At 38.5% G+C, this 72089-nt stretch overlaps 1 protein-coding gene across 1 annotated transcript; it reads right to left on the bottom strand.

The window, feature by feature from the left end:
• Window positions 1-16972: 16972 nt before the first annotated feature.
• On the bottom strand, window positions 16973-42988 carry Bpnt2 (3'(2'), 5'-bisphosphate nucleotidase 2). The gene is made up of 5 exons (XM_090338844.1): window positions 42575-42988; window positions 31082-31244; window positions 28303-28398; window positions 20974-21135; window positions 16973-19251 (listed from the first exon to the last, which is right to left on the bottom strand). Exons 1-5 carry the CDS (start codon window positions 42950-42952, stop codon window positions 18971-18973), a joined length of 1080 nt encoding a protein of 359 aa, XP_090194970.1. The 5' UTR covers window positions 42953-42988; the 3' UTR covers window positions 16973-18970.
• Window positions 42989-72089: the final 29101 nt, after the last annotated feature.

Genomic DNA, 72089 nt, shown 5'->3' on the forward strand with positions numbered 1-72089 from the left:
AAGTTACAAAAGAGGAACCAAGAGTTTGGCCTTGTGGTAGAATGCTTGCCTAGCATGCACAAAGCCCTGGGTTCAATTCCTCAGTATCACATACATACAAAAAAGCCCAGACGTGGAGCTGTGGCTTAAGTGGTAGAGGTCTAGCTTTGAGAACGTCCAAAGACAATGCTTACACCTTCAGTTCAAGGTCCTGGACTAGCCAAAAAAACTTAAAATGTTACAGAAGACCTAAGAAAAAAATCAGGTATAATCTTTGGGTTTCCAGATAGTACTTGGCATTTAGGTAAAACTTGAAGTCCTTTTGGAAATTCTAAAATATTTCTGAAAAAACATATTATAGTATGAAAAGAGGAATAACTGTAATCCTAGCTACTCAGGGGGCTGAGATTTGAGAGTCGAGGTTCAATGCCAGCCTGGGCACTTAAAGTCTGTGAGACTCTTATCTCCCATAAACCACCAGAAAATTGAAGTGGTGCTGTGGCTCAAGGGATAGGGTGGCAGCCTTGAGCTGAAGAGCTCAGGGACAATCCCAGAGTTCAAGTCCCACACTGAACAAAAAAAAAAAAGAGAGAGAGAGAAATAAAATAGTTTTGAAATGTTTTTTTTTTAAGGCAAAATCAGTGTGAAGATTTTTCTGTGCTTTCAAAATACTAAAGTTTTCAAAAGAATTTTAAAAAACTCTTCCTCTTTTACTAGAATATAGAATATTCTATTTGTATAAAAATAATGAACAATTTTTAGAAACCAATTATGAGCTCTAAGTTAATATCCTTAATAATTATGTTTAATTCCTAAGATCATAAAAATCTACACAGAGTTTCATGTCCACCTCTAAGTTCCAAGAGGCATTCATCATATCATTTATTATAAATAAATAAATACTTGGCCTGGTTGAAGAAAGACATATTGTGACGGCTTCCCTCTTAATCTCAACCTATAATGACATGCCTGACTCTACATGACTCCCTATAGTAGCTCTGCTATTGTGTTATGAAGGCTGCCAAACACCTGACATCTCCCTATAATGTATTTGTCTTTATTCAGAATTCCCTTGATACAGGTCCTAGGAAGGGGACACACCAAGTCACAGAGGGCTACTAGGGTTGGTCAGGAGGCAGAGGGAGAGGAGAAATTGTGGGTGAGGGCCTGTATGTGGTCTCCACGGTAAGGAATAAGCAGGGAAAGATTCCCCTGTGAACTGGCTACTTTGAATCATTTAAGGTGAGTTTACATCTAAAGGATATCTCTAGTCATCTAGAGTCTCAGTTAGATCAAGAGGACAATGTCCTAGAGTGTGACAGTTGGAGTGATTAGTTTGCTTTTGAAAAGTATACTCATGAGTGTGGTATATCTCTCTTTCTCTGGGAACTACTGGCTTGACCCCAGGGTCAATAGATCCTTCAGATTCAGCAAGGTTCCAGAAGTCAAAGCATCAGATTCCAGAAAACATATGATGATATTCTCACGTAAGTGTTCTCACTTATCATGTGGCTTTTTTCCCTTTTCATTATTTTAATTTTGCTATTATTTTAAATGTTTATTGTTATTGTAAAGGTAATGTACAGAAGGGTTACAGTTACAATAAGTCAGGTAAAAATTACATTCATTTTTGGACAGTGTCACTCATTCCTTTGCTTTCTCCAAGCTTTTCCCTTTCATCCCACCAACAAGTTGTAGAGTTCATTCTCAGTGTGTACTACTGCTACATTTGTTCATCTTTTGTCTCTCTATTTCTGTGCCCTGCTTAGCTTCCTGAAGACAGAATATGAACAAAGGACAAAAAGGAAAGAAAACAAAAACCACAAGGGAAAAAAAAAACTCTGTTTCCATTTCCTAGAGTTCATTTTGACAGATATTTTGTACGATCAGATGCACATAGGCATTCTGCCTTTGTATTCTTCTCCTAAGATCCTTTTCATTTTTATGTTTTTTTAAATTTTTTTGATGCTGGTATTGAGGCTTAAACTCAGATCCTGTACTCTTGTTTAGCTTTTTCAGTCAGTCATGGCACTCTACTACTTGAGTTTCACCACCATTTCCAGCATTTAATAAGGTAATTGGAAATGAAGGGTTTTCAAATTTGTCTTCCAGGGTTGGCTTCAAGCCATAATCCTCAGATCTTGGCCTCCTGAGTAGTTAGGATTATGGATGTGTGCCACTGGCACACAAATAAGGCTAACTTTGTACTATTGTTGATGCACTCTGGCTGGCAATCATTCTTCCTTCGTTTCGGTTCTCTTTTTCACATCAATTGGGGTCCCTTTGTTAACTTTCCTGGATCTGCCCAACCTCTAAGGACTGAAACATCCCTAAATGTTCTTGTCTGTCTGCAAAGGCAACTCACAAATGTGATGTATGCCTCCGTTAAGACCTATGCAGGTCCCTCTCAGACATGCCCCAAGATTAAAACTATATCCATCCTTTCACTCTGTAGATATTTGCATTTAATATTAAGAAACAAAGATGGGCAGACATGTAAGTCACTTAGGACAGAGTAGCAGCAAATTATGGCAGTAGTCAGTGATTTCCTGATTGCCAAACCCATACACCTACAGAGCAATTTCATTTAATCAGTGCCTCTCCTAGTGTATCAAGAAGTTCTTTTATGAAATCTGAATCCATGAATAGCTGTTATTTTGACATTCTGGTCATCACAAAGGATGTGTGCCTAAGACGCATCTGCTACACACTGTGAACAAATGACATACTGAGGAATGGTGTTGTGTGGTTGTGACATAATAATTCATTGGAACTGGATCTTTAGCACATTTTGTTCCAAAAACGGTCTGAACTCATTTCTTCTTGGAAAATAATCAAGAATATTTCTTTCTTATGATAAAAATTCTGGACCTCTAACAGAACACTAGAGCTTTGGAAAACATCAGCATCTTGAATTTGATGGCTTCCTCTGACACAGTGGTGATCTTAAGAAATGTGATTTTTTTTTGATAATGTATAAGGAAATGTGTCAATGTGTGGAAGCTTTGTATAATTAAGTTAATTAATACCTCCCACATGACCAAACATGCAGTATCATAACACCTCAAATGAGTTTTAACTATCCATTCTATGGAGAAGAGAGGTGAATGGATTTTAATGTAACAGAATATGAAATGTTTAAGAAACAACTAAAATCTTGAGTTCCTACTCGCCAAGGTTGGGTGCAATATCAATGCAGAAGACCTTTGCGTGTTTGTAAGTATTACTACAAAAGCAACTATATATCTCTGAAAGACCTGTCTTTCTCAGAGCATTCAATCAGAAAAAAAAAAAATGAAGAACATATCACAACAGTGCTGCTGTCTCGAGCCTAGCTTCTCAGGAAGCTAAGACCTGCAGAATCACCAGGTGCGCTGGCTCATGCCTGTTAATCCTAGCTACTCAGGAGCCTGAGATCTGAGGATTGAGGTTCAAAGCCAGCCTGGAAACTAAAGACTCTTATCTTCCATTAACCACCAAAAAACTGGAAGTGGTGCTGTGGCTCAAGGGGTAGAGTGGCAGCCTTGAGCTGAAGAGCTCAGGGACAGTGCCTGGCCCAAAGTTCAAGCCCACGACCTGCAAAAGAAAAGTCTGTGACTACATCTCCAGTAAACCAGAAAAAAAGCTGGACTAGTGGTTTTGCTAAAGTGGTAGACAATCAGCCGGGGACAAGTAAGCCAAGCAGCAGAAAGAAAGTCCTAAAATCCTGGTACTGAAAATTTATCTTTCTGATTGATTGATTGATACAGATAAATAGATAGATGAGTATGAAGATCTGTTTGTTTCATTAAACTAAACTTTTAATTAAAAGTAGTTGTAAAAATAAGCAATGACACTTTCTAATGTTATTTCCTTGCAAAGTCATTCTTATATTAAAATTATTAATATGCAATAGAATTGTGATTTTTATTTATTTAGAATTGTAATTATTTTAAGGTGAGTATTATTAGAAATACATGTTTGAGATTAAACACAGGCATTCACAAATTATAACATTTGGAAATTTAGGATTTTTATTTTATGCAAAAATATGAAGTAAATATGATCTGCATGATAGAGTCCCTGATAATATTTTGCAAAAGAAATATATAGCATTTTGCATTTGTACTTGGATTTTTGAGCTTGAATCTTTTTTTCAGATTAATGGTGCAGTAAAGTCAGAAACAAGCCAGAAACACCATCCACTACGATAAGAAGAACAAGGAACACACAAAAACTTCCTATGTTGAACAGCTGTGGTAGCTGGTGTGATTCTGACTGACAATCTCTTCAATGTAGTCTAGTTCTTAAGTTTCTCAGATTTGATTTCTAACAGAAATTAAATTATTTTACAATAGATTTCTAACTATCATAGCTACCATGGACAGATAGCCAAGCTTTTGGTGGTCTCTTTGTATGTGTATATATGCCAATACTGGGGCTTAAACTCAGGGCCTCATGCTCTTGCTTATTTCATCTGCCTAAGGCTGGAATTCTACCATTTGAGCCAGACCGCCACTTCTGGTCTTTTGCTGGTTTATTGAAGATAAGGTCTCATGGATTGATCTGCCTAGTGCTGCTTTGGATCTTTAGATCTCAGCTTCCTTGTAACTACGATTGGAGGTGTGAGCTACCACTGTGTGGCATCTTTGGTGGTCTTCATTAATTTTTAAGAAAAAGCCAAACAAGAGGGTGAGGCATCGAGTTCAAACCCCAGTATTCCCTGGCAGAAGAAAGAAAGAGAGAAAGAAAGAGAGAGAGAGAGAGAGAGAGAGAGAGAGAGAGAGAGAGAAGGAAGGAAGGGCTGGGAGGGAGAGAGAGAAAGCAATACAAAGAGCTCTCGAGCCCCAAAGGTTTGAGAGCTGCTGATCCTGCACGCTATCAATCCCATTTGTAATCTTCCGTGTGTATCCACAGCCATCGGGCCAGTGAGATATGGAAAGGTGGGAGGAATCTCCAGCACACTGCCCAGGACACCTTCAGAGGTGGAGTGGGTGCTCAATAGCTTTGAAATCAAGCTCAAAAAGACCCTCCCTCACTGCTATGTTCACACTCAACATTGTAAAGTGGGAGATGTTCATCTGCTAAGCCAACAAGTACCTTGGTAAGAAGTTCAGAAATGTAGCTGGCAAAAAATTCTGAGAAAAAGAGATATGGCCTTGAATATAATGACTAAAATTGCTCATTCTTCCTGCTTCCATTCCTACCTGGAGCTACGTACCAAAACTTGTTTCCACTTTCCGGTATTGATAAGCAATAGTTGTTCAGAGGAGGTAGACCTTTGGATTCCCCTCCTTCTTGAGTTCATCTGTGTGTAAGTGTATTTTAGATATAGCTTTCACATGTAAAAGAAAATATACACCATTTGTTTCTCTAAGGCTGGCTTACTTCACTTCACATGGTTTTGCCAATGACGTGTTATTTTTTCCACACTTTTTTTTTCTGCCAATGACATGTTTTTTGATAAATAAATAAAAATTCCATCACCTACATGGCTTATGTTTTCTTGATTCATTTTTCCTCTTCTGGGAATCTGAGCTATTGCGGTAACTTGGTTATTGTGAATAGTGCAGCAATGAACATGAGTGTGAAAATGTGTTTATCATGATTTGTTTGCTCTCGTAGATGCTCAAGTGTGGTATGACTAGGTCAATAGAGAAATTCTGTTTAATTTTGTGAGGATCCCTCAAACTTCTCTCTAGATTGGTTGTACTAGTTTATATTCCTATAGACATTGGAATAGGATTAATCTTAGCTCTTTGTCATACCTTTTATTACCATCCTGCCATGGGGATGAAATGTTTGGCTCCTGAGTGTACATGCGCTAGACACTTGGTCCTCAGTGAGCCAGCAGCTAGACATGAGCAATGGAAAACTAAAATGGAAGCTAAAATGGTTCTGAGCATTCATGCTGACAGCCTGTTTTTACTTTCTCAAGGCCTGCTTCCTTGCAGGTAACAAGCTAACTTGTCCACATCTATGCTTCTGGCTCCACATCATTTTAAATGGACCCATAAATAGGAAACATGGAGGAAACTGAAGGCCTGACAATAGATCGTGCTCAAAATGAACTCTGCTCTGAATGTTACTCAGTATCCTCCTGCACCTGATTTAATCAGGTCAAGGCAGACTACTTTGGCCCAGAGCTGTCTTTTGCCCATTACCTTGCATAAACCTCATTCTTCTATGCTCCTGGTCTCATGGGTTTTTTCCTAAGATACATTGGTTGGCTTGTGGGCAGTGATTCCTGAGTGTCTTCATTTGTTCATAGTATCTCTGTCAATCATTTGTCTAAGGCTTGTTTTAGGGAGAAACTTGGTATTACAAGTCCCTACAACTTCCATGAAAGCCTGTGCCCAGAAGGATGTAATGGTCATGTTCACTGAGGTGATCGCCCAGAGATCCTATTTAAAAAAATATGGAGTTGATATACACAGGGGCAAATCAGGTAAAGAGGGCATTTCTTTTTGGACAATGTTACCCCTTCTTTTGCTCTCTCCCAGTTTTTCCCTCTATCCAACTTGCAAGTTATATAGCTCATATTGTGTCCAGTGAGTACATTGCTGCCTTTGTTCTATTGTTCTTCCATTTCTGTGCTTCCCCTTATACTCCCAGACAGATAAAAAATCATACAGAACAAAAAGGAAAGGAAAAAAAACAGCAAAAAAGAATATCATTTTGATAAACAAGTTCTGAGTGGTCAGATGCACCACAGGCGCTGTACCTTTCTGTTCCCAGAGTAGCCTCCTCCTTTGGTCTCATGGTGCGGGGGTGCCTGGAGACTTGTATTTTAGATCTAGGTTCTGCATATAAGAGAAAACCTGTGCCATTCATCTCTTTGAGCTTGGTTTACCTCACTTAACATGATTTGTTCCAGGTTCATCCATTTCCCTGAGGTAGTATTCTTCTTCCTAATGGCTGTGTAAAATGCCATCATGTATAGGTATTTTTCAGATCTGGTTTTTCTATTCTTACCAACTGCAATGATCAGTTTTGCTTCTAGCCTGCCAATCTAGGCAGACAAAGGATTGTTTATAAAAGTGTGATTGGGAAGTGAGATCTGCTTAACCGGGGGTTCCTGGATTAAGGAAGCTCTTAGGAATAGTTGTTTATAAGCTCAGCCCTGACTTGAATCACTCTGGCTTCCATCTTGCAATGGAATTTCAGGTTTCTACACAGTCCCATCGTGAATCTCTCACCAGAGTGCAGCAGAAGTGGTGCTGTGCCCTTGAACCTCCAGATTAAGCTAAATAGTCAAAGGTATCTACCTCTCAGGTGTTTGTCCAGTAATAAGACCAAAACACTTTCCTTCTTCTTTTTTCTTTTTATTGGTCAGTCAGTCATGAGACTTGAACTCTGGGCCTGGGCTGGTAGGGCTACTACTGCCCTACCCCTTGAGCCATAATGGCACTTCCCCTTTCCTTCTTTTGTACTTCAAACCCTCCATCTTTTACAGAGCTTGACAAAGGACTTGGATTTTTGTCATTTGTCATGGAAATCCATGATAATTTTATGTGGTGAGAGGAGACAGAGAATTCCTTAAAATTAAGAGTTCAGTATTCATACATTTATCTATTATTTGAGACAGGAGCCAGAGGTATACATTGGAAAAAGAGAGCCACTTCAACAACTGATGCTGGGAAAACAGGACATCCATTTGCAGAAAACTAAAAATGGATCCCTGTTTGTTACCATGCACAAATATCACCTACAGTGGATCAGATCTGAAAATTAGAAGGGTAGGAGAAACATAAGTTACTAAATAGGCAATAACTTAAAGAATCCCAGGCTTGGTTCAGTGGCTCATGCCTGTAATTATAACTACTCAGGGGGCTTAAGATCTGAGGATGGAGGTTCAAAGCCAGTCCGGGCACTAAAGAACCTGAGACTCTTACCTCCAATTAATCACTAGAAAATGCAAAGTGGCACTGTTTCTCAAGAGGTAGGGCGGTAGCCTTGAGGTGAAGAGCTCAGGGACAGTGCCCAGGCCCAGAGTCAACCTTCGGGACCCACCCCACCCCCCCAAAAAAGAAAAGAATCCCAGGAGCACAGCAGATAAGAGACATGACAAATGGGATTACATCAAAATAAAATTTCTGCACAGCAAAGAACAGTTACTTAGTGGGAAGACAGCCAACAGACTGGGAGATCACCAGCAATACATTTGACAGAGGCCTAATATCCACAAACTATAAGGAGCTCAAGAAAGTAAACCCTCCCTACTCCCATCCACCAAGCAATCACTAAATGGACAAAGGAGCTGAGAGACTTGTCAAAAGAATGGCAAAAACAAAACAAAAAACACATGAGGAAATGCTCATCATCCCTGGCCATAAAGAGAAGGTGAATCAAAACAACTCTGAGATTCTATCTCACCCTAGTTAGACTGGCTAACAACGTGAATTTAAACAAATGTCGGTAGAGATCTGGTAAAATCCTACTGTACTTTCGGTGGCGATGTAAATTAATATACAACTACTTTGCACAGTAATCTGGATGTTCCTCAAAAAAACTAAATATAAGGGCAAAAAAAAAGAAGAGAAATAACATAGTACATTAAGAACTGTCTCATGTTGTTACTGTATCTGACTTTGTCAGATACAAATATACATTTGTTCATTTGAAATAGGCAAGGGAGTGGGGGAAACAAGATGATTGGGAGAGGGTGGAAGGAGGGAAATGGGGACAAATACATAAGAAGGGGTATGAATGTGTGAGAAGTAATGTACCTACTACCTGACAAATGTAACCGTAACCCCTCTATACATTATCTCTGAAAATAAAATTAAAAAAAAAAAACAACCTAGATCTTCCCTACAACTTGGCCATACCACTATGCATCTACCCCTACCCAGAACATTACAAGCCAGCATACCATAAAGACACTTGCACATCCATACTCACTGCTGCACTGTTCACAATAGCCAAGCTATGGAAATAGCTACAATACATGAGTGGATCCAGAAAACATGTGGTAACTATACATAATGCAATGTTATATAGCCACTAGAAAGAATCAAATTGTGTCACTTGCAGGGAAACAGGTGGACTTAGAAGAAATCATGCTGTGAGGTAAGCCAACCTCAGTACAAATGGTGCCCATTATCTCTCACATGTGAGGGCTGGATCTAAAATACACTGGGACATGATACATTATACTGGATTCTATAGGCACATCCAGTGAAGCCAAAGGAAGACTCTTAGGAGAGGAACAGAAAGATGTGATGCCACATCTACTCATATAAAATAATATTCATCAAAATGAACTCCAAGAACTGAAACAAGAGTTGTCGTTGTTGTTTTACTTTGTTGTTGCTACTTTTGCTTTCTTTCCTCTTGTTTATCTGTCTTTGGGAGGATAAGAGGAAGCAAAGAAATGGAGGCTCCAAGGGTGAACAAATGCAGCAGCAGTGACACTGAAAATGAACTGCACAGCTTGTTGGTAGGATGGGAGGAGAAAATTACAAGAGTGATAGGAAAAGGGTGTTGTTCAAAAAGAAATGTACTTTATCTAAATATAACTAAAATTACTTTGTAATTACCTCCCATTATTTTTTAAAAACTGGTATGTTCACAGACAAAAAAGCAGGATGTAGTTGGCTAGGGGTTGGTAGGATAAGGGTGAGAATGAAGCCACTGTTTAGCCGGTAGTGTCTGTGTGGAAATGTGAAATAGGTTCTGTACATGGACAGTGGTAAGGATTGTACAACTGCATACCAGATGTTCTGAAGGCTAATAAAACTAGTTTGTCCTACCAACTCCTTTGGGACACAGCAAAGGCAGTACTCAGAGGAAAATTTATAGCGCTGAGTGCCTACAACAACAAGTTGGAAAAATTGCAAACCAACAAGTTAATGTCTCACCTTAAGCTCCTGGAAAAAGAGCAACAAACCAACCCTAATCCCAGTAGAAGAAAGCAAATAATTAAAATCAAAGCAGAATTAAATGATTTGGAATCCAAAAAAACTATAGAAAGAATCAACAAAACAAGGAGTTGGTTCTTTGAAAGAATTAACAAAATTGACAAGCCCTTAGCAAATCTTACCAAAAAAAGAAGAGAGCATATCGAAATAAACAAAATCGCAGATGAAAATGGCAATATCACGACAGAAATTACCAAGATCCAGAATATCATGAGGGAATACTTCTCAAACCTTTATGCCAACAAATTTGAGAATCTAGATGAAATGGATGAATTCCTAGCCAATATTAACATACCCACACTGAACCAAGAAGAACTAAGCCAACTCAACAGGCCTATTTCAAGCTCTGAAATAGAAATGGCACTTAGAGAACTTCCACCTAAGAAAAGCCCAGGGCCAGATGGATTCACAGCTGAATTCTATAAGGTCTTCAAAGCAGAGCTCACACCAATACTCCTCAAGCTCTTCAACGAAATTGAAAATGAGGGTTCCTTACCAAACTCATTCTATGAAGCCAGTATAACCCTGATCCCCAAACCAGACAGAGATTCATCAAAGAAAGAGAACTATAGACCTATATCTTTGATGAACATCGAAGCAAAACTTCTCAACAAAATACTGGCCAACCGTCTACAACAACTCATCAAAAAAATTATACACTATGATCAAACTGGATTCATTACAGGGAGGCAAAGCTGGTTCAACATACGCAAATCAATTAATATAATTCAACACATCAACAGGAGCAAGGACAAAAATCACATGATTGTCTCAATAGACACGGAAAAGGCATTTGACAAGATCCAACACCCCTTTATGTTAAAAGCTCTGGAGAAACTAGGAATCCATGGAACATTCCTCAATGTAATAAAGGCTGTGTATGAGAAACCTACTGCTAGTATTACACTTAATGGTGAAAATCTAAAGCCATTCCCTCTAAAATCAGGAACGAGACAAGGATGCCCACTCTCTCCACTACTCTTTAACATAGTACTAGAATTCCTAGCCAGTGCAATAAGGCAAGAAGCAAGCATAAAGGGGATCCAAGTAGGGAAAGAGGAAATAAAACTATCCCTCTTTGCAGATGACATGATTCTGTATTTAAAGAATCCTATAGACTCTACTCCCAAGCTCCTTGAGCTGATTCAAAGCTTTGGAAGAGTAGCAGGCTATAAAATCAACCCTCAAAAATCAACTGCCTTCCTTTATGCCAACAGTGAGAGGAACGAGGCAATAATCAGGAAAGAAACTCCTTTCACAATAGCCTCAAAGAAAATAAAGTACCTAGGAATTAGCTTAACTAAGAATGTAAAGGACCTTTTTGATGAAAACTTTAAAACCCTAAAAAAAGGAAATTAAAGCAGAAGTAAGGAAATGGAAAAACCTCCCATGCTCCTGGATTGGAAGAATCAACATTGTGAAAATGACAATCTTGCCAAGAGCTATCTACAAATTCAATGCAATACCCATCAACATCCCAATGTCATTCTTTAAAGAAATAGAAGAGGCAATCCAAAATTTCATATGGAATAATAAAAGACCCCGTATAGCAAAAACACTTCTTAGCAGAAAGAAGAGCGCTGGAGGAATTTCAATTCCAAACTTTAGACTCTATTACAGAGCTATAATTCTCAAAACAGCTTGGTACTGGCACAGGAACAGGCCTGAAGACCAATGGAATAGAACTGAGGACCCAGATATTAAACCACAGACCTATGGCCACCTAATCTTTGACAAGGGAGCCAAAAAAATAGAATGGAAGAAAGACAGCCTCTTCAACAAGTTGTGCTGGCAGAACTGGTTAAGCACCTGCAGAAAACTAAAGCTGGATCCTTCTTTGTCACCTTGCACTAGAATTAACTCCAAATGGATCAAAGACCTCGAGGTAAAAGCTGACACACTGAAAACTCTACAGGAAGGAATAGGAGATACACTAGGCCTCCTTGGCACAGGTCGAAACTTTCTTAATAAAGACCAAGAATCACAACAAATCAGAGAAAGGCTGGATAAGTGGTACTGCATTAAACTGCAGAGCTTTTGTATGGCAAAGGACATAGCTAGTAAACTAATCAGGAAGCCTACAGAGTGGGAGAAGATCTTCACCAACCAAACAACGGACAAAGGCCTCATATCTAAAATATATCAACAACTCAAAAAATTGAATCACTCCAAAACTAACCTCCAAAGTAACAACCATCCCATTAAAAAATGGGCCAAAGACTTAAAGAGAGTCTTCTCTGAAGAAGAAACAAAAATGGCCTATAGACACATGAAGAAATGCTCAACATCTCTGGTCATAAAAGAAATGCAAATCAAAACAACTCTAAGATTCCACCTCACTCCAGCTAGAATGGCCAAGATCAGGAAAACGAATGACAACAGATGCTGGAGGGGATGTGGCCAGGAGGTATCACTACTACACTGTTGGTGGGAGTGCAAACTCGTTCAACCACTATGGAAAGCAGTGTGGCAGTGCCTCAAAAGGCTAAACATAGAACTCCCCTATGACCCAGCAATTCCACTACTTGGCATTTACCCAACCACCCAGAAACAAGGACATACTAAACCCACTAGCACAACAATGTTCATTGCAGCACTATTCACCATAGCAAAGATATGGAACCAACCTAGATGTCCCTCAGTTGATGAGTGGATCAACAAGTTGTGGTATTTGTACACAATGGAATTCTATGCTGCTGTCAGAATGACATCGCCCCATTTGTTAGGAAATGGAAAGACTTAGAAAAAATCATATTAAGTGAAGTAAGCCAGACTCAAAGGAACTTAGGCTCAATGGTTTCCCTCATTCGTCATAATCAGTAGAAACCTTGGGCTCTACTAGCAGAGATTTGCAATAGAGCAAAATCTTGATACATAAGGACATATAATGTGAAGCTAATTGAAAGGACCTCTAGGATATTGAAACAAAAGCCATATAATGAATGATTGTTGTCCTTAATGTACTATGTTGTCTCTCATCTCCTTTGCTGTCCCTTGGTTATCTCATATTGTTATAGTATCTCACTTTGTTATCTGATATATTGAATTTATTTGTATTTGGATATTTGAAATTTGATAGGGAAGGGGGGAAAACCAAGACGGGTAGGGGGTGTGGGGGGGAGGGAAACGGGTACCAAGACATGTGAAAGGGTATCAATGTATGTGAATTAACGCACCGTCTATCTGGCAAATATCATGTAACCCTTTTACTAATTACAATAAAAAAATAAAACTAGTTTGTCATAACGTTGTGCATAATCACAGTATTTATTTTATAGGATTATTGTGAATGTGTAGACTTATGTTTACTGCTAAGGGAACAATTATTTATAAAATAATATTAAATCCAGTATTAGCTGCCTATTTCAGACACTTAATACTCACAGAGATCCATGTTACATTTACCACACTGGTTTGTTTTTAAAGAATCACCCTCATTGTTGAAAGTAAATGTACTCTTAGGGTGTGACTATTAGTGTTCCAATAAGCATGTGATTATATTGAGGCAGTGGTAGCGGGAAGGTAATCTTGATTCCATTGGGAATCTTAGGTTTTCGTAAATTTATTGGGAAAATAGTTTTTCCTGTACTGCTGAAGTTTCTTTTTGGTAAACAGTATCTTTCTAAAAGAAAAAGCATGAAGGAGAACTTGAGGTGTGTATACATTTCCTCAATGACCAGCATTGTATTCATGAATACTGTGTATCTTTGCGCGTGAATACTGTGTATCTTTGCGATGAACAGTGTGGACACTGTTCAGTTTTCAATCAGAAGTAAAATACTTTCAAGAAAAAAACAAAAACAAAAACAAAAACAAAAAAAGCTGCATACCTAAGGAAGTTGACATCGTTATTTTATTATAACATAAAAGAAAGGAAAAAGATCAGACACATCATCTCTTTAGACATGACCGGTTTATTTTGAGAATTCAAATTTCTTTTGGCAAAGTATGTCCAGAGGCATAGTTATCAGAAAGTATAAATTTAAAAAGCAAAAAGCTTGAAGAGGAGGAAACACAATATCGTAACTTCAGAGAATACCCTGGGGCTGGGTGTACATATGCATATGCATATATGTAGTTTCTCAGGGCCGCCTTGTCAGAAAGGAGAAAGCAGTGCTTCCCATCTCACTGCAAAACATGGTCTCTGTGAGATTACCTATTGAGCTGTGTGCACTGACCATAGCCAGTTAATGTCGTCTGTCTACCACTGCACAAATGAAGGTTGTTTTTTGATCTGGGACAAGAGAAAAGCTTTTGTAAGTTAATTCATGTCATGACTTAATATGCCTTCTTTGCTGTACCAAAAAGGAAAAAAGGAAAAGAAAAACTACAGGAGCAAGTCACTTCTGAAGAAAAATGCACTATTTGTATAGCTTAAAAGGAATTTTAATGGGACACACTATTAATAAAACATCACAGTTTTGCTTTTGTAATTTACACCAATTACATTAATTCTAATACTGTAGAGAAGAACTCTTACAAACACAGTATATAACAACTTGTTTTAATTTTACCATCATCCTTAACTTCAAATTTGGTTTAAACTATTTCAAAGAAAACCATTTAAATGTGTTTTCCACAAAATTCATCAATTTAAAAAGAAAAAAAAAAGTTTGCCTATGAAAAGCTGGAATCCATGTACTTCCCAGCCTCCAAAGACATGAAATTAATTTAACCAGCACCTTGTAAAAACAAAGCCTCCTTCCAAAGTACAGACTGGTTCTTCCTGCACTCACAGCCAATCTGGATCTTCTTCTTATAAACTGTTTTGCTATGGGACATGTACTCACATACACACGTACATACATACGTGTACACACACACACACACATTACTTTTTGAACGTCAATAAACTGACATGTTACATGAGCTTCTTTAATCAAAGTGAGGCCACAAGACTAGGGGAGACAGAAATTAGCACACCGAATGATTTACTTGAAAGTAAAATTTGTAAAAATGTCATCCATCCTGGTTTCATATTAAATTGACAATCAAAAGATGAGTATCATTTCAGACATATATATCAAGATGCCAGTTCTTATAAAAATGTTTAACTGTAAATGCTAGATTATGCAAAAATAATTTCTTATCGATTTCAATTTAAATGAATCCCCCACAATTCTAATATTAAAAACATTAAAGGAACTTAAAATTTTAATGGTAAAAGTTCCTATTTTCCCATCTAATAAAAAAAGGTTTTGTTTTCCCTTATTAACATACAATGCCCTATTATTAAGGCACAACATTTTTTAAAGTGAAATCACAGATTAGGTTTATTTTACACAGTTCTTTTTGTAGATTATAATTAAATATATCATAAACCCAATCTACAAAACAAAAATGACTATACTGAGAAGCAAATGATACACCGCCACAGTAGGCCAAGTGTAGCTAGTCTTCCCCAAAGACCCTGCTTTACAGTCAGGCTGCCTCAGAAAGGCAGTCATCAAGGTGTCAACCAGGAAAACTGAATACTTTCTCTGGAATGGCATGGGACTGTATGAATTGAAGCCGGGATAAGAAGCAGCTGTTGCCCCCTAGTCTGAGTGAAATCCCCCATCAGCTTGCCTCCCCCTGACACCACCTCTTCCCTCCCTCCACCTTCCTTTCCACTGTCTTCCCAGCCACGGCCTCATCCCATGTCCTCTGGTATGATCTACAAAATGCTTAGAGAATATCCAGCAATCAAGAAGAATTTGTACAAACTGTTACTTAAAACATAAAAATCATTGTTATTTCATTATATATTACATACAATTCATATCAAGTTAACCTAAAATTTGAAAAAAAATATTACAATTGGGGGAAGAAGACAATCACAAAGATAATTATGATCACCTGGTAGGATCTTGTAAACTCAACTGAAATGGGGGTTACAAGTATGAAAACAAACAGGAAACAGGATATTTATCCAAACTTACATTTTCTACATTTACATTCTCAAGATGGCTGGGAAGAAATGCTCTGTACAGACTTACTAGACTTGTCATTGTAAAGGTTTGTGTAGTTAAATGTCATTTTCCTATCTTTCTATGGAGTTTGAACCATATGGCCAAGAAGGCACCAGGACTTCTCTTCCTCATGGAAACTGCAGCAGAGGCTCAGTATTATAACAGCATTTCCCAAGGCAATCTTGAGAGAAATGGGTACTTTTTTTTTTTTTTAAATGAGGGTGAACTGAGCATTGGTGGCTCATGCCCATAATCCTAGCAAAAGTCATCATGAATAGAGAAATCCTTGAGACTATAACCAGCAAAAGCCACACCAGAGGTGTGGTTCAAGTAGTATAGTGCCAGCCAGCCAGCCTAGCAAGCAAGCAAGCCGAACAGGCACAAGGCCTTGAGTTCAAACTTGGGTACCAGCAACTCCCCTCAAAATAAAAATTGGGGGGGGGTTAGTACTATGCTGCATCCTGGCGAATTAAGAGAAGCAGAAATAACGAAAAATAGGCAAAAGAGGTATATAAAAGGCAGAGATGAAGAGGGTAAAGATGACAACACTATTGATGTCTCTGCTTCTATTAAATGTAATACACAAAGCTCAGTTTTAAGGAAAATTATCTCCCAAATAAGGGCAAAGATGAAGGAAAAGGAAGGCAGAAGCTGGGTTAGGGATGTCACTAAAAGTAAATTGGATTTATAAAAGTAAATTGGACTTATCTTGCTATGTTTTAGAAATCCTTTTCTGCAATTCTAGAAGATATTACATGCCTTACTCATGAAAATGTTTTACAGGTAAGTGTTGGTACTATAATGTCTTATAAATAAGTATAAATACTGTTTCTTGTAATGTATCAATGGCTCTTAGAAATAAAAGTTTTAAAAATGAGCTTTCTACAAAAGTACTTAAAATCTTAGTAACTAGACTATATTTCCAAAATTATAAAAATAATGTATTCAACTCTTAGCCAATCTTAATTTTTATACACAGCACATCTCTTACTGTGCACATCCTTGGCTATACACATTACTGAACTAAAGTTAAAGTAAAGCAATCATGCTTGCTAATATGAACTACTTTTATTTCAATTAAATCATAAATGAAAGATTCCATGTAATATTTTTTAAACTCGTTATACTTTTTTGTTTTTTTTTTTTTTTGTCAGTTGTGAGGCTTGAACTCTGTCCTTGAGCTCTTCAGCTCAAGGCTATCATTCTACCACTTGAGTCACAGCACCACTTCCGGTTTTCATGAGATGAGACTCTCATGAACTTTAGTTCCCTGACTGGCTTTGAAACATGATCTCTAGATTTCAGCCTCCTGAGTAGCTAGGATTACAGGCTTGAGAAACTGGTGCCCAGCTATATTCCACTTCTTGCCAGTTTTATTTCCCCAAACTCTGAGAATAGCATCTGCCTTTGCCATTTCTAAAGAAAAAAAATATTTCCTATTGTATTAAGAAAATCATGAATTCTCTGACATTCATTTCAAAAGTCTCAAGTCCTATATAAGTTATCAAATGTTCCACCCATTAAACTTTGAACAAATTTTCACTGAACAAAGGCTTACCTAATGCATTTGTTACTAGTGCAAGATAGAATGGAAACCTTTGTATCATCTTAGATTGAGTTCACTAATGAGGAACTAAGGGCTTTTAACCATGTAACATGCAAAACTAAGTATGCACACTCTACCAGGCTAGGATGTACATTCTTTGGTCAATTTTACCTTCAGCATGGGAAAATATGACAGCAAGCTGATTTCAATTTGAGGGAGAAAAAAAGCAAGTATGAGAAATCCCTTGCATAATCTGTGTTATGGTCTATAAGGCATTGAAGATATACGAAATAGCAGTATCAACTGTTTTCATTAGTTTTCTAGGTTCATAGTAAGAGAAGCATACTTTCAAATAAAAGAAAATTCAAAGGCAAACTTTCAGATTTTTGCTAACCAATATGAAAAACTGAACAGAAAAAAATGGAAAAAAACCTTTTTCATTTCACTAATTTGAAGGTTATCTCAAAAGTCACTACTGTTGAGAATTTATTGAGGCTAGGTATATCTACTAGTTATTTATAGTGCCACTTCCAGTTTTCTAGTGGTTAATTGGAGAGAAGAGTCTCACAGACTTTAACACTCGGGCTGGCTTTGAAATGTGATTCTCAGTTCTCAGCCTTTTGAGTAGCTAGCAATGCCAGGCTTGGAAAAGTTTTTAAACATTATACTAAAATAAAACTTCTGAAAAATGAATGAGAACTTTTTCAATTCATATAATGTCAAGTAATTTTCAATTATAACAGAATGGTTTACATTCTTGCAATGCCTTATAGGATTATTTTATTCCTAAATGTAGTGTTCAATATGAAACCTAAAACTGAAGACTAAATGCTAGTCAGAGAGAATAAGGAAAATAGAGGGAAGCATGCATATTCCACAGGGAAACGAAAATCCACAATAAGATGACAGAATAGTTGAACCCACAAGTAAAACAATGTCCTTTATCAGAACAGAATACGTACACACACACACACACACACCACATACACACATCAATTATAATGCAAACCATCACGTGTATATATTTTCTACTGGCTGGTGAACCTGCTAAATTTCAAAGGAAAAAAAAAGTCAATTTGAACTTTTTCTATTTTAATCCATAGAAAGAGTGGATAAATAAAGCATATGTTGTCTATGAAAGAATGTGAAGCTTCTTGTGCTTTCCACCAGAAAATCCTGTTACTTTATTTTTAGTGAGCAAAATTACATCAAACACCAACACAAAATCAATCCTTCCTTCAACTCAATTGCATATGAAAGTAGTAACAGATAATGATGATCCATGATGTGTGAAAGTGGTGGCTCATAATGTAGACTCGGCTATAGATTTTAATTCACAAATATATATGCGCCTTGTGTATGACAACTGTACGAAAATAGTCTCAAAAATAAAGACAATACTTGAGACACGAAGCAACCCACTTTCCCTGACTTTGTATCTTATTACAGGGAAAATAAGTCTCCGATGCTTCATAAATACTTAAAAAAGTTCAGGGTGGCCTTAATTCACCATGCATTGTCTCTACCAACCCTCTGACACTTTGAGCGGTTCGGGACGACCATTTCAGCTCTGGGAACACTGGCCTCGGAAGTCAGTGATGCTTATTGATGTCCTTCTTTACTAGATCTGGAAGTTTTCGGACCAGAGCCTGATGGTTCAATCTGATGCTGGCGAGGAGTCCCCCTTCAATGCCGTCAGATCCTATGTAACTGATTTCTTCCCCATTCAAGGTAGTCATCTGTCCTCCAAGGGCTTTTAAGATGGCATTGCCAGCACATATATCCCACTTTTTAATGTATGTCATATGGATATATAGGTCAGCTTTTTCTTGACTTTTATCAGGCACATCCAAGAGTGCTAAAACTTTATAACCTAAAAAAGACAAAACAGAATTTAAGTGGTTATTCAAAAGATATGAAGAAAAGAGAACGTATTTTTCATTTAGTACACTACTGAAAAGAACGGAGGGAATGCAGAACCATTATGTACTCTCTTTGTAACTGCTAAGTCTAAAATTACATCCAAATGAAAATACTTTTACATATTAAGAGAACAGAAATAAACTCAACAAAAAAAGCTTATTAAACTAGTCTTAAGTGTAACTAAATATGTCTATGGTTTTTAAATTTTAAACCTTTGTGGTTCTTTATGGAAAGACAAATATAGTACATGCTATTCTCTGAAATGATATACTGAAGGCAAACATACATATTACTTAAAACATCTAAGTAGGCCTGAGAAAAAGAGGCCAAGAACTGATATTACCACCTTCCAGTCCTTTCTGTAATTAGGTAGTACATAAATAATTAACATAAAAAATAAGGGTAGACAAAAGTGAGTGTAAAGGGGCCAGGAGTTTGGCCTAGTGTAGAGTGCTTGCCTAGCATGCATGAAGACTCGGGTTCAAGTCCTCCAAACCACATACATGAAAAAAAGCTGGAAGTGGTGCTGTGGCTCAAGTGGTAGAGCTCTAGCCTTGAGAAAGCCCAAGGACAGTGCTCAGGCCCTGAGCTCAAGCCCCTCAACTGGCAAAAAAAAAAAAAAAAAAAAAAAGTGAGCATAAAATCTAGTTTATCTTACCTTTACTGGGCATTTTGAATCCAGTTAATAAAGTTAGCAAACATCACTTAATTATAAAGATATTCCAACAGTGTTTTCTGACCATAATGTGTTCTTTACGTAAATTAAGTAAGCTAACAGTTGACTTCACCACATAAATCGCAGTCATGATAAAAGTCATCAAATTGCCCTTTGAGCGAAATCTACCTTATGGTCTGTTTTTGCACACATCTATGTATTTTTAACATTTTCATAAAAATATTTTTAAAAATTAAAAACACCCTAGAGACTGCTTATGACAGAAGCTGACCTCTGATCTATCATCAAGAAATATAAGAATATAGAATACAGAGTAAACTGGGCAAATATTTGACTCTGGCTCATCTCACAGGTGTGAGATAAAGATTGCAGAGCTCTTAGAAGTGACTCAGAATAGCTATTCTAATAACAGACAGATAACTCTGAGCATCCTTCTGCCTTACAAAGCACTGTTGATCTTTCTTCCTCTTCCTGGCATCCTCAATTAACAGAACAATTCTTTTGAGGTTAGAGCACATAAAAAGCAACAACTGAATACTGATGGGAATTTACTTTGTAGCATTTGAGGAAGAGAAGTACTGATGTATTAGTTTCTCTCTAGCAAGACCAATGCCAATAAAACTCTACCCTGGAGAAAGGAGGAAATTGAGCCTCTACATTGCTCATTCCTTTTGCCTTCTTTTTGTTGTTGTTGTTTTTGTGGGTCCTAAGACCTGGGCACTGTCCCTGAGCTCTTCAGCTCAAGGCTATCTCCCTACCCTTGAGGCAAGCCCCACTTCCCATTTTCTAGAGGTTAATTAGAGATAAGAGTCTTAGGTTCTTTTTTGCCCAGGTTGGCTTTAAACCTTGATCCTCAGATCTCAGACTCCTGATTAGCTAGGATTACAGGCATGAACCCCTGAGCACCTGGCTTTCCTTTTGCCTTCTATCAGTCTCCTGACACAGACTTGTGGAGTCTGGAAACCTTCTCTGGATCTCAAAGAACAAAAAGCATACCAGCACCACCAGCTGAGATGATTGTAGTCTGGTTTCCAAATGTCTGAAGAATAACCTGTTTGACCATCCCAGAATGGGAACGGGATATGATGATTCGTGGAATTTTCTCACTGTAGGAAGAGAGTGCTTTCACATTTGAACCACCATCTACCATCGCCCAGGCTGAAAAGTGAATAGGAACAAAAAGCAAATATTCACATTAACACCACTGAAGCTTTTAACTTTCAATCCATTAGCCTCAATCTACTTACATAGTATACATATTACTCTATACACTGTATTCATTTACTCTATACACTATATTCTTGGATGGGACTGAAAAAAAAAGTCATGTTCTATACACTTTTTTTTTCTAAAGAGAATCTTTTATATTTTGCAAGCACGAAAGTTACTTATTTACGTATTTATGTTTGTGGTAGTCTTAGGGCTTGAATTCAGGGCTTAGACACTGTACTTAAGGGTAGTGTTCTACCACTTGAGCCACAGGTTTATTCTAGCTTTTCTTCTGGTTAACTGGAGATAAGAGTTTCATCCAGCTCAGGGCTGTCTTTGAATCACAATCTTCAGCTTGAGTAGCAAGGATAAAGTAATAAAAGTTTATTTATTTTTAACAGCAAAACAGTATGGGCTTCAATCGGGAGAGGACTGAAGTTTGAAGCCAGTCTGGACTGCCGGGGCCAACCGGCAGCAAACCAGGGTTCGCAGATTGGGGTTCCTGAAATCGGGGGCAAGGACTAGGAAGAAATAGAAGAGAGACAGACACACCGGGTCCCGGATGTCCGCAGTCCAGGTAAAGACTGCCGCGTTTATTTTTCATTCCTGCTTCTTCCCTCCTCCAGACCCAGGGAACCTCCAGGTGTTACATTCATATGGTAATTCTCAGGTCATTTACATAGAATAGGGCCAGAAAACAATAAGACAATAAAGCCATTGTCTTATGCAAGTCAAGGTACAGTTTGATTCCACTCTGGCTCCCAACATATCTCAACCAATAATTTGGATGTAGAGTAGACATATTTTATCCAACTATATAAAAATATAAGCAGAAGGATCTCAGCTTAGTCAAGGCAAAAGCACAAGACCCTACCCAATTAGTAACTGAAACAACAATGGGTGGGGAGGTGCTCAAATAGAGAGAATACCTGGCCTGGCAAACTCAAGGACCTAAGGTCAAATCTCAGTAACACCCATCCATGTTCCAAAAAAGGCCAGTCATTTGTTAAGACAAAGCTTTAAAAACAAGGGAGAGTATACTTGGGCACCGTCAGAGAAAGGGGCTACTATTTGTGTGAACAACTGTCAAGTTTCAGAGTTCCACTAGAGTACTAGCTAAGCCACCAGAACTCAACTTCTCCCTGTATCTATGGAGCTTCCTTTCTTCCTTTACAAACTTGATCCTAACCAATTCCTGCAAAATAGCCTGCGTGCTAATCTGCCTCAAAGTCTTATTCTAGAAAGGCCTTACCTATACTGGTATAAGCATAACTTTCTTGAGTACTTCAAATTTTAAAATACATTTTTCTTTTTTCTTTGTTTTTTGTCAGTCCTGGGGCTTAAACTCGGCCTGGGCACTGTCCTTGGGCTTCATCAAGTCTAGAGCTCTATCACTTAAGCCATAGCACCACTTCTGGCTTTTTCTATGTATGTGGCACCAAAGAATTGAATCTGGATCTTCATGTGTACCAGGTAAGCCCTCTACCACTAGGCCACACTCCCGGCCATAAAATATATTTTTCTCCTTCAAATATCTCCACTTCTGATATAGTCATGATTTTTCATTTATTTACATATTAATTCAATTTCCTAAGTGGCTTAATAAACAGAAAATAGTTAAATAAGTATGCTAGTTGGGTTCACCTGTCAGTTCTATCAAGAAGTTAGATTTCAGACCAGAACAGAATTTTAAAGGGAGGAGTATGGGGACCACAGAGATGGCTTGATGAGCTTTTCTTGTTTTGGAAATGTTTCTAGCTGACTATCAAACTATGGAAGAGAACAAACTTACCGATCATTATCCTAGCATTCCTCACTGTAAGATAAAATATAGTCCACCATGGCTAGCAACAAAAGGAGCTACATCATCAACTTACTCCTGGCTGCAGAAAAAACATCAAACACATTAAGAGTCTTCGTTTCTAAATTCTTTAAGGATGATAGCAGCCGCTTAGCTCTTTTCATGCCACCTTCTAAAAACCATATGCAGCCACAAAGAAAGCAAATATAAATACCCATAATCTGTACCTATTTAGTAAGGAGACAACACCGAGATGGAGGAGTCAGCAGAGTGCTAGATTATGACCATACTATGGGAATTACAGCAGCAGCTTCACAGATATGCCAAGAGGCTGTAGACTTGCAGTGGCAGAATTCAGAAAATAAGAGCTAGGATTCATTTTGAGAAGAAAAGGTCCATTTTAAAAATGTAAACTACTCAGCCAGGAGTTTGGCCTAGAGGCAGAGTGCTTGCCTAGCATTCACGAAGACCCAGGTTTGATTCCTTGGTACCACATATATAGAAAAAGCTGGAAGTGGTGCTGTGGCTCAAGAGTAGAGCTCTAGCCTTGAGACAACAAGGACAGTGGTTAGGCCCTGAGTACAAGTCCCAGGACTGGCAAGAAAAAAAATAAAAGGAAACTACTGAAAGCAGGCCTATGATTTGACCTAACAAAGCAATGTGAAGAAAAGGCCTGGAGAAGACACAGAGCCAGAAGATAATCCCAAGAACACTGTAGGGAAGGGGAGGAATGACTGTAAAAGACATCTTTGGTGATGCAATTATTGCTAAAGAAAGGCTTAAAGACTTCCTGAAATAACAGAAAACAAACAAAATGTGATAATAAAGCCTTCCCTATACTAACAGAAAAACAAGTTCCTAATCTGAGAATTATCAAACTCCTAATTTGCCACTATTCGGTCATCAGTCACAAAATTTGAACAAGAGATATAAAACTGCACACACGCGCGCGCACACGCACACACGCGCGCGCACACGCACACACACACACTCACACACACACACACACACACACACACACACACAATGAAGATAATAAACTTTTCAGGCTTCTTGAAAATTTTCCCAAAGTAGAGGAAAAGTATTCAATAAGCAAGCAACAGAAGGAAATACAAAAAAAAAAAAAAAAGCAGCAATGACTCAGAAAACTTGGGCAAAGAATAAGAAAATGCGAAATGGTGTAATACAATATAGGAAAAAAAACCCAAGAAACAAAAAAGGAAGACAAAATCACTGTAGACCTAGAAGTAAATCACAAAATATACAGACGACAAAACTGTTAAAAATATAGTAGAAAACTAGATAAAAGGCAAGTTAGAGTAGATAAAAATGAAATCCAGGGAGAGGTAGAGATAGGATGATGGTAAAAGTCAATGAGGGCTGAGAGTGTGGCCTAGTGGCAGAGTGCTTGTCTAGCATACACAAAGCCCTGGGTCAGAAAAAAGCTGGAAGTGGTGTTGTGGCTCAAGTGGCAGAGCACTAGTCTTGAGTAAAATGTGTCCGAGCCCTGAGATCAAGCCTCAGGACTACCCCCCTCCCCCCCCAAAAAATCAAATCAACAGAGTATCTGAAGAAGGATAAATTAATAGAAGAAATTTGTCTAAATGATTTAAGAAAATGTATTTGAAATAACTAAGGGCCTAAAAACTCTATTGATAAATACACTGAGTGGCTAAGATTCTGCACAGAATGCTGATTCTGAAACATCAGTTATATCTTACTAGATTTTTAGAAATAAATTTATTTTGTACATAGTCCAAGCAAAAAGATTAAGCTCTTATAAAGAAAAGAAAATCGGGGTGAGATGAGCCATTTAGTTAGTAAGATTCATCTCATACTGATCCACATTCAGTTCAAGAGCTTCTACAAGTTTAGTCAAGGATTGAATAATCCAGGGCAATCTGGGGCTGTCAGAATGTGATCTCATAAGGATACAGGGCCCTTGCAAATGTAATGGTTTAAGGTGATACTGAATTAGGATTGGCCCTAAATCTAATGGTTGATGTATGAAGAATATATGAAGACAGGCAGAGTCAAATGGTGCAGCTTGTTCCAAACCCAGGCATGGCAAGACTACCCATAGCCACCAAAAGCAGGATGAAAAAGAAGGCTGGTATTCCTCCTAAGCCTCTGAGAAAGTATGGTTCTGTTGCCTCCTTTGATTCAATTGTTGGCCTCCAGAATATCCAGAGTAAGTTTTAATTGTTTTAAACCACTGCAACTCCTAGCTGCTACTGTAATTAGTCAAACTTTCAAACAGTAATGCTATGGAAAATGTTTTTAAAGTATACTCAATATTATACTCATGGGCCAGTTCTTCTTAAGTAATCTGTGAAAGAACAGCTAACCAAGGTGATTTCAGAGCATTGTAAAATGCTCTGAAAACACACTGTTAGCTAGCCTAGCATGAATATGATCTAGGAGTACATCACAGAATAAAGGAATGAAAAGAAAGGTGTGAAAATGTCCTCTCAGGGCCTAATGGTAGAGTACTTGCCTAGTATACATGAAGACACAAGTTCGATTCCTCAATACGACATACATAGAAAAAGCTGGAAGTGGTACTATGGCTCAAGTGGTAGAGCTCTAGCCTTGAGCATAAAGTGTCTATGGACAGTGCCCAGGCCCTGAGAGTTCAAGCCCTATAACTGGCAAAAAAAAAAAAAAGCAAGCAAGCAAACAAGAAATGATATGTCCTCTCATAGCTGACTAGAGCACTGAAAAAGCAGAGTTTAAAATAACTATCCAAACACACACGAGAAAGAGAAAAGTAAAAAAATTCTCAATTCCTTCACAAATGTTTAACCATTTTTTACAAAGAGTGAACTTACAATGCTCTCCCTCTAGAGGTCAGCATTGTATAAAAGGATAAAAACATCTGCTGACACTGGAGATAAGAATTTAGGTAAAAATTTCAAATTCAGTATTTTAAATGTATACTTGACATTTAATTCTATATAAATTGCTTGTAACATTTATTGGGAGAGTTCTTTTTAAAGAATGGTAGGGGCTTAGATAAATATAAATGGCTGTGAGAAGGGAACGGGGGATGGTTAGAATTTGTTTATGAGCAAGATAAGCTAAAAAAAAAAAAGCGGAAAATAAAAATGGTTGGTATTTTTATCCAGATTTTCAGGTGATAAGAATATTTTTTCTGTCAGTCCACAGCACCCCTTCCAGCTTTTTTCTATGTATGTGGTACTGAGGAACCAATCTTGGGTCTTTGTACATGCTAGGCAATCAGGTAAGAATATTTTTGTGGAGGTGTACATGAAGCCCAGAGTTCCATAAACACTAGGAAAGGTCTTATTAGCCAATAAGCTATATTCCAAACTAAGTGATAAGAATCGTAATCAGTTTTATTATAACTGCTGTTAGCAAGTTGCAGTTCTCATTATAGACAAGAATGGCTAAATAAAGCCTGTAATCCTAGCTACTCAGGAGGCTGAGATCTGAGGATCAAGGTTCAAAGCTAGCCCTGGCACATAAAGACCTGAGACTGTTATCTCCAATTAACCTCTAGAAAACAGGGCTCGGCTCAAGGGTAGCCTTGAGCAGAGGAGCTCAGGGATAACGCCCAGGCCAAGGGGTAGGGTGGTAGCCTTGAGCTGAAGAGCTCAGGGACAGCGCCCAGGCGGAGATCAAGCCCCAAGACCCACACACACACACACACACAAAAAATGCGGTTAAATACTGGTAAACACTCAATACTTAAATACAGGCACATTCCCAAGGAAGGCCATAGAGTAAACCATCTATCTAGGAGCAGGAGGTCAACCCATAGGTACCTAGGAAGCTTAGGTTCTTATAGCAACACCGATGACTGGCATGCTTTTATGCTTCAACACACTCCATTTGTCAGCTGTCTCACAGAACAAGGAGGCCCTGACTGAGTTCAAGCCCCAGGATTGACCAAAACAAAACAAAACAAATTTTGTTGGCCTCCTATATTTTTCTGTATTTCACTACAGCCTAAATTAATAAACTGTATCCTGACAAATTCAATAACCATTACAGGAAATGTGTACAAATAATCCATAACCCATAAAGCAACTATATAACCAATCTTAAGGAATATCAGAATAATAATGGCATAAACCATAAGATAGGACAAAGTAGATATGATTCTGAAATACAGAACCAACACTCAAATATATGGTTAGCCTGTCTCAGGGCAGCTAGAATTTGGACCCTGGTTATATGGCAAATTGAATAAACATCGCCAGTAAAGATTAACTGTTTCTTATCACTTGACAGGATTTTGTGCAATCAATTACATACTCTTGAGAGTGACAGTAGTATGAGATGACCAGTGAATTTGCTTTCTAGGACTACTATTACAGGTTAGCATAAACTCAGTAGCTTACAACAAAAGAAGTTCACTTTTCACATTTCAGAAAGAAATCTGAAACCAAGGAGTAAATAAATAGGGGTGATTCCTCTCTGCGTAGAGGCTCTGAGGGTGAGTCTGTTCCTCTTCCTACTGCTGGCTTTCCTCTTCCTACTGCTGGCTGCTGGGAATCTTGACTTAATCAAGGCTTCACTCTGATCTTTGTCTTTTAAGTTCATATGATGCTAGCCAGTGTGTGTGTGTGTGTGTGTGTGTGTGTGTGTGTGTGTGTGTACATTCTATTTCTTATACAGACACTGTCATTGGTTTAACATCCTACTCTTAAGTATGATCTCATGATACCTAAGTTTCTAGGTTATTATGGGTTGAAAATTGTGTCCTCCTAAAAAATATAATTCTAACCTCTAGTACCTCAGAAGCTGGAATTACTTGGAAATAGAATCACTGACACCTAATTAGTTAGATGAGGCCACACTGACAATATTCCCTTAACATGACTGGAGAAGAGAAGAGACACAGACACAAAGAAGCTACATGATGATGGAAACACAAATTGGAGTTATGAATTTACAAGGGAAGAATTCTATGGCTAGAGTAACTGCACAATGACCCTCATAGTGTAAAAGCCTTGGGCTCCCCCTTCATAAATCCCATGAGGGAAACAGAATACCTCATTTGCTGAGGATAGTCTGTGCTTAGTGGTATTCTTCAATATACTATGAATCCCTTGTTTCCATTCAATAATGTCCATACCCAAAAAACTTGTTTAGGAAGCAATGTTTTGTCAAGTATTATCAGTACCAACCACAGATATTTACTGTATACAAGGAAGCAGTATGAAAGAGTAGGGGACAATCTCCAATAATTACTGAGTTAGCTATAGATGAGATTCTAAAATAATAGCAAATACTACAGAACAACATTCAGTAACATTAAGTCTTGAAAATTTTCACATACATCATACCTGTATATTCAGAAAATGGCTTATGAATAACTCCAAGCACAGGTTTACCATTTACAGCCACACACACCATAGTAGTGACATACTTTCGAAGATCCTCTATAAGAAAAAAACACACACTATGTTATTTCTTGTCTCTTTTTTTGCTCTATGGTTGATCTCATATTGTTACTGTATCTGACTTTGTTACCTGGTATATTGTATATATGTTTATTTGAAATAGTAAAGGAAAAGGGGGGAAATAAGATGACTGGGAGGGAGTGGGGTGAGGGAAATGGGGACAAAAACATGAGAAGGGGTATCAATGTATGAGAAATAATGCACCTACTACCTGGTGAATGTTAACTGTAACCCCTCTATACATTACTCAGACAATAAAAAAAGAAAAAACACAGACAACTGTCTAAGTACTGTACATAAATTCAAGATATAACATTATATGTCATCTTATTATAAATTTATAAATAAGAAATACTTTTCAAAGACAACAACCTTCCTCAGGCAAACAAGATTCCAGAGGTGAGAGCCAAATACAGGGACTAGAGTTGTTTCTAGTAAGCCAGATCCAAAGGAACATAGGCTCAATGGTTTCCCTCATTTGTAATAATTAATAAAAACATTGGATTACAATAGCTCAAAACCTAGATACATAAAGCCATACAGAATGAGGCTAAATAAAAGGACCTCCAAGATATGGAAACAAGAACTATATAATGTGTGATTGCTGTTCTTAATGTTCTGTTATTTCTCATCTCTTTTGTTATCCCTTGGTTATTCTCATATTGTTACAGTATCTTACCTTGTTATCTGGTATATTGTATATATGTTTACTTGAAATAGGAAAGGGAAGGGGGGAAAATAAGATAATGGGAAGGGGTGAGGGGAGGGAAAAGGGGACAAAACCATGAGAAGGGGTAGCAACATGTGTGAAGTAATGTACCTTCTATCTGGCGAATATAACTGTAACCCTTCTATTAATTATAATAAAAATAATTTTAAAAAAGAGTCCTGCTTCTAAAAGGAGATTATTTGGGTTTAATTCTTAACCCATAGTTTTATTAGTTATATGTCTTTAGTCAAATTACTTAAATTCAGTTTCCACATCTACACAATACAGACAATAAAATAAATTATTTCTGTTTATTTACCAAAATAACTTTTAACTTTTATGATTTAACTTAAAAATCAAGTTAGGTAGTTACTATAGTCATTATATAGAGATGCACTCATCTCTGTTATCCTGAGATCAATCCAGTTCAGTTTAAGAACTAGGCCGGGAATGTGGCCTAGTGGTAGAGTGCTTGCCTAGCATGCCCAAGGCCCTGGGTTCAATTTCTTGGTACCACGTACACAGAAAAAGCTGAAAGTGGTGCTGTGGCTCAAGTGGCAGAATGTTAGCCTTGAGCAAAAGTGCTCAAGGCCTAGAGTTCAAGCCTCAGGATTGGCAAAAAAAGAAAAAAAAAAGAAGAAAAGCTTTTTGTAAAAAAAACTGTGTTTCTTATTCTTATTACCTACTCATGCAAAATACTGTTCTGCAATTTCATGAATCTTTTCCCTGTTTTTACAATAATAATCTATCCAGTGTCTATTATGTTTCAAGTTCATGGCAAAGAATATAAAGGTCAAAAAGCTCTAATATCCCACATTTAGGGAGCTTTCTATCTAGGAAGAAAATATACTATAACTCATTTCAACATATATAGCCAAGTGGAAAAAAAAAAATCAAGATGGGTACGTGTGGGCAAGAAGTGAAGACTGAGGAAGGACATGCAGGAATAAAACCTGAACTAGGATTAGGCAAAAAGAAAATAAGTTGGGAGTAATAGGAGGGGGAAGGAAGTTAATTCTGTTTTGCTATTCTTGCTTTCTAGGTTCCTAGAACTTGCTATTATGAACTCAAAAGTTAGATATATATGCATATATATACATATACACAGATATATACATGTACATATGCAAATATATACACACATAGAGTAAAACCTCCATTTCCAGTATCCCAAGTAACTATTACATTCTAGATAAATTTCTTCAGTCTCAAGTATTCAACAGAAACTACGTTGTTGCTACTGTTAAAGATGTTCTTTGGCCAGTGCTGGTGGCTCATGCCCTATGATCCTAGCCACTTAGGGGACTAAGATCTGAGAATAACAGTTGAAAGCAAGCCTAGGAAGGAAAGTCTGTGAGATTGTAAGCTACAGTTAACAACCAGAAAACCGTAAGTGGAGCTCTGGCTAGAGTGGTAGAGCCTATCCTTCAGCAAAATAACTCAGGGACATCACCCAGTCTTAGTTCAAACCCAAAGATAGACAAAAAAAAAGAAAGAGAAAGAAAAGATGTTCCTTTACTGATTTGGGGCTCCTATCATTAAAGGACTATAAATTGGAGCAAACAAAACAAGGTTGAAATCTTCAATCCAATTCAAATCCATACAGTGCTTAGCTTTCTTGCCTTAAAATCTAACTGGAGGGCCGGGAGTTTGGCCTAGTGGTAGAGTGCTTGTCTAGCATACACGAAGACCTGAGTTCGATTCCTCGGCACCATGTACACAGAATAAAGCTGGAAGTGGTGCTGTGGCTTAAGTGGTAGAGCACTAGCCTTGAGGAAAGCCCAAGGACAGTGGTCAGGCCCTGAGTTCAAACCCCAGGACTGGCAAAAATAAAAAAAAAAAAGAGAAAAAAATCTAACTGGAAAAAAATCTGTTTAGCAAAACTTCTCTCTCTCTTGAATGCATATTACTAGTATATTTGTCTCATGTACATATGTATATGGCATATATTACCTGTATATTCCTGTGTAGCATCCAGTGGATCAATCCAGACAGTAACACTCTCTGCTGGTACCTCTTTAGGAGTAGTTATTTCTTTCAGTATATCCTCAGGAATTTTATGATCCCATAAGATAACTTCCTTATCAGTTGCATCCACATGTTCCTCAGTATTTATCTGCACCAAAAATTGTGCACAGTTAAAAAATGGGAAAAATAGAAAATATGAAAGAAATGTCAGAAATACCATAAACAAATCCTTAATTTTATTTCAGGCCACTCATTGTAAAATGAAAATATATTTTAAAAAATTCCAGTGACATCTTGTCTTTAAATACTTTTCATCTTGATATTCAACTTCAGTTTGTTGCTTAAAGAGAGAATTCAAATGCAGACAAAATGAAACTAAGCATCAAAGAATGAACTTAAAGCTTAATGATGGTTTTCCCAGCACTTAAGAGGCTGAGGCAAACAGATCACAATTTCTAGGTCAGCAGGCAACATAGCAAGACCCTGTCTCCAAACAAATGAAAAGAAGCAAAAAAAAACCAAAAAATAAAAAACAAAAAACAAGCAAAATAAAATATTTTAAGTTCTGAAGTGTACTATTTTGGAATAATGAACATAATTGTAGTTAAGAGGTCTGAAACAGTCTTGAAAGGAGCAGAGACAGGTACTTTAAAAGAGCAATGTGCTTTAAAAATAGGAAATTACAAATGCTAAAGAGAAAAAAATGCTCTAGGATAAGTAAGTGAAGTCACATTTTTTACATTTTATATAGGAGACAAAATTAAGACATAAAATAAATGATTTACACTACAAATATATAGAAGTATGGGGTAGAATATGAATATATATGTTCTAGTTCTTAAGAAAGGCATATATTAGAGAATTTTTTAAACGGAGTTACTTCTCAACCCTGACACAACTGACAATTTCAACTGGGGAATTTATTGTGGAGGTATCTTGAATTGATGAATGTTTAAAAGCATTCCTGGCTAAATGCCAGTAGGATCTAACAGATACTAACAGCATCATTTGTTTCTTTTCCTTACTTTTGGTGGTACTGGGGTTTTGGATTGTAGGTCTTGTGCTTGCTATGCAGATACTCTATTTGAGCCATCCCCCAATCCCTTTTTGTTTTACTTTGTGGGTAAGGTCTCATGATTTTTGCTTAGAGGCAAGACTTGGACCCCTCAATCCTCCCAATGTCTGTCTTTTCTTTTCTTTTTACCCTCTACTACTTGAGCTACAGAGCCAATTCTTTTTCTTTTAAGTAGTTCATTGGAGATAATTCTCATGGATTTTCTTGCCCAGGCTGACTTAGAATTGCAATCCTCAGATTTCAGCCTTCTGAACAGCTAGGAATCTCTGCCTCTTAAGTAACTGGAATTATGCATGTATCCTAGCATGCCCTGCGCATCCCTTAGTTTTGACAACCAAAAGCATCTCCAAACATTCTCAAATATGTCCCTGTTCTGTCTTTCCTAGTAAGCTTTATTGATACACAGTCTCATTTTTAAATTAATAAATTTTCCAAGTGTTTTAGAACTCCTTTTACCTTTAGAAATCGGACTATCCTCATTGAAGCAATATAATTTATTACATTTAATAGTTAATAAAAACCTGGCAATCTCATTTTAAATACTGGCTTCATTAGAAGACTCCTTTTTCTTTAAGCGATGATATACAAACATAAGAAAAATGCTCCCCAAATGATTTAAGGGTTAACATCTGAAGAAAAAATGATGTTAGGGTCTTTTGCTTTTGGACAAGATCTCTTTTTTGAATAGGTCTTTTTTATAAACTGCACATATGACGCTCTACTGTGTTAGAGTGATTACAGCACGGAGAATACACAAGAGGCACTAAGAGGATGAAACTCAGCAGCTACGAGCAATCACTGGAAGATTTCAAATGGTCACAGAGGAGCTTAGAAATAGTAGTATTCCATTTCTTAGCACTGAACTTAAATATTTGTTAACTCAGTAAATATTTATTGACTGCTAACTATATAAGTTAATACTCGTTAACTGGTAAATGGGTAACCATACTATGATATATCCATATAAGGTAAGGTCATTGAACCATAAATGAAGGATTTTAAATGAGTAGTGATGGACTGAGCTCTGAAGGAATATTGATAAGCCTCTCTGCTTTCTGAAAAAGGCCAGGTGCAAGACACTATATACTTACTATGTATAGTAAGTATACACTATATAGGATATAGTATATAGTCTATATTCTATGTAGAATAATGTCTAAGGTAGGTAAGGCTATAGAAGTGGACATCAGATTAATAGCTGCCTGGAGAGTGAGTGGCAGGCATGAGGATATTATTAAAATGATGAAGTCTTCTAAAACTGATCAATAATGACAGTTATGAAATTTGTCAAATCTAGTAAAAAAAATTACCAAATTACAGACAGAAAATTATGATATGTGGATTTTTACTAAAATAAAAAAGAGAAGAAAGAGAAGGAACAAGAAGACAAAGAAGAATGAAGTAGCAAAGCTAGGTGCCAGTGGCTCATACCTATAATCCTAGCTACTCAGGAGGCTGAGATCTAAGGATCATGGTTCAAAGCCAGCGGGACACTAAAGTCTGTGAGACACTTATCTCCAATCACCAGAAAACCAGAAGTGGTGCTGTGGCTCAAGGTGGTAGCCTTGAGCTGAAGAGCTCAGGGACACTGCCCAGGCCCCAGGTTCAAGCCCCACAACCGACCAAAAAAAAAAAAAAGAAGAAGAAAAAAAAGAAAGAAACAACCAGGTATGAGTGTATACACACCTGTAATCCCATCACCCAAGATGCTAAGGCAGATTATGAAGTAAAACCCTCTATCAAAACACCAACAGTAAATAAAGGAAAGAAAAAATGAGGGTCGCTAGGGAAGCTCTTGTAGAAAAGGATCCTGGCATGAATCCTGGCATTCTAGCTCACAGAGTAACAAATGTAGACCCTATAATAGGAGTATGCTAGGGCAGCTAAGAGGCAAGCAGGCTAGAGAGAGGTTACTAATAAGCAAGGCCCCAGACAGAGGTCAGAGAAGTAATGGAATCCAGATGGTGAAGGACCTTGAAGGCCACAATACAGAGCCATCTGCTTTCTATCATAATGTCTATTAACAATGTGCTTTGGGTCCCAAAGATTATAGCAAGCTGGAGAGATGCAGAAGTGGGGAGATACAAAAATAAATAAGGGCCGGGAGTTTGGCCTAGTGGTAGAGTGCTTGCCTAGCATGCACGAAGACCCGGGTTTGATTCCTCGGTACCACATACATAGAAAAAAGCTGGAGGAGTGGTGCTGTGGCTCAAGTGATAGAGTGTCAGCCTTGAGAAAGTCCAAGGACAGTGCTCAGGCCCTGAGCTCAAGCCCAGGACTGGCAAAAAAAAATAAAAATAAAATAATAAATAAATAAATAAATAAATGAAATGAAACTATAAATAAAACCAACCAGATGGGAAAAAACTATAACATGCAGCTGATAACTGGGCAATAAGAAAATAGAAAAGAACTTGAATAAAAATTAAAACAATTATATAGTATGGCTGCTAGTTAGGATACTTAATTGCATTTGTACACATAAGTAACACATTTTTAATTGTCAAAACAAATTCATGTGCTGGGTTGCCAGTGGCTCATGCTTGTAATCCCAGATCTTCATGAGGCTAAGAGAATGTATGGATTGGAGGATCATAGTTGGAAGCTAGCCTGTGAGACTTCTATCTCCAAGTAAGTACCAAAACAGTGGCTTAAGTAGTAGATGCACTAGTTTAGAGCAAAAAAAAAAAAAAAAAAAAAAAGCCTCAGGGACAGCAACCAGGCCCTGAGTTCAAGCTTCAGGATAGGTACCAAGAAGGAGAAAAGAAAATCATGTAAGCTAATAACAAAATTAAACTATCTCGAAATAAAGTTTATGCAAGACATATGGAGAAAATTAAACTTCTTTGAAACACACTAACACAAACCTACACAAAGGGAAAACTTAATTTTAATAGAAAGACTTAAACAATGTCAGTTTTCCCATAATTACCTACAGATTAATTGCAACTCTTAAAATATACGTAGGCTTTGTTTTTCATGTCTCAGAAATTGGAAAAGCAGGGCTGGGAGTTTGACCTAATGGTAAAGTGCTTGCCTAGCATGCATGGAGACCTGGGTTTAATTCCTCAGGACCGCATATATAGAATAAGCCAGAAATGGTGCTGTGGCTCAAGTGGTAGAGCTCTAGCCTTGAGAAAGCCCAAGGACAGTGCTCAGGCCCTGAGTTCAGGCTCCAGGACCGGCAAAAAAAAAAAAAACAACAAAGAAAAGAAGAAATTGGAAAGGCCACTGCCAAATTTACATAGTAGAGCAAAAAAAAAAAACCAAGGAGTCGTAATATTTTTAAGGGGAAAATATGCAGACATCAAGACATATCTTGTAGCACTCTAGATTCAGAACCAGAATAAGATACATCAGATGAATGAATTCAGTAATAACGTCAAAAGAAACTGATCAAATGATGAATGAAATGAGCTTCAGAAAAGCTGGAGCATTTCATAAATTGTGTAGCATAGGTTACAGAAATAACAATACTCCGTCTAACTAGCAACACATTGTAGAACTTTATTTGAATAAGTCACTGAGAAGAAAGAAATGGAGCAAGACAAGAACATTAGCAGTTACACAATCTGCTTTTGTGCAACTTCTTTTCAAAAAAACCCATAGCCCACAGTGCATACAGCCTTTGCTAAATTTCCTTAACCCTTTTCAACTAACCATGTATATGAAATAAATACATGTGCATAACAGCTACAGGAAAAAAAAAGGCTAATTTAAACTATTACAATTTACATGAATTCTTATTTAGCCTTCAACAGTGTATTAACTCACCGATTCATTCATTCAACAACTATTTTATGACAGCCATACACTGAATTCTTTTGAGTGCTAAAGTACTTTCATGAAGAAAACAAAAATTTCTGCCTTTCCAGAGCTTCCCAATCAAGCAATCTGCCTCTCCTTAAATCAGCTCACATCACACCAAGTTAAAAATATACCACTGGTCCTCATCATACAGATAAAATCCAGACTCCTTATCATCATCTATAGATGGTGTGAATCCAGAAACAACTATTTAGTACCTCTCTCCATATGCAAATTTATTTCCTGACTCCACTGACCATCCGCTACAGAGGCATTTGTACTTTTTGCACCCTTCTCACATACACCTGCCCCAGGTTTCTGTATTATGGGTTACTTCTTATCATCCAGATCTTAGTTCAAATGACAGGATCTCACATAGCCTTCCCTGACTACAAAAGGTAAAGTAGGACCTTCAGCTGCTCTTCCCATATGCTTTCTTCCCCAAAGTCTGCATATCTAAAACGATCTTATTGGTTTATATGTTTACTTATTTATCTTGATCTTCTAAGTCAGTTCTGCTAACAGCTTTATTACTGAAAATTTTCTTCATTACTAAAACCGTCACCAAGGTAGATGTTCAGTAAAAATCTCCCTTTCCCCTCCCTCCCTCAGGCTTATTTACTCACCTGGCAACTTACCACTTGAACTACGCTTCAGCCCAGGTTTTTGCTAGTGATTTTTAGAGGTGGAACCTCAAGTATTTTATTTATTCATTCACTCATTTATTCTGGTCGTGGGGCTTGAACTCAGGGTATGGATGCTGTCCCTGAGCTCTATTTCTCAAGACTAGCACTCTACAACACTTTGAGCCACAGCTCCATTTTGGGTTTTAGGTGGTTAATTGCCGGAGTTGGCTTTAAACCTTGGACTTCAGATCTTAGCTTCCTGAGTAGCTAGAATTATAGGCCTGAGCCCCGGTTCCTGGAGAGTATTTTATTTACTATGTGGCCATATATAACTATGTATATACTTATACACACATGTATTTAGGTAAAGTTGCTTCTCAGGCTCTAAAAGGGGCCTGCAAACAATGCTCTCATCAGTATGATACTTCAGTTGGTTTGAGATGGAAGGATTCCAACATTACAAATCATTATTTACTAACATTTTCTGAAATAACTCCTCATTACAGTACCTGTCACATAGTAGATGTGATGTTATACTAGATCATGGAGTACCCAGATATCTGGCCACATATTATTTCTGGCAGTACCTATGACAGTGTCTCCAGAAATTAGCATTTAATTCAGTAAATCAGTAGTTGGTCTTGTCTAACTTGGTGGGTATCAAACAATCCTTGGAAGGGCTCAATAAATCACAAGAGAAAAAGAACTCCTCATTCTTCCACCTGACTGCTGGAACTGAGACCAGAAGTCTCCAGTCCTCTGAAATTTTACACCACTGGCTCTGTGGTTATCATGCCTTCACACTTGCAATCGATGAACCGTGCAACCAGCTTTCCTGAGTCTTCAACTAGCACACTGAAGACTGTGTGACTTCTCAGTGTCCTAACTCCCGGTGGACCAATCCCTCATAATCTCAATTCTCTGGAGAACCCCACAGAACAGACATTTAGTAACCATTTTGTAAGTGTATAAACATTTCTCCATCTGTACTATTTTGTTTTCATCTTTTCAGAAGTCTTTTATTATCAACCACATACCCCTCAAACATATGCCTGTAACAAATGAACATATTCTACTGTCTCATCTTAAAAACAAACATCATATACCACACACACACACACACACACACACACACACACACACACACAAACCAAAAACTCTATCTTCCTTTAACACCACTGCCAACTTTCTTCGAAGTCAAATTTCTTAAAGGACTTGTCTTTACATGTTTCTATCTCTTACCTTTTCCTCTTTTCAATTGTGCATTCTCCACATCATACCACCAAGAGAGCTTTCACAATGATGGCCCATGACATGCGTACAAAACTCTGATAAAGACATGAATCATACATTTCCTGTGTTCAAATTAAGTACAGGCCCGAACATTTAGTGAGCATTTAATGAACACTGGCTGATACTATTTTTGGTTAAGTGATGCTTTCCACCGTTATTATCCTTCCTTGGTCCTAGGTGTTGATCTCCCTCTCTTTATATGCTCTCCCTAAGCAATACTGTCCAAACTAGTTTCCAGTAACATGGCACCACAGATGATTCCAAAATAGTATCAATTTAGAGGTCTCTTGACAACTCTCTACTCATATATATTCAACTATCTCCTTAACATCTCCCCTTGGACACACCAGACATCTCTAGCACATCTAAAATGACCCTCATAATCTACCCCTCCATCCTGTCATCACCATGCCATCCCTTTATTTTTTCAGTTTTTGGTGCTGGAGATAGGCTTCATACATGCTGAGCAAACACTCCACCACTGAGTGGAGGCTACACCTCCCAGCAAAAAGTGCTTATGGTTTTTAAGAGGACCCCCCCCATGCAACTTTTTCTCTTTACTATATTTTGCCTACAAACATAATCCTAATTTGAATACCATCTCTCAACTGAAGAAATCTCTTTAGCCTGTCTCCCTGTATCCACTTTTCTCCCTCCAAACTATTCCCAAGCACATACTCTTAGTCCTCCATTCCTTCAAAACACTGTCATTATGAGTACTTTTGTTATTCCTCTTAAACTGCTTATATTCAGAATTAGGATGGGTGTGTGTGAGATGATTATAAATGAATCACAGTGTGGCTATCGTGATTTTTCTAGTTGTCCAATCTCTGCAAATTGGTTAGTCTCTCCATCTCAATTCCTTTACATGAAAAATGAAGGCTATATTACTTAACTTATATTGTTCTCCAGTTCAGTTAACAATGACATTAGTTACTTGCTGAAAGCTTAACTTTCCCATTGCCTTGAATTTGGTCTTTTCTCACATGGACTAACCTCACAGTCTCCTAATTGGTCTCATTTATCTCCAGATACCCAAAGAAAAGGGTGTGTCATATTACAGGCCTCAAGAAAAAGTCTGATTCAAACTCCTTGAAGTTTGGAATATGGTCTACACCACACTACCTTCCTAATTACTTCCACTGTGATTCTTCGCAAAGCATATAAAACCAAAAGATGATTTCATCATATTATTTGACTTTGTTGCCCTACCACCTCTCTTGGAAGTGCTCCTTTGAACTAGGTGGGGTTTTGTTGTGTTTGTTTGTCTATAGTGCTTATGTCTGTAGCAATTAAAGAATTACTTTGTTTTTACAGAAAAGGTAGAAGTTAAATAGCCAGGCCTGGTGACTAGACAGGATATAAACAAAGGTATTCTCTGCATATTATTTGTGCTTCCTAACTGTTCTAGCCATCACTTCAGTTCAAAGAGATGAGTTAAATTCCCATCTTACAAACCAAGAAAGGTACTGCCCCAACTGTCTGCTACCAACTTGTAGTAATATGCTTTATCTTCAAATGAGTCACTGTTGAAAAAACAAGTTGAGAATACAACCCCCATAAAGGGAGAGATCAAACAAAGGCAAAAATCTTAAATTTGTTGTTAGTACAAACCCATTTTATAAATCTACCTTCATCCTTCAGTTTCGGCATTATCATAAGGCTAGGTACAATCAGGGACTATGTCATAAAAATGGCTACAGTTACTATGACTTGGACACTGGGCCATCAAGCATCCCCAATTGCTTAGGAATAAGAAGACCAGCTCCGGCCGGGAGTTTGGCCTAGTGGTAGAATACCTACCTAGCACGCACAAAGACCAGGGTTCGATTCCTCAGTACCACATACATAGGAAAAAAAAAGCTAGAAATGGTGTTGTGGCTCAAGTGGTAGAGCTCTAGCCTTGAGAAAACTCAAGGACAGTGCTCAGACCCTGAGCCTGAGCCCAAGCCCAGAACTGGCAAAAAACAACAACAAAAACAAAAACAAAAAACAAAACAAAACAAAAAACAGCTATACTGAAGGTACTTCTCAAAACTCATGACTTGAGAAAGACAGAGCAATCCAAGGTCAAATTTGACTTTTCTTGGGATAATATACACTTCTCTTGAAGTCAATCTGTGCACCAACTGACAAATCGAGCCATTTTAATTCTTTGCTATAAAAGTTGTCTCATGCATTCTAGGATGTTTTCTCTGTACCCACTTGATGCTAGTTAAGATTCCATCCCTGGCTATGACAGTTGAAAATTTCTGTAGACATTGCCAAACATCTCTTGGGGGAACAAAACTGCCCTCAAGTATTCTAGACTGACTTTTGGTATATCGTCCACAGATGAAGGAACATTAACTGGTGAAACTCAAGACTGTAAGACATCAAAGTAAGTGGGAGAAAAGAAGATGGATCTCTCTCATTTGCACAGGACACAAGATTTATTTTTCTTTTGCAAGAACGCTTGTGATTTCTCAATGGCCATTTTCCATTAGGAAATAAACCAAGTGGAATATAGTTAAATTTCTTAACTAAGCATTTGGGGTGAGGTTCCAAAAACAACTAAGTATTGAAAGTTGTGCATCTGGTCATTAGGGAAGAGGAGGAAAAAGAAAAAAATCTGAGTCTCCACTTAGAATGCTGCAACATCTGGCTTTGACTCTAGTCTAATAAAACTAGAATAAAAGGTGACAGGCCAACATGACATCATCCCTACTCTGCCACACAAATATGAACACAACTTCCTCTTCCACCAATCAAAACCCAACCTGAACACTAATGATGTGCATAAAAGGAAAAGTCATTTCCTATTATGATAAGAAATTTTAAACTGCAAATCCTAAATTTCGGCTTTTATGTTTAATCAAGTGCTACACTCTATCTTTGGCAGCTATTTTCTTGTTGGCTATTGAGTGAAAGCTCAAAATACATGCATACATACACACAGACACCTACATTGCTTGCTAAAGTGAGTATTCATACTTTTCAGCTTCTACAGCTGTATTTATAACTGTAGGTTCTCCTTTATCTCCCCACCTTACTCCCAGGAAGTTAATAGCATAACTTTACTTCAGTATTCTTCAAGTGGTCTAACTGAAATGAAGACAAGATAACTAACATATGATGCAGACTGGTTTGTTATGCACTTCAAGATTTCCCATTTGATAGTGAGGTTTTTTTTTTTTTTCTCCTTTTTTGTCTCTCTTTTTGATAATTCCAGGGTTTAAACTCAAGGCCTCTGGGGACCCTAAGCATTTAAGCTACACCACTAGTCCACCTTTTGCTTGAGTTACTTTTCAGATAGGGTCTTGTACTTTTTGCCAGAGCTATTCTTGGACTAAGATCCTCCTATCCTCCCTGATAGCTATCAATAGAGACAGGGGCAACTGTACTCGGACACATCCCACTTGTAAAGTGAGCATAAATGAAATTTACTTAAAGATGCTGGAATGATCAAATGTAGTCAGTATCCAGCTACTAGAATAGACTATTGGATGCAAACAAAGGTAAGTATTATTTGTGATGGAAAAGCAGAGTAAAGAAATAAGAGTAGACAAACATTGTTTGAAAAGACATCAAAAAAAATCCGTTAATGTCAATCTCATCTGGTATGTAATGTTTCATGGAAAAAAATAAAGGAAAGGGAAGAGAAGTGGACGGGAAAGAGAGAAAAAAGAAAGGCATAGTCCAAGAGTATGAGAAGGATTACATAAATTCTACAAGGACAATAGTCCCCTAATCTTCCTAGAACCACCAAAGATCAGGTACCTAGAAGCTTGTGTTTACTTATCACTAACAAAATTCCATGGGATACAATTTTTCTTTCTAGTAGACAAACCTAGTAGTAGGTAACACTTAGGCATAAGCTATTTCTGCATCATGTTAAGCTCTTCCTCTGGAACTATATTTTCCAAAAAAATCAAAACAAATCTTTAAAGTACATTCCACTTAAGGAAATCTCCATCGAAATGATGAATTCTAGAATATTATAACAGATTCAAAATGTCTGGATTTCCTTAAGAAAATGTCAACTCCTCCAGAAACCAAAGAAAAGGTAAATGTTACTTAATATTTCATTCACTGATGCAAACAGAGATCTTTAATCAAGTGTGAAACTCTTGATTCATAGCTGAACTGAACTTGCTGGGAAGCATATTTCCAGATGTTTCCTTTTAGGGCTCCCCCCCAACAATATGCCATTGAGGAGATGTTAATTAAGACAACCCTGTCCCCCCAAATGCTCTGCATACTACCATCTCTGCAGTAAGATTTCTTCCAGTTCTTTACCCTCTTCCTAATGAAACCAAAGCACGGCCCAGGCCTGCAAAGGGTTCTAGTCCATTCCCTTCATTTACTTACCCAACAACCTGGTGCGGTTCGGTTGTCTCAGCCTTTAGGGCATCAAATCCTACCCAACTGTCAGATCTCACAGTCCTGGTACTCATGGCTGACTCACAACTAAGCTGATCCTCCGGAAAGGCAGGGGCCCAGCATCCAGGCTTCCTGAAACCTCTATCCAGCTTTTCTAGTTACTTTGCATGACCTTGCACAACCTTAACGCTTCCCCATCTCGGTTTCCCCGTCTGCTAAATGGGCGCAGTCAGGCGCGCTCCCGGGGGCGCCGAGGGGGGACCCAGGGTCCGCGCCCCCCCCCTCCGCGCCCGGCCCCACCCCCGGCCCCCACACCTGCACGCTGGGGAAGGCGGTCTTGAGCAGGTAGAACATCTTGTGGTTGGACAGCGCGTCGCCTCTGGTCATCTTGTCGTCGGCCCCCTCGCGCGTCTTCCCCTTGGACTTCTCGTGGAGGACATTGCTCTCGCGGACGCGCCGCACCTCGTCGCCGCCGCGCACCGCCGCCAGCACCGACACCGCCAGCATCTCGCGCAGGTCCACCATGACCACCGCTTCGGCCGCGGGCCCCGCCGCGCCCAGCTCGCTGCCCAGGCCGAAGAGGCTGAAGCGGCCAGCCAGGAAGCCCGAGTAGAGGTGGTAGAGCACGCCGAGCCCCAGCAGGCAGAACACCGCCACCCCGAGCGGGGACAGGCGGATGCCCATGGGGGCCATGTTGCGGGAGGCCAGGCGCTCCGGGCCGCTCAGGCCTCCCCGCGCCCGCCCGCCCGCCGGCCTGCCGCCTGCCCGGCCGTCCGCCCGCCGCCGCCGCCGCCGCCGCCGCAGCCGCCGCGCTCCGGGCCGCTGCCGCGTGCACTTACACCGGCGCCCGCTCCCCGGCGGCCGCGCGCCCCATCGCTCCCCCCGGGAGCCGCACCTCCAACACCACGGCCGCCACCCCCGCGCGTCCCGACTCCCCCGGGGAACGCGGCCCGGATCGCTCCGCCGGCCCCGGCAGGTCGGACTTCCACGTTAGCTCACGGCCGGGAGGTGAAAGGGGAGCGTGGGTGTGTATCCGGGTTACGCAGGGGGCGGGGCGAGGGCCGGGGCGGGGCAAGGCACGCTCCGCCTCCGGGGAGGGGCGGGGCGGGGCCTGGGAGGCGGGGTAGGGGCGGGGCTGGGGGCGGGGCCGGGGCGGGGCCCGGCCCGCGCGGGGCTGAGCAGAGGTCTTTCCTGGAGTGACTGGTTGCCTTTTGGGGTCTCCGGGGCGTACTGCGTGGCTGGCCAGCTGAGGTCCACGCAGGATACAGTACGAAGGTCCGTGGGGACTATTTCAGTGCCCTTTGTCCTGGTACCACCACTTATGGATGGACTAAAGTCAGTGGCAGCGAGTCGCTTCCCAGCCACTCTCACATTAATGAGGATCTAACAAGCCTTTCCCACCAGCCTGGGCTTCCACAAGAGTCTATGCTTTCAAATCGTCTCTGTGTCCTTTAGGCAGGGCAAGGGTGGATTTTACTTGGCTCTTTTATTTTGTTAGCCTCCTTGTAACCTAACCACCAAACCTCCAGTGTGTGTGTGTGTGTGTGTGTGTGTGTGTGTGTGTAGATTTTCCCTTTGCCTCCACTAGCCAGAAGAAATCAAAAATAAGAAACTGAAAAAAACACACCTTGATCCCGCAACCTAACCACCTGTGTCTGTGTAAACACACGCCAGAATAAATCATCCTCTAAAAATAAAATCGAAAAAGCATACCTTTATCTGCGTTTCCCTTAATGAAGTAAACTTCCCAGAGTTTTTTTCACTTTCCAAGATAGCTTACTCCTTCCCTCCTCCCAGAGGTTAAGAGGATAGCAGAATGCCTCTAAGAAGTCCACTTGATTTTTAAAGGTTGTCCCGAGATAATCAGTAGATCTAAAATACAAAATATTTGAGCTGATCAATGCCCATCAAATGTGTCATAATATAGACATGTTCCCCAGAAGTAATAGTCTTATATCATCCCACTAATCTTAGTAATGTAGTGAATATTTATTAAATTTGAATAAATGATATTTCTAGGGCTTAGCTTGTATACACTTTCATTCTTTTTTTTTTTTTTTTGCCAGTCCTGGGCCTTGAACTCAGAGCCTGAACACTGTTCTTGGGCTTTCTCAAGGCTCCAGCACTTGAGCCACAGCACTACTTCCAGCTTTTTTCTATGTATGTGGTACCAGGAATCGAACCCATGCATGCTAGGCAAGCAGTCTACCACTAGGCCAAACTCCTGGCCCCACTTTCATTCTTAAATGTTAAAACAATTTATATACAATTAACAAAATGCTGCCCATTGTATTGTCCATAAGTTTTTAAACATTTAAGTTTTAATATTAGCCACCTTAAAAATTGCAGTTATACAGAATATCCATTGTTAAGCAGGATTTGTATAGCCTGCTCTTCATACTTCCTTATAAATTAGGAAATCTTTAGAATGTGCATGTATTTGTAAAGATAAAATCAACATTGACTATTCATCCTTGAAAGCAGGATTTGTATAGCCTGCTCTTCATACTTCCTTATAAATTAGGAAATCTTTAGAATGTGCATATATTTGTAAAGATAAAATCAACATTGACTATTCATCTTTAATTTACCTGCCAACTTTTCATAAGTAGCTTTATTAAAAAAGGGGGGGGTAAAATCAAATAGAAATGAGTCAGGGACAGGGCGGTCCTATGTTACAACACCAGATCTTAAGGAGCTTGCATCATCTTTCTGTTAACAGCATAAGCAAAACTGCTTTCACAAGAACCTTGAAATAAAGGTAAAGATCAAGTTGCGATATACAAACAAAACTACCTCAGAGTGCACTGCGGCATTGCCCAAAGACTTGGGTTTGGTAGTGCTCATAGAAATAATAAAAAAGAGTCATTTCCATTGAATGCAACGCTACATCCATTTTGTCACTATATAAGCTATCAGAGGAGATAGCAAAAGTTCTAGAGCAGTTCAGCTAAAGGAGTCTAAGTCTTAAGAGAGAAAATACTAAGGCATATGAAAAGAGCAAGTTTAAATTTCAAAGTTCAGTTATTAAGAAAAACTATGAGAAAAAGAAAACATTAATTACATAAGGATTTATAAAGTGAATAGGTACTGTGAATGGATTCTTAAGCCTTATACCTGGTAGGCAAGAGCTGTATGACTGAGCAAAACTGGTCATCTTAGAGATTCCATTACACCTTGGGTGAATCTGAAACTGGTGGCTATATTTAAAGCAAAGCCCTTGCCTCTTTTTTTGTGTGTGTAGAGATGGGTACATGAACATACATTCACATCCTTTAAGTTCAAATGGGTAAGATGTCTAGACTTTTCTAGAGTTTCCACTTTGAAATTTCTCAATAACTGACTTATCCCATTATATCAGGCAGAGGATCTCTTCTGAATATTTGCATATTCTTTTCACTACAAGTGCTGCCTTTCCTCATGTTCTCCATCCTTCTTGTTTTTGAAACACTATTAGATTTTTCAATGGTGAGAGTACTTTGGTTTGACTCCCAAATTTACCCTGGAAAACCTTTTCTAAAAATGTCTACAGTTACTTTATTTGTATTTCCCTTTGAACAGTTCATTGAGGGCACTATGATTTATGAATGTCTAGTTGAGCCTTTGTTAAAAGTGATTGTAGTATCTTTCTGAGAAAAAATTTATGGCACTTTCATATTTAAAATATAAAACTTCTAAGAAGAATGTTGCTCCCATATTCTTCTAAGAATTTCCTACATTTTTACCCTATAGAAAGAATGATTCTGCTCTTCAATAAATGCAGTGATAATTGTTTTTCATTCTACCATTGTTTTGGGCAGGTAATGATAGCTGAGAAATTTTTTCCACAGTGTAAGACTGTGAGCAATCTGTTTCTTAAACATGGTCTATATTGATAACATTATTTTCTCTCACGATATAGAATCAAATAACTTTTTCTATTGATGCAAAAGGTTTATATTAGCATTCTGATATTTTTTTCTATATCATTGATCTTAGCAGTAGCTTTTTGCCAAATAAAAAGAATGTCTAATTATGTTTAAAAAATTAGACATAATTTCATCCTTCTGAAATTGTATTCACTGTAATCGATATGTACCACGTGAGGCCAGGTAGATAAGCAAGACTGTGTAGTAGTAGAAACCCCATTACGCACACTCAGCCACTGTAAGGTCATTCTGTGTCTCTGTTCTTGTAAACCTTATGCTCACCAGATCCGAATACAGGTTGTGAATGACTCATACCTACAGAGAATACTGATGTAGCACACTTACCCGCTTTTTCTTCCAGGTATCACATTCATGGCATCCATAAGAGCTCCAAAATAGTCATCATATTGGCTATATCTTAGGTGAATATTCCCTCTGTCACAGAATTGTCTTTGGATCTGGCCAGGTTAATTTCAGCTAGGTAACATTTCTTTTGTTGGCCAACTACACATGGGAAAAGCCAGAGAGAAAAATGAATGGCCTAAATTCTTATCATCTGCAAGGAGACGTGGGTAGCATGACCATTGCTGCCCATCTGATAGACGCTCTGAGACCACTGTGATGTGCCGCATGACAAAACCACAAATACCTGCTGAGTGAACATCAAATCTGAAATGTTTAGATATTATAGCACTAAATAGAGAATTTAGCTCCACTTATAGATTTTTATAGGTGACTAGACTGAGTTACCCAAAAGCTAAACCAGATCAACAACTTTGGTCTTCCACTTTCTATTTAGCATAATTTCCATCCAATGTTTGCATATGCATGACATTACCCTCCTTGGAGAAGACAGACTCTCTCTCTCTCTCTCTCTCTCTCTCTCTCTCTCTCTCTCTCTCTCTCTCTCTCTCTCTCTCTCTCTGTGTGTGTGTTTCTCTCATTTCTTCTCTATTTTAGTTTTCTTTTAAATTTAAGTAAATTACTTTAGATTTCCATATAATCACACTCAGAATGCATCACATTTTTTCCCATCTCTTAAATGCTTCTGAATAATACCACTTAATTAATTATCATGCCTGTTTGTCCTAGGGCTTGAATTCAGAGCCTGAGTCCTGTTCTTGAGCTTTAGTATTCACAGTTAATGCTCTACCACTTGTGCTCTACTTCCAGACTTTTGGTATTTAACTGGGGATAAGAGTCCATTGGCCTTTCCTGCCTGGGCTAGCTTGGAACCATGATCCTCAGGTCTCAGCCTCTGAGTAGATAGGATTACAGGTATGAGGCACTAGCACCCAGTGCTCTCTTTCCCTCTCTCTCTCCTCTCTCCTCTCCTCTCCTCTCCTCTCCTCTCCTCTCCTCTCCTCTCCTCTCCTCTCCTCTCCTCTCCTCTCCTCTCCTCTCCTCTCCTCTCCTCTCCTCTCCTCTCCTCTCTCTCTCTCTCTCTCTCTCTCTCTCTCTCTCTCTCTCTCTCTCTCTCTCTCTCTCTCTCTCTCTCTCTCATATTGGTTTATACCAGCTTATACTGGTTATTTAGGGAGGTATTTCTTGTTATTTTCATGTGATTTTAGTATATTCCAGTCAATCTTACCCCTGCTATCACTCTTCAGACCTAACTTGTCCCCTAAACAATGTCAACAGGTAGCATTGTTCTGGTTTTTTTTTTAAGTCAATGTTTTCCAATTATTCGTCTCTTTCATCTGCATTGTTAGCTAGCCCCCAGAGAGCTTTCTCTTTCCCCTTTCCCAACGTTCAGTTGATCAACAGCTTTCACCTAAGTTTGGTATTCTATATATACAGATACTTGCAATGCATTTAAAAAGTGCTCTGCCACTAAATTTTAATTGTTCTTCCTATTTCTATTTTATGAACCACTTATCACTCAGATTAAAAAAAAAATCTTTCCCTGAAAAATTTTAGTTTTAGTCTCACTTTTTAAACCAGAATTTTTTGGTTTGTTTGTTTTGCAGCCTTCGGGCTTGAATTCATGTCCTGAGCACTGTCCCTGAGCAACTTTTTGCTCAAGGTTAACACTTTACCACTTGAGCCACAGCACCACTTCCAACTTTTTCTGTTTATGTGGTACTGAGGAATTGAACCCAGGGTTTCATGCATCCTAGGTAAGCTCTCTACCACTAACTTATATCCCCAGCCCATAAGCCATGTTTTTGAGGCTACACTAACCAAGAAGCTTCCCTGGCCAGAGCATTCATTGGCTCTATTCTACCTTGGCATACTTCTGTAACAAAAGTTTTGCTAAAACCTTAGCTGGATGACAGCAGGCCCCTCCATGGCTATCTGGCTGTCCTAATGGACAGTGAGCTATGGATGATAATCATGGCTTATTCTTGTTTAGTGTCATAGAACCCAACACTGTGTGTGGCACACACACACAAGAAATGGCTTATAAATTATTTTTTATTTCATCCTATTTATTTTATCACTATCAATTCTCCAGATTTCTTACTCCAGTCTCTCTTTCCCTCTCTCTTCCCCTCCCCCTGCCTCCTCAATCTGTCTCTTTCCTTCCCTCCCTACCTCCCCCCCATCAGTCGTGGTGCTTAAACTCAGGAAATAGGCACTGAACTTTTTCACTCAAGGCTAGCATTCTACCTTCATGAGCCACAGCTCCACTGAAGGTTTTCTCAAGGACTTTCCTGCACTTATTTTCTTCAATATAGCCAAAAAAGTAAGAGAAAGAGCCAAACACTGGCGACTTACATCTATAATCCTAGCTATTCAGAGGGCTGACATCTGAGGATCAGAACCTAGTCAGGAAAGTCCATAAGACTCTTACCTCCGGTAAACCACCAGAAAACCAGAAGTGGAGCTATGGCTCAAAGTGATAGGGAACTAACATTGAATGTAAAAGCTCAGAGACATTAGGCCAGGAGTTTGGCCTAGTGGTAGAGTGCTTACTTTGCATGCACAAAGATCTGGATTCGATTCCTTGGTACCACATACATATTGAAAGCCAGAAGTGATGATGTGGCTCAAGCGGTGGGGTTCTAGCCTTGAGAAAGCCCAAGGGCAGTGCTCAGGGCTGGAAGCCCTAGGACTGGTCAAAAAAATGCTCAGGGACAGACAGTGCCCTGGCCCTGAGTTCAAACCCCAAGACTAACATAAAGAAAGAAAGAAAGGAAGAAGGAAAGAAAGAAAGAAAGAAAAAAAGAAAGAAATGGGAGGTAGAGTTTATTATAATTAATCGCTCTAAGTGCATCTTTTTCTAATTAAATAAAGAATGTTCTTTCCACCCCCGATAGTGCACTACTATTTGAGCCACTTCTGGCTTTTTCTATGTATGTGGTACTGGGAATTGAACCCAGGGCTTCATACTTACTAGGCAAGCACTCTACCATTAGGTCATGGTCCTGGCCTCTATACAACAGATCTTGCATGTGATGTTGACATAAAACTTTGGAGAGGGGCTGGGAGTTTGGCCTAGTGGTAGAGTTCTTGCCTAGCATGCACGAAGACCCGGGTTCGATTCCTTGGTACCACATACATATTAAAAGCCAGAAGTGGTGCTGAGGCTCAAGTGGTAGAGCTCTGGCCTTGAGAAAGTCCAAGGACAGTGCACAAGCTCTGAGCTCAAGCCCAGGACTGGAAAAATAAACAACTTTGGAGATAAAATGGCAATAGACTTGAAATCTATATTTTGGCAGCTATCAAATCATAACTATAATCACAATGAGTTGTCCTGATGCTATATTTTTAGAAGAAACGTTTATTGAGGTCTATCATGATCCATAACCTCCTTCTACTCATGACCTTATGAAAGGGGAAATTCAGAATAAGGGACAGAGGAAGAAAAGACAGCTTCCACTAGTGAAGCTAAACATGAATGACTAGGAAATGAGAGAAACTATATTCCTTTAAAAAGAGTCCATGAAAACTTAATACAGACCCTCAGTCTGACTGGATTTGTGGCCTGTGGTTCTTCAAAGGTTGACCTGGAGAAAAAAAAATACCTAGAACAACATTTAAAGGAGAGTCATGTGTATATGTCAGTCCTGGCAAAGTTACAGCCAATTTGACAGAGGGGACAAATGCATACTTAAGATTATCAGAAGGTGCTCTATGTGCTTTCTAACTCGGGTACTTAAGCAGACTTCAACCAAGACTGCAATATCTAAGAAGGGCTCCTGAAGCTGAATCTAAAGAGAAAACAAAGATTTAAGAATATGTTCTGTTTTTCCTTAACTGGTCTGAGACTTGCAACAAAGGATGCTATTTTTAACTGCACAAGTTATTTTCCCTTGTCCTATGCACTCTCCCTTCTTTGTCTACCTAAGTCTAAGCAATGCCCTGAACTCCATAACTTTGGCTTTCTTCTCACTGTAGACTACCCTTATAATCCATTCTCTGACTTTCTATTGTGCCTATAATCTTTACTGTCCAGTTTAGCACAGCATTATCTTAATTATTATTTATTATCCTATTATTAATCACATGACTTGGCCTCATACAAACAAATCAAGCCCGTCCAGTAGATCCAAACAGGTCTTTTGCCTCAAATTCTCATTTGTTTTGTTTTGTTTTATGAGTAGTGGAGCTTGAACTCTGGGCCTGGGCACTGTCCCTGAGCTCTTCAACTCAAGGCTGTCACTCTACCATTTGAGCAACAGCACCACTTCCAGTTTTTCTGGTGGTTACTTGGAGATAAGAGTTCCATGGGACTCCTGTGCCCAGGCTGGCTTTGAGCTGTGATCCTCAGATCTCAGCCTCCTGAGTAGCTAGGATTACAGGTGTGAGCCACTAGGGCCCAATTGATTTTCATTTCCTTTAATTTGCCTTACATTTTTTGTTTCCATCCATCTTCCTGAGACCCTTAAACACATCAGTTTCCCTTGGATAGGAAAGTCCCATCTTTGAGAACATAGAATTGTATCAGGCTCCCTGACCCTAGTGGCTACTGAGCTGGTTGAGCAGTAGAGGCTTCCTGTATCAGCATACCCCAAAATTACCTGGCACACTGGGTATGCTGACACCTGCTTCACTTCTCTACATCCTCTCACCTTTCCAGATGTTTACTTTGGTCTCTGGGCCACTCTTTGGTGGCTTACTTGGAAATACTGTTCTGACAGTACCTCCAACTGCCCCTCACCAAGGCCAGCTCCCTTATTCCTCTTTCATAGTGGCTGATCTGACCAACATGAAAAAACTGAACCAATTAGTACAAGTGTGCTCTTAACATGTATTTTAAATAAAAACCATTTGTTGTGTAAATTATACTGACCATTCTTTCAAAGACTTTCAGTCTATTTTTTTTATAACTTCATCAGCATCTGCCCAGATATAGCTACATATCATTGTTGACTGATTATATCACACTTTGTGATATGAGAGAGAAAGAGAGAAAAAAAAGAAGAGAATAAAAAATAGAAAAGGAAGAAAGAGGTACTTGCTTGCATTAACTATGTGTAGCAAGATCTCAGCTGTACTATTTTCACCAACTTAGAATTTTGTCTGAGACCCACAAGCTGTAAGCATGGATCTGAAGGACATATCCATTCTCAGAGAGGACATAACCAGAGAGAATTATGCCTTAAGGCCTACTATCAAGGTCTCAAGAAAAATGGACCCATCATTCTCTTTCAGCTACACCAAGGAGATGGATGAGCATGGATTCTGTTAAAGCCAATTTCTGACTGATGGATGCATGGACACCACAATGTTTCCTTCCATCTCTACTTTTGAGAGACTTAAAGGTTTGGATTTACTGGAGTGGGGGAGTGGGGTTGAGGGGATTAGCAGTTCTAGGAAGGGGTTTGAATAGACATGAGTCAAGTACAAAACAAAAATGTACTCTCTGGTGCAGAATCACAGGGAATAGAAATGTCTATAAAGGTAAAAGTTTGGCAGATGAGACCAGGGAGGTCAAACTCAAAAGAGAGGCAAAAATTGAGCGGCTTCATATCATAGAGTCAGGGGTAAAGCATGGAGCAAAACATTAAGATTTGTGCCCCCAGGCACTATAGCTTCAGTGTCTTAATTGGTCTGGGGTTCTCTGAAGTGGCACTGTCTATGAGGTCTGCCTGCTTACTAGGCCACAGTAATTGAGACAGAAGACTCTGGTTAAGTGACAATGCTAGGAACTAAAAGCAGCTCCCATCCGCCCAGAATCTATGATTGACATTTTCCAGCAGAGACAGTAAGCATCAGAGGTCTTCACAGAAACCAAAAATGTTCCCAAGAGATAGTAAGAATTCAGGCTTTTAGCATCCAGAGCACAGTAGAACCAGCCCAAGATCATCACTTCTAACCTGGAGCCAATCATGAGAGAATGAAGAGTTACTCATGCCATTCCCTGTTCCCTTATAGGTATTTGGGTATGAGGCCAGATTACATGGCATGGAGAAATAAAATTAAATGTATTTTGCCTTTGGTATGAATTTTATAATGTATTCACTACTGTAGATTATATATATATATTTGTGTGTGTGCATGCATGTGTGTGTGCTGGACCTAGGGATTGAACTCAGAGTTCAGGAGCTGTCCTTGAGCATTTTTGCTCAAAGTTAGTGCTCTACCACTTGATCCACTCCTCCACTTCCAAACCTTTTGTTAGTTAATTGGAGATGAGAATCTTACAAACTTGCATTCCTGAGCTGGCTCCAAATCACAATAGTGAGGTCTCAGTCTCCTGCATATCTAGAATTACAGTCATGAGCTACCAGTGTTTGGCTAAGATGTATTTCTTAATTTTAAAATATTAAGGTTGAAGATATCCATGCTCATGGATCAGAATATACAATATTTCCAACACATCACTTCTTCCTAACTTAATCTGAAGATTCAATGTTACAAATTCTCCCGACTGCCCAGCACTTTATTTTGTAGATATCAATGAACTAAAACTTAGATGGAGAGGCAAAAAGACAGTAAACACCACAGTGAAAAAGAATCAAGTTGGGAGATAGACTATGAAGCTTAGTTAATGACGATTCTGTAATGCTATAGAATTAACAAAGAGATCAGTACAGAATGGAACATAATAAAGAAGGCAGAAATAGGCCAGGAGTTTGGCCTAGTGGTAGAGTGCTTGCCTAACAAGCACAAAGACCGGGGTTCGATTCCTTGGTACCACATACATAGAAAAAAGCTGAAAGTGGTGCTGAGGCTCAAGTGGTAGAGCTCTAGCCTTGAGAAAGTCCAAGGACAGTGCTCAGTTCCTGAGCTCAAGCCCACGACTGGCAAAAAAAAAAAAGAAGCAGAAATAAACCCACATTAGTCAATCAGTAATCTCTGGCACTGTAGCAAAGACAAAACAATAGAGCATTTTTCAACAATGTCAATAATGGTAGTGCAATAACTGGAATCTACATACAAAAATAAAAAATAATCCAGAGAACACAAACATATAAAAAAAAATTCAGACCTAAAGCTAGGCATGGTGGCTCATGCCTGTAATCCTAGCTACTCAGGAGGCTGAGATCTGAGGATTGTGGTTCAAAGTCATCCTGGACACCAAAGACCCAGAGTCTCTTATCTCCAATTGATCACTAGAAAGGGGGTAGTGGGGCCATGGCTCTAGGGTTAGAGTGGTAGCCTTGAGCTGAAGATCTCAGGGACAGCACCTAGGCCCCATGACCCACAAAAATAAAACAAGTTCAGACTTAGCTGGGAAATACAACGCTATGGGAATTTCAGGAAGATAATACAGAAGAGATTTTATGAACTTGGAGATGACTTTTCAAATATGACATTAAAAGAAATAATAGGCCATACTTAATTAGAATTAAACATTTATGTGCTGTAATAATAGTGTCAAGAGAAGAAAGAAATCAGAAACCTGGAAAGAATAGTTTCAAAAGACATACCTGATATAGAGCTGTGATCCAAATACAGAAAAAGCTCTGAGAAATCAACAATAAGAAACCAAACTAAAATTAGGCTAAAGTAAGCTGGGCATGATGGCACATTCCTGTAATTCCAGCACTCAGAAGGTTTAGACAGAAGAGCCAGGATTGCAAGGCTAACCTGAGCATACACAAAGGCCTGCCAAATAAAAGCAAAAGCAGACCCAAAACATTAGCAGACACCTCACCAAAGGAAACAAACAAATGGTGAATATGCATTTGTTTCATATCCAATGTCATGAGTGAAAGGCGAATTAAAATGTTGATATATCATATATAGCTACTAGAATGGCAAAAATCCAGAACACTGAGAAACATCAGTGAAGATATGGAATAAACAACACTCACTGTTGGTGGAAGTACCAAAGTATAGAGCTATCATTTCCCACCAAGACAGTTTTTCGGTTTATCACAAAACATGCTGTTAATTATAAAATGCAGCAATTAAATTCTTTGATATTTAGGCCAATGATTTGCGAATCTATGCTTTCAGAAAGAATAGCATTAAGTTTTTCTTTTAAAAATGATAGCTTTATTTTTAATTGCCAAAATTTGGAAGCTGTCAGTATGACCATCAGTATATTTATAAACAAATTGTGGCACATCTATCAACACAATTACATTATACCCAGAGCTAAAAGATGAAAGCCTTCCAACCACAAATACGTGGGACAGGACCTAAAAGGCTGTTACTATGCAATTTCAGCTCTACAACATTCAACATGGAGCAAAGCTTTGGAGATGGCAGAGAATTTCAGTGGTTGCCAGGGAATAGTGGTGGGAAGGGATAAACTGGTTGAGCGCATAAGATTTGTAAGGCAGGAGAATTATTTTGTAGAAAGGCATAATGCAAATACATGCATTGAGGTCTATCCAAAGCCATATGAGGTACACTAAGACAATGCAAGGTAAACTATGGGCTGTGAGCAACATACCAGTTCATCAACTGCAATAAATGTGTCACTCAGTTGGGGAATGTTGATAAGGAAAGACTGTACCTGTAAGGACAGAGTGGTAGGGGCTTGTTCTGTCTTTTTGAGTTGGCAGTGAACCTAAACAACTGTAAAATTAAAGTCACACACATACCATATATATATATATACACACACACAAAGATATACTTACATATTATTAATTTTTATTAATATTTTATTTTATTAGTATTTTATTTATTAACATTTGTAGAGAATCTGTAGAGGGAAGGAAGCAAGACAAAATAAAGTGGAAAAATAAAGAAAACTGTAGGAAGGGCCTGGTGCATGGCCTAGTGGTAGAGTGCCATGCATGAAGCCCTGGGTTCGATTCCTTGGTACCAACCACATACACAGAAAAAGTTGGAAGTAGTGCTGTGAGTCAAAGGAACTCTAGCCTTGAGACAGCCCAAGGACAGGGCTCAGGCCATGAGTTCAAGCCCCAGGATTGGCAAAAACAAACGAACAAACAAAACTGTAGGAAGGCAAGAGTTATGTTGACCAATTTTGGGTTCAGCTGATACTGCCTTAATATTCATTAGAGGAATACTTCCCAATAGGCCAACTAACACTGAAGCGGAGGTGATTTCTATAACCTAGATAGTTGTCCCGTTGAGAACTTGTTTTTGAAACAAGCCCACACATCAGTACTGGGCTTGAACTCGAAGCCTGGGGGTACTGTTCTTTTTGCTGTTTTGCTCAAGTATAGTACTTCATCACTTGAAACACAGGTTCATTTCTGGCTTTTTTAGTGACATAAGAACCTCACCAATTTTCTTACCTGGGCTAGCTTCGAACCATGATCCACAGTTCTAAACCTCCTGAGTAGCTAGGCTTATAGGCATGATCCATTAACAGCCTGGCTAGCTTTTGCCATTTTAAAACATAATGAATTCAGTGAATCTAAATATTTCTTTTTAAACTAAGTATATCTCCTTAAGACACATTGAGCAGTAAATTAAATATTGATCTACAATGTTAGGACTCCATGAAAGATAAACATCCTCATAGACATGGCCAAAATGAATGGTTATCCAACTATCTGGGCATCCGGTGGCTTAGTCAAGTTGATGCAAGTCAAGCGTAGCCTTGAATGATACACTATCTATACCACCTATAATTTTCCTTTTTCCCTTCACAGTGAACCTTGAAAGGTGCTGCACTGAAGTCTTCCTTATTCCTTGGAGCAATATTGCACTATGTTGCTATATTGTAGCATAGTGCTCTATGCTGTGAGCTCAGAGAACAATATTAGGATTATAACTGGTATTTTACAAATCATTTTCTCAACACAAACATCTACACTTGGTTCAACCTATGTATAAGTTATATTTCTAAAGTCGGGTCATAAAATAAATTGTATATATAATGTTCCCAGGTATGGTTAAATCTCTACAGCTGCTTAGATTCTAACCATCAAAGAATACCATTTCTTCATAGTCTTGACAAAATACAGTAGTGTCAAATTTTTAAATTTTAACCGAAAACTAGCAGCACATGATTGCAATCCTAGTTATTTCAGAAATTGAGTGCAGCAGGGTCACAATTTGAAGCCATTCTGAGAAGAAGAGTTGGTTATATCCTATATGAAAAATAACCACCAACAAAAATAACCCCAAAGGAAAACCAAACGAATAAGAGATCACGTGGTAGAGCACAAGCTCAGCAAGTGTGAAGCCTGACTTTAAACTCCAGTTTTTAGTATTGTTGTTGCTGCTGTTGTTTCAGTACTAGGGATGAAGCCCAGGATTTTGTATATTATAGGTAAGTGCTCTAACACTGAACTATATCTTCAGGCCCTAACTTTTGAGATGCAGAATGTAGCATTAATTTTGAGCTATGTATCTTTCCCAGGTTGCCCTCAAACCAACAATCGTCCTGCTTTAGCCTGCTAAGGATTGGATTATATGCCCGGCATCTATGTATGCCCAGATGTACATTTCTTGTTTGAAAATATTGATTATTTTCTTCTCAATTCAGATTTTCTGTTTGAGTTATTAGCACTTCATATATGATATAAATTGATAATGTTATTTCCCAATTTGTCATTTTTATTTGCTTGTGGTAGATCCTTATCATATTTTCATGATACATTTTGGCTTGTGACTTGTACTTAGGAAAATTTTCCTCACTACTAGCATATCCTACAATTACCTATGTTTTCTCATAAGTACCTCTATGTAGTACTAGTCAACCTTCTGTTGTTATAACGGATGGAAAGTAACTTAAATGGAAAGCACTCACCTTTCCTCCTGAGAGCCCTATTTTAGAACTGTCCTAGCTCTTGACCTGCTAAATCATCTCCTCCCTCCCTCCCCAATTTCCCCTGGACAAACAAACCTGGTAGTCCTGGAGGAGAGGCTGCATCTGGTCCTGATGCCCCTGGCAGAAAGAGATGCTGTCTAAAACCTTGAAATCCTCTACTCAAGGTAAGATTGCTCTCCCACCCCATCCCCCTCTCACCTCCCTTTCATCTCTCACCTGACTTTCTGTTTTCTACCTAATATTTTAAAGGGACCCCAGTGGTAAGGGGTGGGGTACACCATTTCCTCTCCAGCCATCTGGTTGCATTTCCCAGGTATTCTTACAATCAAAAATAGATGAAAAAGTCAAATCAAAAGGGGAAAGGGTTTGTTTGGACTCCTAATTTCAGAGGCTTCAGTGATTACTTGGTTCTCTTGTCTTTTGGCCTGTGGTGAGGCAGTATATCATGCTTACGATGTAGGAGGCTTTTTGGTGGCTAAGTAAAAACAAAAACAAAAACAAAAACAAACAAACAAAAAACCAGAAAGAATGTGGCTTCAACTTCCTGCCCTAGTAACCTAATTTCCTTCCAGTAGGCTCTGCCTCCCCAGTTTCTAGGTTTCACCACCTGATCTTTAATATAATGGTCTTCCAGCAGCCGCTGTCCCTTGGTCATCTCATATTGTTACAGTATCTCACTTGTTACCTGATATATCGGATATATTTGTATTTGGTTATTTGAAATTAGATAGGGGAAGGGGGGAAAACAAGATGAGGGATGGGGGTGAGGGAGGGAAATGGGGACCAAGACATGTGAAAGGCTATCTGGCAAATATCATGTAACCCTTCTATTAATTATAATAAAAATATATGAAAAAATAAAGCCTTATGACTCTATAGATATAATGTTTTATTACATAGATTAATATGTATCTATGACATAAAAACCCTCAGCCTAATTTTGATTATGTTCTAAAAACTAAGTGCCAGTGATTGTATATAGAGATTCCCTTCTTGAATATTTGTTTAACACGTCATTTGAAATATGATGTAAAAATCAATGTTGTTAAATTCTTTAATAAAAAAATTCTATTTTTATAGCGCGTTTCTGTGGATTCTTCTATGTTATCTATGATTATATCTCTGAAAGGAGAGCTAAATGATTTCTTTACTAATTCTTTCCTTAGGAAAGCTGACCACAGATACTCTTACTCTTATTGTGTTGAAAGAACACTTGTTCTCCTCCCAGCCTTAACTGATTGAACACAAGTTACTCTTTCCATGTTAGCCCTTGGCATAGCAAACTCCAGCCTGCTGGACGATGTTGTGGTTGGAAATGCCTACCTTACATGCTTCACTAGGAGATATTGTAGCTAGGAACTATGACAGCCTTCCATGGCTATTACTCCACTGGACCTGTATTTCCTATTTTCACGATGCTTCTTCAAAACCAGACTTTCAAAAAAGAAAAGCTTGTTAGACTTCCATCTTAGCATGCTTCTGCTGCACTATTCTTGACTTGAGCTAAGCACACAAAAGATTGATATCAGCCAAGCACCAGTGGCTTACCCCTGTAATCCTTGCTACTCAACATGAGATCTGAGGATCATGGTTTAAAGCCAGCCCAGACACAAAAGTCCCTGAGATTCTTATATCCAATTAACCACAAGAAAACTGGAACTAGTGCTGTGGCTCAAAATGGTAGGGTGCTCTTCAGCTCAAGGACAGCACCCAGGCCCAGAGTTCAAGCCTCACAACTTAAAAAAGAAGGAGGAGGAGGAGGAGAAGGATGTGGAGGAGGAGGAGGAGGAGGAGGAGGAGGAGGAGGAGGAGGAGGAGGAGGAGGAGGAGATGATGAAGAAGAGGAAGGTAAAGGTTGGTACCTCCAAACTGATTGGGAATCAGGGGTGATAGGAAACCACCTATGTCAAAGCAATGTTGGTAACCCTTTCCCTCTGCTTTACCATGAGGACAAATACCTCACTAAGAAAAGTCTCCAGTTTTGATGATGAGTAATGTATGATGAATGTGTAACAAGCCTGAATTGTTTTTGCCAGTCCTGGGGCTTGAACTCAGGGCCTGAGCACTCTCATTGGGCTTTTTCCTCAAGGCTGGTTCTCTACCTTTTCAGCAACAGCACCTCTTTCAGCGGTTTTATATATGTGGTACTGAGGACTAGAACCCAGGTCTTCATGCATGCTAGGCAAGGACTCTACCACTAGGCCAAACTCCCAACTCCACAAGCCTGAAATCTTAAGATGAATAGATATGCTTCAGATAAAACTTGTCACTGATGCTGCCTGCTAAGTTTTAAACTATTCAGCAGAAAATTATTCTCTTCTTTGTAAACCAAACCAAACCAAACCCATATGTTTGATGAAAACAACTGTTTGAGTTGCAAAAGACAGAATGAATAGATGCCATTTATTTCTGTGTTAAGTTACAGACACTTGGCATACTTATTAATTGACTACATACATAGGGACATCTGTATGCCTGCTGCACACAAGAGATTTAAACTTTCGTGTAGGAGGTGCTGGTCCTGGAACTTGAATTCAGGGCCTGAGTTTTGGTGCTCAAGGCTAGCACTGTACTTCTTGAGGAGTAATAATTCTACTGCCAGCCTTTTTGGTTGTTAATTTGAGATACATGTCGGATTTGGCTGGCTTTGACTCTCCATCCTCATATCTCAGCCTCCTGAGTAGCAAGGATTACAGGCATAAGCCTCCAGCCCCCAGCTAAGAGATTTAAACTTAATGACAATGTTTTAAAGAGCATTTTAATTTGCATGCCAATTATATTGCTCAAATATTGGTTACCTCTTTGCTCTTTCTGCTTTGTCTGTTTCAACTATAATATATTTTATATTATTTAATTGGAGCTATGCCTTGAACTGCTTTGATGGTGGTGATTTATTCTGTTTTTATTTATTCTTTCACTGACAGAGAGATTGCAACCAATTCAGAGATGTTGTAAACTTTATCAAGATAAGAATTTCAAATTGTTTAAACTAAAACATTAGTAAAGACAGATGAAAGCTTTTAGAAAATTAAAAATACCCTATCATATCTGTGTGTATAAATCTAGTCCAGGTAAGACAAGTTAACTCCAGAATATTTTGCTTGCTCAGCCTAGGGAACAATCTCTTTTAACCTGAAGTAGAAGCTTCTGTCAAAGAGATACTTTTAGACCAAAGCTCCAGAAAAAAGACTTGCTTTGTTTCCTGGGTGACTCATGATCACCTTGGTTTCAAGCTGTAGGAAGGAAAGCTGTTAATCAGCTTCATGGACTACATATAGCTTTATGACTGGCTTTTCTCTTGTTCCAGAGTCCTTGGTCATAAGCCACTTGAACATGAGGAAAGACTTAAGAAGTAATTAACATACTCAGATTGAAACACTGAAGCGTTTTCCCTATAATTAGTATCTGTTGGACTTCCCTGAGCCTTATGAAAACTTTCTTTCAAGAAATGCCTGGCAGTCACATTCCACCAACAGTAATAAAAACTCATTTTGTTCATAAAATGTAGGACTGATGGTATAGTGGATTGAAGAGCCCTCAGACTGCTGGGGAAGTTTATGCAATGTACCTTTGAGACAGAAATAAGGAAGATAGGACACTTGGATCCTACTTACTCTAAATACTCATCGTAGCCCTTAAGCTTTCACTTCCATTTTTCTTGAATGCATAGCTTTAGTCTGCCTGACACATGACCTTTAACTTAAGAAGCCATAAAAAGTCCCTGACTCCAGCCTGGAACTCAATCACTGTACTGTTTGAGTCATGAAACCCCAAATTTCTATGAAAATACAGCCATGAACATAAATATATGCATTATATATAGCACAAAAAGAGAGCCTCTTTGTGCAAGTAACTCATGCTAAGAAAAAATGGACAAGAAAACAACAATGTTATGACATGATCATCCAGTTTGCTAACAATTTGAGACAAAATTACTTAAAGCCTTCAAGCAGAATAGTCCATTACCCCTTTACTATACAATAGATCGTGATCATTTATGCCATCACATACTTGCTACAGAGAGACAGAAACTTAGCAAATAACAGTTATTTTGAGAATCAGATGATAAAATACACTTGGAAAAACCTGTACTACTCTGACGTCCAGTTTGCTTGTATGTTTCCTTTTCATTTTGGTAAACTCCAAGTAACCCACGGACTTCCCACTGGATACACAGGGATTTAGCCTTTGAATGAAAGGAAAAGTCAGTAACTTTGTCTTGTATTGATTATTTTTTAATTTGATTTATTGTCAAGGTGATATATAAAAAGGTTAGTTAAATGTAAGGTAACATTGCTATCCCCTCCCACATTTTTCTCCCACTTTCCCTTCACCTAATCTTCCCACAGTCGTAAAGTTCACTTCCAACATATTGTCTTGTGAATATCGCTGTTGTGTTAGTTCGCCCTTTATCTAACCATTTTGTTGTTCCCCTTCCCCTCTCTAATTCAGATGAATTTATATAGAATACATTGGGTACCAAAATTAAATACAGGGACAATAGGGGATTAAACCATAGAGGAGGAAAAGGAAAGAAATAACTTCAAAAATTATGTATACTGATATATCTGTAAATCGTGAGAATACTTAACACTCAAATGATAGCTATACTGCAGCAGGTAGGGGAGATAATTATTTAATTATATTTTATAATTGTAAAATTGTGCCTGAAGCTCCGAAACTCAGGGCATCCTATTAGAAGAGTGTCAAATTCGAATGGGCATAAATTCATCACCTGAAGAATTGCTCCAAACAATTCTAAACTGAAGAAAAGATATTCCTCCTTTGTGAAGGAAAGTAGAATATGTCAGCCCCAAAATGTACCTCTTTGATGTAAAAGAGCAATTAATAAACAGCACACAGAGGAAGAGCATTCTTTTCTCTCCACCATTTCTACCAAAAAACACAACATACATTCTCCTTTACTGAAGATAACTTACAGCTCAGATATGTCAAAGAATCTAAAATATTCTATTACTTAGCCCACAGTCTCCTACTGTTGATATGTTTACCTGTTTTTTCACTTCGGTAAAATCTATAGCTCTTGCCACTTACTTGAAAATAAACCATGTTAGCCAGAGTTCAAGGCTTGGACTTATATTCCACTGAAGTTTCTCCTAGGCAGTGTACGCTGGACTCATGTATAAAGTTACTTGTCTTTGTCTTTGAATCTACCTTGTTACAGGTATCTGTATGAGTGCAGGGGAGAAGCACAATTTCTTTTTGAGGTGAAGGGACTATGTGTGTTGGGGGTGGGGTGAGAGGAGGGAGAACCCTACTGAACTAGGCAAACACAATTCCCTCTTGAGCAGCAAATATCCTTATCCAACTGAAAATCACTAACTCAGAGGATGATCAATGCAGTAATTAGTAAGGTAAAGATGATACAATTAAGATCAGTGGGAAGAAGATGTATCAAGACAAGTTTCTATTTCAAATAAATTATGTTATATCCAACAATGAACTTGAATCTTAGCCTGGAGATACATGAAAAGCAATCCGATGGAGCTGAATGAATCATCATTTGATAATAAGCTTAGAAAAGTAATTGTGCAGAGATTTGAAGAGTCAACTAAATGACCTTTAATGACCCTTAATAGACTTATCAACTCCATGATGTATAGGACTAAATATATTGCATCTGTTTCTCTTCTCATCATCAAAATATGGCTTTCTGCTTCAAGTACCATTATATATACATAGATATTGGAACAAACATGTTATACTTCAGAACTATACTGAGTAAGTGGTTAAAAATTCTCTTACTGGCCAGGTGCTGGTGGACACACCTGTAATCCTAGCTATCCAGGAAGCTGAAATCTGAGGATCACAGTTCAGAGCCAGCCCAGGCACAGAAGTCCATAAGATTCTTATCTCCAATTAACCACCAGAAAACCAGAAGTGGAACTATGGCTCAAGTAGTAGAGGGCTAGCCTTGCCCTGAAGAGCTCAGGGACAGATTCCAGACCCAGAATTCAAACCCCACTACCAGCCAAAAATAAAAAAGCTCTTACTTCTCAGGAGTTTAAATCTGTATTAAATCTGAGTGAATAACAGTTCAGATAAGAAAATATTTTTAAAGAAAATAAAGGAAGTTATGGTTAATACTTCCATAACTTGGATATATTATTAATTTATTATCATTTCAGTTTGATATTACTTAGGACATATTATATACTCAGTTATACTTGAAAACATTGTAAGTAATTTTTCCTAAAGGCTCATTATCTACTTTATAACCACATACTGCCTTCTAAAATTGTAATGATATGATTAAATACGAGGTAATTAATGAGCCCCATGAATTTTCTCCCTAAATTAGTAAGTGCTAAATAATAATTTAAAAAATCATACTGTTGCAATAAAAAGGCCAATTCAATCTAGAGAAATGAATCATGTGTTTCCAATTCCACGTAGAACTTCCAAAATATTATGTCAGTTTGGCTATGATTATGGTTCAAATGGATCCTTAATTAAACCAAGCAGGGAAGATGAGAATACTGGATGAAATAAACAATCAATTAATAATGAGCTTTGTTGTAGAAACATCATAAACCATCCTTCATGCTTGAATTAAACTGAGAACATTAGTGAGTACATTATAATCAGTACTGATGACTAAAACTTCTCAACAAAGAATAAAGATTAGGAAAAGCATAAAAACTTGTCATTTATAATCAGAGATCTAAGGGATTGTAAATGAACTTAGCAAGCTCTTATCAAAGGCAGCAATTCTCTAGCAGTTGGTCATATTTTCTACTGTTTCCCTGGATGATCTGACATTGCATAGGATTATTATTCACCCTCATCTAATATTGTTATATTTGACTCTCCTATAAGTGTTCCTTCTAGTTTTCCCTAACTCAGAAAATGGTTATAGCAGAAACATTTAATGTGCACTACGCAGATGCTGCCCTCCATTTCCCAGGCTCCTTTACAGTTAGGTTAGTACCATGTGACTACAGCTGGCCAATGGGATGTGTTATTCAACTCTTCACTATGAGGGTACTGGTATCTGAGAATCCTCCAAATACCGTTACCCCGTTCAAATTAGGTGGTTTGACTAAAGCTTCAACTAAATCACTGTTGCTGCTTACAGATCACTGCTCTATAGAGTTAATGATGATTTACAGAATTTGAATGAGCAAAGCATTACATGAAATTACCTTGAGATTTTTGCTGATTTGTTACTGCAGGCCAGCCTGGGCTACCTTGTTGATACATTTTTCTATTTGTATGGAGGAAGTGATTCTTGGTTGAAGAATTTATAAGTTGTGGGTATTTATCTTCTTGAGTATCAAAGCTGCTGTATTTCAAGGACAATCTGTCTTAAGTGAACTTAGGCATGACTTTCATAAACAAATGAAGCCACTTCTCAGGAAGAATCAAGTGCTTCTGAATGAATTTTCCATGGAGAATGTTTCGGAGTTGAGCTTCTCCATGGAAGTTTTATTTTTACTGATTTTGTTTTGTCATCAGGCTTGAACTCAGAACTTGGGTGCTATCCCTGATATTTTTGCTCATGACCAGCCCTCTACCACTTGAACCACAGCCCCACTTCCAACTTTTTAGTGATTAAATGCAGAAACAAGTCATGGACTTTCCTGCTCAGACTGGCGTCTGGATTCAAATCACAATCCTCAGATCTTAGACTCCCGTGTAGCTAGGATTACAGGTGAGTGCCCCTAGTGCTAGGTTTAGGCTTTTTTTCCATAAGCACAAGGGAACAAATGGAATTCCTTACTTCCTCTTGCTTTAATTTACTGTATTCTGAGAGAACAGCAAATCCAGGCAGGAACTTTATTCTTGTTTTCCACTGTCAGATACTGTGAATTTCCATAGAGGATAAAGGTAGACTCTAAGGAAGAGGCTAGAGGGCTGCATCCTTTTCTCTAGTAATCCTAGGAAAGTACCTGCAGCAGAAAAAAAACATACAGCTAGTCATGGGAGAAAAGCTAACACTTGAAAGTATCCCCAGTCCTTGTAAAAAGCCAGAGGATTAGAGTGTCCTGAATAAGACAAAGTCCTTCAAGAAAACACATAGGCTTCCTATGAACCAGAGGCAAGCAGCTCTGTTCTTGTTGCAAATACAGTTGGGAACCTTTGAGGATCTTTATCTTCATCTTTTCGTTTAAGGAATTTATTTGTCCTGAGGAAATATTCTATCTGTTGTAAAATCTCAAATTCACACATAGTCAATGAAGTGAAAATATGGCCCTTTACTTAGATGGCCCTGCCCAGTTAACTGATCAGAACTTTCTTCCTTCCTTTCTTTCTTTCTTCCTTCCTTTCTTTCTTTCTTTCTTTCCTTCCTTCCTTCCTTCCTTCCTTCCTTCCTTCCTTCCTTCCTTCCTTCTTTCTTTCTTTCTTTCTCTCTTTCTTTCTTCTTCCTCCCCCTCCCTCCCTTCCTCCCTCCCTCCCTCGTTCTCTTTCTCTCTCTCTTTCTTTCTTTCTTTCTTTCTTTGCTCTCCCTCCCTTTCTCTCTCTTTCTCTCTCTCTCTCTCTCTCTTTCTTTCTTTCTTTCTTTCTTTCTTTCTTTCTTTCTTTCTTTCTTTCTTTCTTTCTTTCTTTGCTCTCCCTCCCTTTCTCTCTCTTTCTCTCTCTTTCTTTCTTTCTTTCTTTCTTTCTTTCTTTCTTTCTTTCTTTCTTTCTTTCTTTCTTTCTTTTTGTCTTCCTTCCTTCCTTTACTTCTTGTTGGTCCTGTGGCTTGAACTTTTGGCCTGGGTGCTGTCTCTGAGCTCTTCAGCTCAAGGCTAGGGTTCTACCATTTTGAACCACAGTGCTTCTTTTTTTCTTCCTCTCTCTCTCTCTCTCTCTCTCTCTCTCTCTCTCTCTCTCTCTCTCTCTCTCTCTCTCTCTCTCTCTCAACTTGCCCTATCACCATGACTCTGTAGATACAACTGTGTCAAAATTCTCAAGCGCTCCTAAAGAATTTACGGTCTATTATACATTTTTCTGTATATGGAATTTTGGAGGAAGTCTCATCTGAGTGCAATCTGAACCTGATTTCTCATAGCTCCTGAGTTTTTAAAAAAAAACAAGTCAGGTAGATTTTACTGGTTAGTCTAGAAAGCTCGCCATCTTCACTGCTTAAAATAAGATTATATTCAATGTGTTCTCAAGGGGCTTAATTCTCTTTCCTTTCATTGTCATATCTACTCTTAACTATCATTCAGGGATCCTTGGGAGAAGGTTATAATGTAATGGTCAGACTGCTCTAGCCACTCAGATGTTAGCCTTTTGTGAGGACTCTTTGATCATTCTTAGTGCTCAAAGGTTATTTTTTGAGTCTGAAGTAGAATCAAGATACAATTGCTGGACACTGTAGTTTTAACCTTGTCTCTACTACTGCTTTTAATACTCTGGGGCTTCGAGGGTCTATAGTCACAGGCACAGAAGTCTCACAATTGCTGGTAAATCAGTTTAAACAGTGTTTTTACCTGCTGTGGACTCCTGTCTCCTCAGCCTAGCATAGATGAGTATTGGCCATGGAAGAGGCAAGCTACCACTTACACAGAAGTTCATAGCATATATTGCGTTGACCTCATGTGGGCATCAGTGAGGGATGTTCATGGAAACAAAAGCTACGATAATCTCTGGGTGATTGTGGTTCACACTTATAAATCTATTTACGTAGGAGGCTGAGATCTGAGGGTAGCAGTTCAAAGCCAGCTTAGATAGGAAAGTCCATGAGACTTATCTCCAATTAACCAGCTGAAAGCCAGACGTTGAGGTGTGACTCAAGTAGTAAGGTGATAGCTCTGAGTGATAAAATCTAAGGGACAGTTCCCATGCTTTGAGTTCAAGTCCTAGTGGGGGCTCAAAGAAAAAGAAATCAGACCAAAAGCTAAAATATGACTTAGTAAATCAATTTATGAGTAGACACATAGTTCTATGAGCTCTCATCAAACTATGGAGAGGATTCAGGACTCCAGACATAATTTTGTGTTATCAGAATCTAACTCTGAGAACTCCCTACTGCAATCCTATAGCAAAATGTCCCAATTTTTTCTTCCATGTTCACTGAGTTATGTGGCTACACTTTAGTTGAATGCCTCCTTTAAGAAAGCACCACCTAATCAGGATTGTCTAAATCAGAAGAAAAATAAAAATGATAAAAAGAACTCAAACTATCCATACTTAGACAACAGGCATAAAACCAGGATAACTTGGATTAACTACATCTTTAACCCTACAGTGGTCCATCTCATACATAAATAATTTTAATTAGGGCTAATTTCTTGCCACATGTAGAAGCTCTAACAAGTCCTTCACAGTTTCTCCAGTGGAATGCTTAGAGCAAAAACTGTGGGAGTTGTTTAACATTCTAAATATCAACATTACTGACAATATTTATTCTCTCTCCTTAAACGATGTAAAGCAGTACAATTCTCCAAACCACATCTGTATGTATTGCATTCATTTTAATAGTGAAAGATAATTATTTAGGGCAAATCATCTTTTAAGTTTAGTGCCAATCCAAACAAGTCAACCAATAAAGACAACAAAAATACATCAAAATGTCAATGTATACTTCTTATCTAAATTATAAAATAATTCTAGGTTTAAAATGCATCTAATGAAAAATAGTTTCTTAATTTTGATTACATTAAAATTATTTTTAAAAAAATAGCGAATCACAATTGTAAGATTTGTCAAAAGGAGCCCATCATGCATTTCAGGCACAACTCAGAGCTCGGGCCTAGAGTCCAAGCCCTACGACCAAAGGAAAATGGTTTATATTCACTAATAATTTAGATTTTAAAATCCATGGAATTCTCTCACTTGCTTAGAAAATACTTTTAAGTAATACTGAATGTTAGAGCAGGATTGGTAAAATAGGGATTCTTGTCTATTTACTAATGGAAGAAAAATATTGGAAAGCAGTTTAGCATTAGTTTGATGAATAACCCTTATCCACATAAACAGTGCTTTGACTGAATGAATGTGAAAAAGAGCTTTGTTTGCCTGCCAGTAAGCATTCCAGTGGTATTTATAATTATGAAAATTTGGGAGCAGCAGTCTAAATGTTCAGTACCAAGTATTTACAGAACATATCTTTACAGTGAAATAGTATGTGTTACTAGGTTCTGTTTTTTATGAAGAACGCTTAAAACGAGCAAATGCTATGTCCTTACAAATGACAGCACGATGAAAATTTAGAAGACCAATAAAAATAGTAATGTTTTAAAGTTAAGGCACTGGAAATAATACTGTAGGAAGTATTTTGTAAGAATTGTTTTTATAGTGCTTGTCTTTGAATGGTGGGGATATGGGTGGCTTTTCTTATTTCTCTATTTTGTAGTCAGATAAAGCTTTCTTCTCTTCCAAATTGTGCATGCAAAGATTGTTGTGATTTTTCTATTAATTCTTATTTATTTTCCCTAGAAAAACTCCTATTATTTTATTCCTTTTCATATGCTTTTGTATTCCTCTCATATCCTTTTGTAAGTAGAGCACAATCCAACCATCTTTCCATGGACTCCCTAGGACCTTCTCTCATAATGAAGTCAACGTGGTTGCTGATGTAAAAGTGGCATAATATTTCACTACAATCCATGCAGTTCTCATGTGGGCATCTGTAAATGATTTATAATGCCTATTAAAAGAAAACACCATAGGAATGGCAGTAATGGGTGGGAGTCTGCACAGCACATGCTGAGTAGACACAAAATTCTTTCAAATATTTTAGATCTGCTTGTGATAGATTGCATTTGAAAACCAGGAAGTCACAGATGTGAAAGGCTGACAAGACTTCATGTCCGAGGTTATTAATGAAATGAATCATATATCTCATACCTTTTACATGCTACATTGGTATGAATGCTACTTCATGTTCATTTATAATCATACCAAGCTTGTATCAGTTACATTGAATAATTCTCCTTTAACCTAATGGGGCTTAAGAATTTCTTCTTCAACTTACCTGAGGAATGAAATCTTCTGGGCATTAATGGCAGTGTCTCAGGGCAAAGGACAGACCCCTTAGAAGACCTGGTAAGAAGGAATGTAGGATAGAAACACACTTAGGGGGGGCTGGGGTTGGGGTAGGAAAAGGTGATTGCTCTCTATGTTTTTTATTCCTTTCTCCCTGGACATATTGCTAGGCTACAGTTCTCATCTTCTCTGTTTAAGCAAGGTGTCATAGAACCAGATTCTAACCCATAGTATGAGAGAGAAAGACTAATGCTGCTTATTATATGCACATGTTTCCTAAGAGCCTTTTCATGATCCTTCTCCATATAGGAGAAAAATTGATAAAGAAAAAGTACATAGATATTGATGGGGCCAGGAGTGTGGCCTAGTGGTAGAGTACTTGCCTAGCATGCATGAAGCCCGGGTTCAATTGCTTGGTACCACGTACACCGAAAAGCTGGAAGTTTGCTGGGCACCAGTGGCTCATGCATGTAATCCTAGCTACTCAGCAAGCTAAGATCTGAGGATCCTGGTTCAAATGCAGCCCAGGCATGAAAGTCTATAAGACTCATGTGAGACTCATCTTCAATTAACCACCAGCGCTGTGACTCAAGTGGTAGAGTGCTATCCTTGAGCTGAAGACCTCAGCAAGAGTGTTGAGGCCAAGAGTTCAAGCTCATGACGGATAAAAAAAAATAGCTGGAAGTGGTTCTGTGACTCAAGTGGTAGAGTGCTAGCCTTGAGAAAGCTTAAGGACAGTGCCCAGGCCCTGAGTTCAAGCCCCAGGACTGAAAAGAAAAAAATAAAGAAAATTGGGATAGAAAATGAAAATAGGAAATAGAACTAGAAACTTAAAAACATGAAATAGAAAAGACCTTGGGGAACATAAAAGCCACACACTAAAAATAGGCAGTCTCTTCACCCTGGATTCCCAAAGAATTAATATACATAAAGACCACTCTCCTAATTCATTCATCTTTCCAGCAGACGCATAAGCAGGAAATATCCTCTCTTGTGTATGGGTAATCATATAACTTGGTTAATTATTAGAGCAGTTAGCCAATTCTAATGAATGCAGCACTCTATAATGTCCTTTAAATAACCTTGCTATTTGCTTAGAGCTTTTCCTCCTTTCTTCTGAATTTCTTCAATAGTTCTGAATTGAGAGAATTTGCTTCATATTCTACAGATGCTCCAGTCATAATGCAGCAAGCCACCTTGTACTTATGGTAGAGATTGAAATGATAATATGCAACTATTTTACATCAATGAATTTCAGCTTAGATGTATCTTATCATTTGAGGGTTTTTTAAAAACCCTGATACTTGCAATTTTTGTTTACTTCATCTTTAATAAGCACCCCTTCTGTATTATAACTCCAGGGAACTTATTACTAAAAAGGATGAGCACTGGTGAGAAGTAAAGCACTTTATTAGATGAGATTTAGAACACAGCTATGTCTTTACTTTTAAACACTTTTCTCAGATAAAATCCAGTTGCTTTTTATCACATAATTGTTGCTATTTAACATACACTACCAAAACTGAGTGACATAATGCCAGCATCTATTTGTAGCCATTATTTTCTATCTTGGATGGACAATGCTTTTGGTGTGGCCCAGCTCAGGATCTGCTTTACTTACTGTTCTGGGATGGTAGGAACAGGCAGGAAGCCAGTGTATAAGTTTGTTCACATGGGGTTAAGTCATTCCCACAATCCAAAGAAATGAGAAGCTCAGAATTGCTATATAGAACTTATCTCTCTTTGAAGTATATTCATTATTTTTTTTATGTATTTGTCTCTTCAAGTAATGAGTTGAAACTTTAAAGACATAGAAATCCAATACATAAAGGTCAAGTATTGAAGTTAGAAGGGTTGGAGAACAATGTGTACCAGAAAATCTACATGAAATAAAGCTACTGGGAAAAGGGGAGTAGCAGGCACTAAGTATTAAGAAAACTCCCTGCTGGTTTGCACTTTCACATAAATCCCAACCAATTACATGACAGCTCTCAGCGTACAAAGCAACTTGTCAGATCCAAAGTCTCTTTCATCTCTCTTTCATTTTTCCTTCCTTCCCTGATCTTTTCTTAGGCTCATGCTTTATGATAGGAAGGAAAATAGCAAGGAAAGGCAGGGAGAGAAGCTGTGGGGGGGGGGGGACTATTAGAAAGACAGAACAAAATGGAGAGTTTCACACTCATTCCTAGTATGTGTTTATGGCACTGTCTTCTTATTGCTATTAGCTGACATATGTTGTTATAAGCATGATCTGTAACAATGCTATTCATGGTTGATTAAATCATTATTGTTGTTTCTGTTTCACTATAGATCATTTGCCCATTATATGAAAAAATCATTTTCTCAATTTTGGCCAGATATTAAGTGATTTCTTTATGTAGAGACAAGCCAGGGCAGCAGGGCAAAAAAAAAAAAGACACAGAGAGTTTAGGCCATGAAACAACAACAACAACACACACGTGCACATGCACACGCACACACGTGCACACACACACACACACACACACACACACACACACACACACACACGTTCTCATGTCATAAGAGTGAACTTAAAAGATGCTTTTGCTGGGCCTGTGAAAATAATGAAACTCTGGATACTAGGCCAGAAGGAGGCCTTGGGTGTTAGAGAACTCTGGTGAGTCAACTGGAGTCATTTTCTTTTCTCTCCACACATACTGGAAATCAAGTGTCCCCAAGCTGGAAGCAGGTGATGTGAAGTAATTTTAGAAAGACTATGAATTTAGAGTATGCATCTCATTCTCCCTGTTCCTTCTGCTTCTCCTTGTACAAACATGAAAACTCTAGTAACTAAAGCAAAAATAACTTCACCAATACAAAAGGGTTAAGTAAACTGACCTATAGGAAAAGGGCTAAGCAAATAACA

This window comes from Megascapheus bottae, chromosome 9 (assembly GCF_031878675.1).
Source record: "Megascapheus bottae isolate mThoBot1 chromosome 9, mThoBot2.hap1, whole genome shotgun sequence".
NCBI lineage: Eukaryota > Metazoa > Chordata > Mammalia > Rodentia > Geomyidae > Megascapheus > Megascapheus bottae.

Excerpts from the sequence above, each read along its gene's own strand:
- Bpnt2 (XM_090338844.1), bottom strand. The coding sequence starts at position 42,952 with ATGGCCCCCATGGGCATCCGCCTGTCCCCGCTCGGGGTGGCGGTGTTC. Across the intron at positions 28,399-31,081 it reads TGCTACACAGGAATATACAG|AGGATCTTCGAAAGTATGTC; the intron begins GTAATATATGCC and ends TTTTTCTTATAG. Across the intron at positions 21,136-28,302 it reads GCCATTTTCTGAATATACAG|CCTGGGCGATGGTAGATGGT; the intron begins GTATGATGTATG and ends TTCACTTTTCAG.